We start from the raw sequence: 72,089 nt of genomic DNA, 5'->3' as shown, positions 1-72,089 counted from the left end.
TACTAGCATAACTATACTAACAAGTATCAATCATGCTCATGCACAACACGCACAACTACAACTCGTGCTATACTAATTTAATCACCATCCCAACATCATACATTTGAACGATTGGCCTTTTCCTAAAAATATAAATGACCAAAAACTAAAAATGCCTAAGTCAAACATTAAGGGTTGCATGCAAATGATAGTAGTTATCATATACAATCATCCCTATTGTTAGCGAAACAATACTCAATTACACATTCATAAAATTAGAGACTTTACAATAGCAAGCTCTAGCTCCTTGTTTTTGCAATTTCCCCTTTCCTTCTAGTCTTATCATCTCTTGAAAAAGTATTAATAAACCGTAATGAGATTATACAATCTCAATAACCAAGCAATCTAATTAAAACATATCAAATTATGGAAGTCACAACAAGTGAAGCACAATTTCACATATGGCAATGCTCGGGCTAAGAATAATGCATCACTAAGAAATAATTCGCATGAATGCAACCACCTTATTCCTCTCTTTATATCACCTGATTAAATCTATGGGCTACTACTCATATAGGTCCAGCCCAATTAAATAGGCTAGCTTGGCTCTTCAATTGTGAGGGGGCACCTAACCAAAAGTTTCCACGCTAACTCTTAAACTATAGGTTCCCCCTTCTCAAATTATGAGGTTTCATAATTGTCTAACCCACATCGTTTCCTGCAAGCACCTAATAATATTAAACATTGTGCTCGATTCATGCCATACTCATGGGTTAATGTATTAAGGACATGTATTTAATAATTATGCTAACCGCAAACTTAGTTGAGGCTACACCAAGTGGATTTTCAATAAAACCTTTTATACTATCTATTTAGTGTACTCCAACCCATCCATGATTGACACTACTGTCGAATAGTATCAAAATTAATAAAAACTAGATTTTACTAAAGCACAACCTAGGTTGTCTCCCTAAGAGTCAATAGAGTAACTATTTGAAATTATGAATTATGAAAAGGTAAATGATGGGGGGTTTTTTTAAAATGAAATTAATTAAAAATTCTAAATTAAAATTAGATAAATAAAGAAAATTCAACTAAAAAAATGATCAAGCACAAGCACGCAATCATCACAACCCAATCACCTAAACTTAATCTTCCTCGTCCTCCAAATAAATCAATTTCATTTACCTTTATTATCCTAATTTTATTATATATTTTTCAAATTATCATTCAAGAATTAAACAAGAAAGTATTAAGTTATAGATTATAGAATCTCCTTTAACGCACAACCTAAACAATTATTTTATGTTAGCCATACTGGAAACAAAACATAAATAATCACCCAAGTTAGGCCAAATTACTCTTATAATGCTATATCAATCGATTATAGCAAGTAAAACCTCAGATAAATTTATAACTCAAAAATTATGCACTAAAGTTACTTTAATCAGTAATAGCAATTAAAACATAAAATTTAGAGGTAGTGAGAAGAAGAGTAAATTGAAATAAAGCTAGAATAAAATCTTTTCTAAATATTAAGGACTCTGATTAAAATTTAGGATCATAGTTTATAATTGATCACACTAAAAAATTAGCTATTCATAAAACTAAAAATCAAGCAATATGAGATGAGAAATTGACAAGCCATCGCTGGAAAAATTAAAGAAAAAGAGAACCGCGATCGCTACGCTGTTTTTTCCCTTCTCCTCCTTCTCTTAATTCATAGTGCTGTGCGGCTTGCTTCATATATATACTGTGCTGCGCCTCTCTTTCTTTTCATTTTCTAATAAAACTTAATAATTTATTAAAAAGATTAAACTATCCTAAAAATCCTAAATGAAAACTACACTAAAATACCCAAGATAAATATAAACAAAATTTCTAAAATTTAATTCTTGATTTGATCTCCAAGCATGCCCATATTCTTCTTATTCAAAATATTCTCTATCAATATCTTTCAAATTGAATCTAACAAAATCTGCACAAATAAAATAAAATTAAATAGCACCTGTACAAAAATATTAAAGATATTATTTATATTTTAAAATCAAAAATTTAGTTTGTTAAAATTCTAAAACTGAATATTGGCTAATAAAATTAAATATTATCTAATTAAACTCAATTAGCCTTAAATAAATATTTAAAAGTCTAAATTAAATGGATAAAAAATATATAAAATTGCTATTTATCAATGATTATGCAAGTTCAATATACATATGCATAGACATACTCATATCCATATCTAAATAATTCAATAATTCATAAACTTGCATACATTCCTTGCCACATATTCAATCATACTCAATTCAAACCCATAAATTTCATGTTCATATCTCATATGCCTCATGCTTCCAACAATAAATCATCTCAAAAAAAGAAGCAAGTTTCAATACTTAAAATATCAATCCAACAAGGGAAAATAATCATACTCATGACCCTATCACATATCCCATGCCATTAACACACACACACAAAATCATAAACTTGCAAACACAGTTATATATTCAAATTAAATTTCCTGTTACTTCCACTCTTCAACTATCACCCTAAGAATATAATTTGGATTTTTGAGGGAGCTTCCCTATAAGTCTCTACCACTAATTAACCCACATTAACACACAAATCATGGTCATTAAGAACGACCAAGGGTAAAAGAATTAAATCAAATTTAAAAAATACTTTGAAAATAAGATCCTAGTATTAAAACATATTTTGAAGATAACTAAGCTCAAACAAGGTGAAATTAGAGAAAAACAACACATAGAAGCAAAAATAATAGACCTAAGGTAATACAAAACATTTATAGGGTTAAAAGGGTCAATTTACCCCTTTATGGCCTATCCACCCCAACGGATTGCATATCTATCACAGCTAACAACATAGAGGGCGTGCAACCCTTGTAAAATATGTTTAAACTATAATAATAGACCTTTGTACACAACAAAGGCAAGGGAGAAAAACAAAATCATGATATATAGGAAAGACATAGGCAAAGAGGTCATTTTTACCTATACAAATACATATGTTGCGGCTTATGTGTCATATGTCATAGCATATGGCACAGAGAACCAACTTCTAGTATAGTGCATGCATATGGGACAAAGAACTAACTTTTGGCTTTGTGCCATGCACCGTAGTATACATGATAGTATTTCTTTCGTGATAGCATGTTAAAAGAGAATTTTCAATGTGCACCATTTTCTCATGTGATATCCAATTGAAGTGATTTAAATGTCGACATGTAGCTTATTTTACAATTCAACTAACGACATAAGTTTCATTCTAATCCAATAATTTATTTAAAAATTAGACACCCGAATGTAAATTGACTACTTTTATGTCATTTCCTTGCAATCGAGCGTCTCAATTGCCAAATTTATATCATTAGCCATTTCCAAGGCCTCAATTACATCTAATAAACTAATACACACCTGATTAAAATTATATTAGCCATTATACATATCAAATCATATTTGACCACTCAAATGTCTTAAGTTCTCACCAGACAGGGTCACATTGCATATTCACATAATCAACTCTCTTGGCCAAATTTTATTCATTATATCAAAACAACCATTCCAACATGCACTTGTATTGATATTTAAGCCTTCTAACCACATTTACCATAAATACATGTACTTGAGGCTAAGATACACCACATATTATCTCATATAAGTGTAACAAAAAATGTATATGCATTTACATAAGGCAACTGATAAACATAATTTTTTATACATATTCATCACACAAACTACAATGAGAGCCATACAATAGTAGTTTTGCTACTGTTGGCCCAAATCTTTCCATCGACTCCTATTCGTATCTAAATTTATAAAATAGTAACCACAGGATGAAACAAAGTCTCAATAACTAAAATAATTCACAACTATCTATTAATACGTAAAACCATAAACAACTATGTAAAGCAGAAATATAAACCCCATGGTATGTTACAATATAATCAATAGCACATGCATGATCATACTATCCATCCAAACCTCTGCATTTATCTTTGACTAAATCTGTAGGCTATAGCATTAGACTAACCATGAACAAGTTGATCTTAGCTCACATTCCATATAAGAACTACCCAGTCAAAGGTGTTATATCTCACTTCCAGACTGCAGATTCTTCTTATTATATATATAGTTGGGGTGTCATTTACTCTAACGCCACACCCTTTCGAATATTAAGGAGCACATAATCATGTCATGACTGCCCATATATCCCATGGTAGCAGCCCATCACATGTTTATTGCACTAGATATCCTATGACACCAATTCGACCATATGAATTTCAAAATTACTCCACCTAGGGTGTAGTCCCACCCACTAACATAATCATGACTTTCACACATAATACAGTTCACACCATAATGTTCGCATTTTATCATATAGTTTTAGATACAAGTATAGTTGACAAATATATATTATTTTCTCATAATCATTTTCTTTTCCCACTTAATGATTTCTTAAATCATACCAGCTTATAATATCATATTAATTTCAAAATTTACTTATATGCTATTAAACATATTAACAAATAGTATGAATTATTCGATTGCTTCAACTTTTCTATTACAAAAAAGGTTACTCATGGTCACTCCAAAACTTTCAACTTACTTCAACCTTATAGAGGTTCTAAATGATTAAAATCTACAAAATTAATTACTATATGTCAATTCTCAACTAAATAAAAGTACTTAAAGAGCACAAGTAAACTAACACAAATTTCTAACCCCTTTCTTTAGACAATTTATGTCCAATCACCTTCCATGGCTTCTACTAACTCCTTTAATATCAATCTAAGGTTTTCACAACTTAACATCTTCCAATTGAGGTTAAAATTAAGGAAAACATAACTTTTGATCCTTGTATTTTACTTGCATTTTGCTTTTAATCCCTATACTTTTTTCAGTATTTTAGGTCTCTACACTTTTATTTTCCATTATTTTTGGTCCCTCTATGAGCAAAGTATAGGGAACTCGAAAGCATCCAAAACAATACAAAATAAAAGTGTAGGGATTTAAAACATCAAAAAAAAGTATAGGGACTAAAAGCAAAACGCGAATAAAGTACAAGAACTAAAAACTATGTTTACCCTTAAAATTAAATCACATCCCCAAAACTCAATCAATAATCACCAAATTAGTTGTAAACCCTTAATTTAACTTCCAACAACCCTTTACAGTGGGCTATAAAACAACCCTTCATAATATCATAATTTAATTTCTCCATATCTCAAATCAAGAGAAAATATGGTAGAATAGGAAAGTAGGGAGGCACCAAGCTTGCCTAGAAGATGATATGTTGAAACTAACTCCTAAGTGTCTATGTTCTTGTGCCCTAGCAAAGCTCTTCTCCTTCTCCTTTTGTTATTAGAGTATGTGTTTACAACTTAGGATGTTACAAAACACGTATCAAATCAACTAAGGCACAATAATATTTGATTTGACCTCCCAATTGGCCTTATAACACAATTTTCCCGAAAGGTCAAATCCTCATTTTCCTATCATACTTGACACACTATATAACCTTCAAATGCTTTATAATAGTCGTAAATTAATATCAAACATAACATTCAATATCCTAACCTCCTCTTAAGCTTGAAGCTTGAAGCATAAAAATAAGCTAAAGGTGGGATCACAACACATAATTTCAAAATAATCAAAATACATGATGAGTTCTTAATTGGCAAAAATATATAATTGAGGTTTACAATTTATCCTTTATACAAATTATTAAAAGACATTATAGTTGATAACTCTAATTGCATGCCTCTAAATCTTTCGCTTTGCCATTGCCCAATGCTTCACTTGTAAATATTGAATAATGGAGCATGAGATAATAATCTCAATAACTAAAGATTTTCTAACTCCTAACATATATTCACAAAGCATTTAAGGTCATATAAGCATAAAACATAATTTATATCAAAAACACACACATATACATGCATGGTCATTCACTTCCGTATATCCTTCTCATTCCTTTTGACTAAGTTTCATGGGCTACAAAAATAATTGAACTACATCTGCTTTACCATACTAGCTTAAGCTTGCCACTATTTGAAAGGTAACCCAGTTAAAGACCATCACACTTAAACTTAGCCCACAAACTCTCATACTAATCGAATTCTTATAGAGTGTCATATCATTAGCCAATGTTACATAACCAATCTGAGAGGGATATCATTGGCTGAGCCAGAACTACACTTAACTCTTGTTAAAGTTGGTGCCACATCTAAGTAACACTAGGTGCTACCCAAATGTTGTCAATGCCATGTGGACTTATATGCACACTCCCTAAATTCTTAAGGTGAAATCTTACCCATTAATATTACAATAATAATGCAATTATGATCATGCTCATTTTATGTTCACATCAAATTCACTACTTACACATTCACCATTACAACCACACACCCATAATCAAAGCATAATCCTCATATGACATATATTCATCAGTCAATTCCACCTATTTGCATACAATCATATTCATACTTACACATGTTGAAAATGGTGCCTTAGAGCTAATCATTGTATTATGAATATTGTTATTTGATAAATTTCTCTTTTATTAAATTCACTATGATAACCATATCCTTGAATGTACTATAGTGATTAACCTAAATATTCATGGTCAGTCATTTATGAGTGATCATAAATGAAATAAGACTAGTATGACTTTTATTAATTATAGATATATAAATTAAAGTCGTAGACACTTAAAAGAGTTTGAGGTGCTGAACCGACCCGTTATGAGAAAAATGTATGGTATAAGTTATAAGCTTATCTCATATGTAACTATGCCACTGAGCTCTTTGACCTGAGATCATTATGAATTCCTACATGATGACCACTAAACTTTAATCTAGTCAAAAATCACCTTTAACTGGGTGATCATAAAGGCTCTAATTGAGTTTAGTAATATTCATATAGATGAATATGAGTGGTGAAAATGAAATTTGTCATTCACATTAATTAAGAGATATTACTAGGTCCCTCAATGAGTAAGACTGAAAAAATATATGATCGTATTACAATGGCAAGGGTTGTTTCATTGTAATAGTTAGTCCACTTAGAGATCGAGAAAGTAATAATCAGGTAAAGGAAAATGATAATTTCATATCTCACACTTAACCAACATATCGCGTGACAAAAGAAATGTGATATGGTTATATAATAAGTTATATCGAATTATCAATCTCCATATAAATTGAGTAGTTGTAATATTTTGTTACAGGTCACTTGTAACTTGTGGGCTAGTAGCATAATTAACCTATTGCCAACTTCATACGGATTAACAGGGTCACACACAAAAATTGCCCAACTGAGTTATAATGTTCAAGTTTATTGAATTTGAAATGTGTCTAGATTCAATGAATGTAATGCTTTATTTAGGGTGAACAAATTATATATATATATATATTTGAATACTTATTTCATATATATATATATATATATATATATAAAATATAAAATTAAAAATATAATCATATATATATATTCGTGTGTGTGTATGTGTATGATATGTGTGTGTGTGTGTGTGTTACGTATAAAATTCAAAATATAATATAATATATGTATATATATATATATTGATATATATATATATATATGTATGTATGTATGTATGTATATCCATGTATAGATAATACAATAAGTATATATGATGATATATCATATCATATCATATTATTATGTTAGTTTTAAATTAGTTTTATATGATAAAATTAATTTTAATAACTAACATGATATAAGAAGATATCATATTATTTTTATAATTTGAATTATGAGATAAATTTAAATTAGATATGATATCATAGATTAAACTTATAAGATAAATTTTATTTTATTTTCATTGGCTCAAGATATAATTTTTGAAATAATTATGATTATTTTTAAAAATTTAAAAGAAAGATAAAAATCCTAATCTATATATAATATACAGAAGAGGACATGCTTCAGGTAAGCAAAATTTGAGAGAGTCTCTTCACGGCAAAACTCTAAGTGCCACAAAAATTTCCTAGAAAACAAAAGGAGCGTTTGATTAACGGATGGACGGACTTAGATATGGAGAATGCTAGCACACTGTTCGTATTAAAAAGCTGTTCGTGTGGATACTATTAGAGAGAGCAGATCTACGTTATCAACTCCTGAGATCCAACTTCTTGAAGACAACATATGAGAACTTCAAAATAAAAAGTAATTTTTTTATTCACCTTGACTTAAAATGAGTTCGATTAGTCTGCAATCGTGATTGAGATTTTAATTTTTTATTCTTCCGCTAGATCTCCCAATCCAACAACATACTCTTGAAAACATCTTTTATAAGTACAGGACTATTTCAAGCATATCTTTTTATAAAATTACAATAAATGCTTGCAATAAACATAAGCCACCTTTTGAGTCAATCAAAAGGGTGCCTGAATTATACCTCAATACAAGCTTCCAATTGCATACAATCAAGCCAAAAATGTTAATCTACAATTAGCATTACACATTTCATCATTTCCAAGTCGTAAACATAAATCCATAACTACCCATAATCTCATAAAGTGCTAAAAACTCATTTCATTAGTTAACTTCAATTTCTATTAGCCTCATTAGTTTCATTAAATCCCAATAGCCTGCCTAAACACATTCTTAAGCCTCTTTCATCTCAACTTAGGATTTTCAAGTCTAGGTTAGCTTAGAATAACAAAACCCAATTTCATAATCCTATCTAGGCTAATCAATGGTTTAGAATCATAAACAACATCCCAATAATCTCATTAAATCCATTAAGTTCGGCCATAGCCACTGCTTATCCAAGAACCATCGTCTAAATCTAAAACCTAAGTAGAAAATCATGTAGAATGAGAAGAGAAGAGTTAGAGAGGCTTATCCAATATTTTACAAGCTCTAATTAGCCTCAAAAGACTCCCACAAGCAAGCCTTAGCAGGGTATACGTTGCTCTCTTCACCTCCCTCTCTATTTCTCTCTACCTCTTAAGGTGTGTTTAATTTGAGGATTTTAGAGAGGAGGGGAGGGCCCCTTCCCTCATTTGGTTAATAAATTTTGGAAGGGAACCCCTCCCCTCCCCTTACATTGCTCCCCTCTAAATTGATGTTATTTAAAGGAGAGCTAATTTTTTGACTATTTTGCCCTTGTTTATTTACAAATAACTCTTATTAGACTTCATTGAAGTCATTAAAATGGCTACAACTTGGCCCTAGGCTTGGACTTTGCTCTCTTAATCAAAAGAAGAAGAAGAAGAAAAATGTAGAAGAGAGTAGAAAGAGAGAAGGGAAGACTTGTCTGCAAGATCACAAGCTCCAAAATGCCTCAAATCACCCCTTAAGAAGAATCCTAGCAAAGCCTCCTTGCTTCTTTCTCAGTCTCCACTCAAAATTTCATTTTTGTTATAACTCGAGATGTAGAACTCAAATTTAAATTTTCTACACGTCTACCACAACACATAGTTTCTATTGTGGCAAATGACACAGTCTGAAAACTCTCACTTATGCTCATTAATTTGGGCCTAAAGCAACCCAATAGCTTTCCAAGCCTTATTCTAAATTTCTTGTAGAGTCCAATAAATCTAAATGGTTATCCAAACTCCTTAATTAACCTCTACGTATCTTAATTACCTAATTGAACTCCTCAATTATTTAATTAAATCTTAGATTGAATTTTTTTGATGTTACAGGAGGGGTCTTAATATTCAAACATTGATGCTACTGTCATTATTATTTTTATGCATTGAAAAACATGAAAGAAGTTCACCTGACCAGGTTAATTAACATAAATAGAGTAAGAAATGATGTTTTTTTTTTTTTAAAAAAAAAGAAATCCAAACCTGCAATAACAATATGAAAGACCCACACACACGCTCGAGCTGGGAATAAAAGACACCTGTTTAGTTTGTGAAAACTTGAATTTTGCAAATGCTAATCCAGGTATATACTACGTCCTAGTTTTAAATCTCAAATCCTAAACTATAAATGGGTAAAGAAAATAGTGAGCACTTTTATAAAGCTATGTTTGATATGAAAGACATAGTTTTAAGAGGATGAAAAATGAAAAATGAAATGACGAGACACTTTTACTTCAACTAACATACAAAATAATAGATCGAATTATTTGTTTGGAGTAATTCTCTGTGTTGTCATTTTTTTAGATAAATCGAATTATTTATAATTTATTAATCCAAACTGCACCGCTACCCTCTCCCTTATCCGTTCCTTCAACTGACATATCACAAAAATAGGTGTAACCGGAAAGTTTTATTAAGTATTAAATTTCTTTGGTAACCATGCAAGAAAAAATAACATCACCTTATTGATAACTTTTATCAAAATACTATATAAATAAATATTGGTATTCCCTCAATTAAAAAATATAAAATATTTTTAATCTTTTAAGGGTAATCATTGCTTTTTTTTTTTAAAATGCCCCCTATTAAATAAATTACTTTATATTTATTTTAGAATATTTATGAGAGTAAATATAAAAAGATAAGATTATTTTAAAAATAAGTAACTACAGAGTGAAATTTAATTAAAAATGCGTTATATTTTTTAATAAAAAGAGCATATGCTTGCCAAATGTTTTCTCCTTTTTTTTAGTGGCAAGGTGTTTCACTCATTACTGGATGAAGTGAATTATCAAGCAATGACAAACCAAAATGTGCTTCACCTTAAAGAAATTAAGTTGATATTTTTCTGAAAAAATAGTTTTAAAATTATATAAAATTAAAATTTTATCATAATTAGTTTTAAATCAATACCTTAAAGCTATTTAAGAAATTAATAAAAAAATTATCAAAAAGTTAAGATATGTTTTGTTCAAATATATTTTTTAAAATAATTTTAACCCATGCATAGTACAATTACTATAATTTTTTAGGAGTATAGCACACATACTTTACTAGTTGTAACTTGTAAGTAGAGCTAAGAATATAAGTCAATTCAAACCATATAGGTTGAAAAAAATATGGGTTGGATTTGGTTCAACTTATTTTCATATGAATTAAAAAAAAATCTCAACCTAACCCATTTTTTTGTGTATTGATAGGTTAAATGACCTAATTCATCAATTTATTTATTATTATTTTATTATTTTTAAAAAAATTATACTTAAATGAGAAGTTCTATTGTGATATTTTACGCAATTAAAAACATTCACATGATAAACACATGAGATTCAATTCCATCACGATTTATTTGGTGCTCAAACTCTCCCTATTTTTTTTTATAAAATAATAAGTTAAATATATTAACTTTAATCCATCAAGATTAACCCATTTAAATGGATTATCTAGTCTAGATTAAAAAAAAAATTTATTTTTATATGAGTTAATATATTTTTCTAACCCAAACCAATCCTTATCATAGGATTCCGGCTAGCCCATAAAACTTTCACCGCTCTACTTTTTAAGTTACAATAAGAGCCGGTGGTATAAAGTTAAATTAACAAAAAAAATCATAGAAGCAGGTTTGAATCCACAGCCATTTTAAGAAATGTCACATATTCTAGTCCCCTTTTTTTTTTAATAGACAAATAAACCATGCATATGAATGTTTCACATAAATATCAATGCGACAAATGCAAATGCAACAGCATAAATGATGGAGATTTTGTTTAATTACTAACAAATCTTGGCTATATTTTTAGCATTTAAGTCGAGATTGAACTGGTTAAAAAAAAAAAAGTCAAGATTAAGATTTAGGATTAGCTAAAAACTGTGGGAATAATGATTTCAAAATTCGAAGGAGGAGAAAAAGTGCGGAGAGAGAGAAACCTGCGCCTAGCAAGTAGCTAGGCTAATGTAGCCAGCTAGCTTCGCCACTGTTATATAAGTATAGCTCATAGTCCCATGGCAGAGCACAGCGCAGTAAACGCTTAATACTGAACTGTAGGCGCTCTACCAGCAAACCCTAGTGCTGTAGAAACCCCCATCGTAGCCGTACCGCACTGGATCCCTCCCTCCTGGTAACGGTAAGACTGTCTCCTCTGCTACGCCCGCCCTAGCTTTGCTTTAGGTGCAGCCGTCCTCTTCTTCATCGGGGGTTCGAGAGTTTTTGAACAGTAGTGCATGATCCACGGTAATGGCTTCGGCTTGCGTCAACAACATCGGAGTGTCACCGGAGAACTTCCTTGACTGTCCGCCGGCGAATTTCTCGTCATACGGATGGTTGAGCCCTCGAGTTTCATTTAGCCGTGAGTCCCGCGAAGGTGGTGACTCGTCGAAGCTTCCTGGCGTGATGTCAGAGCATTCCGTGGAGAAGCCTTCGGATCCGCCAGATAAACCAGATCCGGAACCTTTCGCTGGAGATTTTGAGTTTCGGCTTGAAGATCCAGTCGCCATGCTCCCGGCTGATGAACTTTTCTCCGATGGGAAGCTCGTTCCGCTTCAACTCTCTGTGGTTAAACCTTCTTCTACGAACGAGTCGACTTTGCCGGAGGTGAGGTCGCCAGAGGCGGCCAAGGTGGGGCGCTTAACTGATACTTCCAGTACGGATCCTTACTTGTTCTCGCCGAAGGCTCCGAGGTGTTCGAGTCGCTGGAAGGAGCTTCTGGGGCTGAAAAAGTTGTACCAAAATTCAAATGCTGTCAAGAGTGAGATGCAGAAAGCGACTTCGTCGTCTTCTTACACTAACAAGTCCTTGAAGCATTTTCTTCACAGAAGCTCGAGGTCGTCTACTTCCAACTTAGACAACGCTTCGCTTAGCCTTCCATTGTTGAAAGACTCAGACTGCGAATTTGTATCGATATCTTCTCGACTTTCTCTTTCGTCTTCTTCCTCCGGCCACGACCACGACGACTTCTCGAGTCTGTCCTTTGATTCGGACAAGCCCAACCCGAGCCCGATATCCATCCATCGGAACCCGAATCCAGCTCAGCCAAAAAAGAGATTCGTGAAGCCAAGGGCGGGCTCAATTGATAATAACCAAAGACCATTGGCAGATCATCCACTATGTAATCGGGCAGGAAGGAGCCCGATACGCCGAGCCGTCGGGGAATCTGGTGGGGTTGGCACCAGGGGAGTGTCCGTGGATAGCCCCAGAATGAACTCCTCTGGGAAGATTGTATTTCAGAGCTTGGAACGAAGCTCGAGTAGTCCCAGTAGCTTCAATGGTGGACCCAGGTTTAAGCATAGGGGAATGGAACGATCGTACTCGGCCAATGTGAGGGTAACTCCGGTTCTGAATGTTCCGGTCTGTTCGCTGAGAGGATCCTCAAAATCCGGTTCAGTATTTGGGTTTGGCCAACTTTTTTCATCCCCTCAAAAGAAAGAAGGCGCTGGCAGTGGTGGAAACAAGGGCCATCCATACAGCAACAGTAGGCACCGCGTTGATCGAAATTAAATTGATAATTATAAAACACCGTTACGGCGTTAAGAAGAGAGGGTAACATTTGGGCTGTCTTTCTTAGTTTACCCCACAAATTTCGGTTCATGCTCTTGATTTTGAATGAATGAAAATATTGCAGTTATTGTTAATTGGGATTAACTTGCTCGTTTTTTAGTCATTAGATATCATGTAAATATTCGGGGTAGTAGGATTTGGATGTTCTTGAATGATAGCGGCGACGATGACGATCCAGTTCTTGTTTCTAACTGGTTGAGCTTTGAACGCCCATCTGGCTGCTTTTTGTTATCTTCTGACCTGAAAGTTATGGAATCTCTCTGATTTATGCTTCTCTTTGGCTTTTCTTTTTTTTTTTTTCTGTATTTTTAAAATTGTTTTTCTTTTTTCTTTTCAAAGATCTGCGCATCATGTTGAGCTTATCTACTCTTGTCGGCTTCGCTGTTTCTTTATGATTTATTTGTTGTTTATTTGTTGTGCAAGTCTGGAAAATGATGCTAAAATTCAAAGATATCGAAGGCGCAAACAATGCTGAGTTGTTTTTGGTTTTGCACGTCAGACTGACTGATCCCAAACTTGTTGTCTATTTTTAAATTATCAGCTCTATTTTCTGGGGTTGAACTAAACAAAAAATAAGTTTATTGTTGCTAAACGACAAATCAAAATGAAGACGATATGAGTCATCTACGTCGTGTGATGTTAACGGTGGGGGGTCACTCTCACCCGAGTGGTTGGGCAATGGTGGTCCTCATCTGACTCTACAGTGACTCTCTACAGAGGATTCAATTGGGGTGGGACAAGTTTCTCAATCAAAATGTGTACTTTGGATGAGGACATGCCCCTTAAGTATTAAGTCCCATATTGGATTACCATCGTCTGATGATTTTTTTTAACATGATATGACTTCTGGTTTTCCCTTAGTATACATCCGAGACTTCTGTGGCTGGGTGAGCAGCATTTACAAATTTGGTTATCTCTGCCCTATGAATTTTCTGGATAAATTTGCTTTTGCAATTGAAGTGAGTAAGATTTCGGACAATATTATCCTACTATGGGACCCCTTTACTAATTTGTCCCGGGAGGACCATTTTCCTCTTCGTTGTTAGCAAAATTAATATTTGATAGTGAATAATTGCCTATTGCTCCAAGTTCAGTGCCTCTTGGCCCGTTTAACTCATTTTGTTTATTGATTTTTTTTTTTAAATGGGTGATCGAAATAGATTCGTTACGTAGTACTTGGTTATAAAGGGTACAAGGGGGTGGAATTCGGTAAATTTTTGTTGCTTTTTTTTTTCAAACAACTTGTAATTTAAATTTGACTTTCCTTAAGAAAGATAATTGTATATTATTTTTTCATAGAAAAAATCCTAACTGTATAGTATTTTAATAGTTCCTTAAAAAAATTTATAAATGCTTTTCATTTTTTGCGATATTAATTTATCTCTTGTGATGACATGTTATATTTGATACATGTACATTTTAAAGTTCATTTTAAGATATACTCTTTGGGTCCTTTTTATAAATTATTTTTATTAATTTTATTAATACCAATACAAAAAAAGTAAAAGAAATATAAGTGTATAAAATTTTAAATATACCCTTATATAATAAATTTAAAAAATAATATTATATTACTTTTTTTTCTCTTGTAATTTTAAAAATATTTTTTTAATATTATGCAAAAAGCTGTATCATAATTTATAAATAAAATTAAATAAACTTTTTAAAACTTATTTTATAAAAGAGGATTAGGGGGGCATGCTAAAGATTAGCATCTTGTTCTTTCCCTGAAAGAATCCACTCAATCGACAAGATGATGATATTACACGACTACTTGATTCGATGAAGCTCATTTGAAATGTCCAGCCAGATTCGCTGGGAAAAAGGAAAAAGTTACCCAAATTTCATGCCTGCGCTTGTGGATGATTTTTATTGTACATGCATGTCAGGCGATGAAATTAAATTAAATTATTTACAAAATTGGTAAATTATATACGCTTCCATACAATTTTATACAAATATTTTAAATTTATTTTCTCCAGACATATACCATCAAGAGGCTTATAATTCATTAATTCTAAGCATGTTTTACGTGTAAATAAATATATTTAGTTTTCTGGGTGAAACAAATATAGTTATCTTTTTTAATAAACAATTGAAAAGAAATACTTCTTCCATATCAAATTATAAAATACTTTTAAATAAAATTTTATATACTAATAAATCTTATTAAATACACTTAACAATCTTATCTTTTCAAAATAAAAATATAAACTTTTAAAAATATCCATCATTTAATATAATGAAAAGAAAATAGATGAAAATTAATTATACAAAGAGAAAAGGATAATATTAAAATTGGTGTATTTAATAAAACCTTAATCTACTCAAGATATTTTATATTTTAAAATGAATTTTTTTTAAAGTATCTTATAATGGGATGGAGTGAGTATTTAATTACTTGTTTTAATTAAAATAAGTATTTTTATTCTTATTTTTATTTAAACTTTTTTATTATAAACACTTGAAAAATAAATATTTAATTAAATTATTTTAAGAAAAATAGTTTTAAACAGTACTTTCTCTATTCCAAATTATAGAGCAGCTTTGAAGGTGTTTCGTTGTACCAAAATATAAAATAATTTGATAAAAATAAAGTTTTATCAATAATACCTCTTGAATATTACCCTTCATGTGGAAAGAAAACTAGAATAATTGTAGTGTGATACTTAAATGTGTGGATTTAAAGTTATATTTAATGAAGGGTGTTTTTAAAAATTTATATTTTTATTTTAAAATAATAAATTTATAAAATCTTATTATTGAACTATATTAATATGTACTATAATCTTATTTCAATTTATCTTATAACTTGATATTGAGAGCAGCATCAAGTGCTGTAGGTATTGAACCAAGCTTACCGGAGGGAGCAATCTAGTGTGCAAATGTCTATTAATAATTGAAGACAGGCGCATGTGAGAGAGCGGGGGTTTATGTGAGGAGGGAGGAGTAATGACGGGAGATAAAAGATGAGCGGAATTTGTGATCGAAGGGGCACCAGGCTAAAGAGGCAAAATTATTGCGCTTAATTTTTTTGTGGCGACGGAAAGTTCAGATAAGTTGGTTGCTTGAAATTCATGGCAGTTTTGTTACGTTTTTACATTTAAAAGGTGTTTACAGAAGTACTTCCGACAAAATTTGATCCTACAACTATATAATTTAAAAGTTAAATTCTTATTAATTAGATTAATTTTTATTGATCACACTTAATTTTAAATATTAATCTCTTTATTTTAAATTATAAAATAATTTTTTAATTTTAAAATATAAGACATTTTGAGTAAATTAAGATTTTATTAAATATATAAATTTTAATATTTTTTTATTTTTTATAATTAATTTTTATTATTTTTATTTTTAATATATTAAATAATAAATATTTTTAAAAATTTATATTTTTATTTTAAAAAATAAAATTATTAAATATATTTAATTATATTTATTGACATGTAAAATTTTATTTATAATTGTCTTACAAATTAAGACAAAAGAAGTACCATTTATCAGTACACACGTTTTTAAGGACATTTTTTGTTTTTTCGAAGAGGGAACGCAGAGAGAATGGGAAACATGTGAGTGGGTTAGGGGCAAGCATCCGTTGTCGTTATCCGCACAGTCCAGACTCCAGAGGCTCAAAAGCAGAGAGAAGCGGGCATTGTCCTCCGGGATAATCCTCCCCCTCCTTTCTCATATAATGGGGGACCCCCTGAATTCCTCTCCTCGCCTCTTAACTAGCCACAGATTTTTTTTTTATTTGAAAAAGAGCTTATTTATTTATACATGCATTTTACAAAATTTAAAAATTATAAATAGGTCTCTTAAAATTTAAAATTAAAATTTAGATACTCTTATTAAACAGATATATATTACATCAATTAGATAATTTACAGCTACTTCCTCAATAATTTATAGTTATAATTTTAATTTTTTTATAACTGTAATTTTATATATTAAATAATTAAATTAAATTGATTAGTTTATAATTTAATTATTGAATATATGAATTATAGTTATAAAAAAGTTAAAATTATAATTATAAATTACTGATGAAGTAGTCGTAAATAATTAATATTAAACTTTGTTAGTTATGCATGATTGTTTAAATATTAAATATGTGAGGTTATAGTTGTAAAAAATTAAAATTACAGTTATAAATTGTTAATAAAATAGTTATAAATTAATTATTTTATTGATGTAATATATGTTTAATGGGAGTGTTATTAGCTTTGCAGTTTAATTTCAAATTGCACTTAGATTTTAAGAGAGATTTCTATGGTCTTTAAATTTAATAAGACTTATTTGTAAATAAGTTTACTTCATAGAAACTATACATAATTTCCCTGTTTTTTAGCCAAATAAGTTGAATCCTCAATCATTTAAAAATAATAATATTCTCTCTATTCTATAAGATATTTTAATTGAATTATATTCTTCTTAGTTAGTTAACTGTCTTGAAATTGATATTATTCTTTTATATTTATTTTATTTAATTAATATCTCAATTAAAGGTGAAAGTTGAGTTATTTATTTATTAATATTATTTTTTAAAAAACTTATTACTCATACATTAAAAAAAATTAAGAATGCCTTTTCTTTGAACATATAGTCTCGAAAAGAATGTGTTATATTTTTTGACAAACGAAGTACTAATCTCTTCCCATCTGTTAGATAATTTTGAAGTATAGTTTTGTTCATATTTATAGAAAACAATATTAATCTTTGTATAAAGTATTTATTATGATTTTTCAGTTATAAGCTTGTCAAAGATTAGAGAAAATAGATAAGTCAATTTTCCGGAGTAAGTATATTATTAGGAAAAAATAATATATCTATTACTTATCTACGGGTTTAGAAATTGACACATGGAATATAAAATATTACAAGGAAACGGGGGGGCTAAAATTAATTCTTGCACACTTACAATTAAAAGCTAATGCGTTATATATATATAAAAGACTATCACATGGGAGCAAGTACCCTTGCATGCGCCCTTTTTATCCGTCCTTGCTTGTAACTAAATTTACCTGCTTTTTCTTGACATTGAAATAATATTTTCTTACTCGAAAAAGCATTTATGATCCTAACATAACACGGAGGTAGTATCACTTTTTAAATTTATTATAACATATTTAATAAGAATAAATATAAAAAAATAAAATTAATTTAAAAATAAATAATTATTTAATAAAAAATAAATTTTAATTAAAAATATTTTATATTTTTAAATGAGTACTTGAAATAGGCTTTTGGTCCAGATATTGCCAAAGGCCCCAGTTCTGTGATAGTCCAATGAGAAAATGAACCCTTTTCATTTATAAGTTTTTTTAATTAATAAAATTTTAAGTAAAAATTTATTTAATAAATATATTACATAATTTTTTCACAATATTTAGACGTTAATAAAATACTAATTAAAAATATAAGATATTTTTTAAAAAATTAAATACTTAAAAATATAATATATTTTTAATTTTTTGAGATATAATCATTACCTTTTTTATAAAAATATCTTTATTAATAATAATTTTATATTTATTATAAAATATTTAATAAAAATAAATATAAAAAAATATAATTAATTAAAAAATAAATAATTATTTTATTGAAGTAAAATTTAATGAAAAATATTTTATATTTTTAAATAAAAAAAGTAATTTTTTTTACTCATTATTTTTTATAATTATTAAAATAATTAAATTTACAATATATAAATGTTAATAAACACTCATAACCATCCTAATCCTAATCCTAATCCTAACGCTATCATTGTCGCCATGTTATGTCGTTGCCATCAATCTAATCTGATGGCAAGGCAGGATTTTGACGTGCGTTGGGTTGCTTTGACTAGTCATTGAATGGGCAATTCAGATGGCCCAAAAAAAAAAAAAAAAAAGGCAATTCGCCAGAGTAGGTTTTCATAATTCTCCTCCTTTTCGGTTTGTGTCCTCCCGATGGATAGTAAAATTCCCTTGAGGTCCTTTTACCGTACAGTTTTTTAAAATAAAGGAAAAATCACATTGAAGTTCCATATATAAATTCTATTTGTTAAAAAATCTCATAAAATGTACAAATGATTTTAAATTCTCATGAATCTTGATTGTAACTAATTTTTGAGGTACATTTACCAAAATATCATCTTTAAAAAATTATCTCTCCAAAAACATGTCCTCCCAATGGATTTGAAGAAAGAGAGTGAGATTGTCAAGGATTATTTAATCCAATATTAAAGAAGAAAGATTATTTAACCCACTATTTGAAAAAAGAATGTGAGATTGTCAAGGAAGAAAATGAAAGAAATATAATCTAGAATTCAACACTATCATTTATTTTTATTTTTTAATTAAAATTATTTTTTGATAAATGAGAGTATTTTAGTAAATGTACATTAAAAATTAACTATAATTGAAATCCATGGGACTTTGGTATCATATATGCGTTTTATGGGATTTTTTAAATAAGTAAAATGTTTATGTGGGACCTTTGTGTGATTTACACAAAAATAAAAAGTTTTACTTATAGTCTTTTACCCATTGAATCTGGTGGCTAACTGCAACCACCAGAGTACTGTACAAGCCTGAAAATGGAAAGTGATGTGACTTTGAATGGCTTTGGTTTTGTTTTGAGTTGGTCATTTAACTCTCTGCAACCGAGCCATCATGTCTATCTTCTCCAGCTGGAAAAAAAAAATCCCAAACCCTCATGCTAATTAATTACTCCCCTAAATTTTATTTAAAAAATATTTTTAATAACCTCATTAATATTAATATAATAAAAATATAAACAAATTAATAAAATCATAAGTATAATATTTAAAAAATAAATAAATTGTATAATATTATTTTTTATTTTTTTAAAAAATAATTTAAATATTTACTATCAATTTAATAATTTATAAAATGAATTACTTTACTCTTTTAAAAATGATCAATAAAGCAAATTGAAGAAAGTACATCCCACCGTCTAAAGATTCATTAGCACTTTTAAAAGGACGCAATAATTTTACTTTTATAAAATTTAATATTTAATAATTAATAACAGTGCTCCACTTCAGATAAAAAAACTTGTAAGAGTTACCAATAAAAATCTCAACTTGATAGTGTTGTTTTTTTAATTATTTCGGCCTCAATTAATAGTGTTATTTTACCGTGATACAAGCCATAAATTTCAACTTTCAAGTGCTTATAAATTGACTCAGTATTTTTTACCGTGCACGTTAATATAATCTTATTGGAGGAGTATAGAGAAAAGAATTTTGAAAATAATGAAAAAAATATAAAAAGTACATGTAAAAATATTTTTCAATTTAATTATATATCAATGAAATTACATGTTTACAACTACTTTATAATTTTATTTTTAGCAGTTAAGATAATTTTAATATAATATGCATTTTTCAAATTTTCAATATAAAATACATTAATTATATCCATGAATATAATATTAAAAAAAGAAGTAGAATCCTTACTCCTGAAAATAGAAATACAATTACAGTGGCCTCTAAATTAATAAGAGGATTAAAGGAGATATATGGGCTCATTTATAAAAAAATTAGTAATTTAATGTATAAGGTTGAAAATTATGATTTATAATATTTTTGAAGAGTAAGATGATTTTCACATTTATAATATATATTAATAAGTTTTATTATGCTTATCGTGTGAAGAATGATAATTTAGTTTATTTTTTGTCTGAATTTTCTTCATTTCATTTAATCCTATTCCTTTCCAGTGATCAAACGAGACAATGTTTTCTTTACCTTAACAAATCATGAAACTCTAAATTAATTGAGAATATAGTTGCTCTCCTGTTTAAAATAAAACTAGAATCTCTGACACACACACACACAAGTACCAAAAGAATCAACACAAACGAGTATATGCTATACAGCATTTCTGCGGCTATGCTTTGATTAAACTTAATGCAATTGATTTTAATTCAACGTTCGCGCTCATATCATATATAAACAAGTTTAATAATACACTGACGAAGTAAACAAGTTTAACATGTGATGAGGAGTCGAGGACCCTAATGATGAATACAGAAAAGAAGGGGAGAATCTAAGAGCGTGATAAGAGCCCGTGATTTTCTGGTTCCGTGTATGCAAAAGAAAAAACACAAATTTGAAGTGCGAACATACCGGACAGAAATCAGAAAGAGTCTGAAAAAGACTGAATGAAGGAGTTGTTTTTTGGGTTTGGGGTTGGGGTCATCAAACAAAGAGAGGAAAGAGAAGAGAAGAGAACGTGCTGATGAACAGTTCTACCTCTGCACAGATTCCCTTTAATTCGATCATATGCGCCTCTGCTCTGTCTCTCTCCTTCTCTCTGTGTTGTGGGTCACCGCAAGCACCAGTGCGTCAAGCCGAACAAGTGAGAGAGAGACAGAGATGGCTTCAAACAAAAATGCTCCCACACTGACAAAAACTGGACAGGCACGGTTCAGTCCATGAGCGTTAAATCAATATCCATGTCAAGTTGAAGAGCCCGTCCCACTTTGAAATCCTCGAAATATTCTTAGTTGCAATGATAAGATAGAATATAGGATATCAGGATCAACCCGAACCATCTAACCAATTACGGTTTAGATTAGAGCCTAGAACGTTAAATTATAGGTTCGGTTTTCAATACATTATAAACCCGGCTTCTCTTCATTTTCCTCCCTCTTCATTTTCTCGTCACTTTACATCTTAACTATTAAATCATTTTTAAGTGATTGAAATTTAATATTTTATAAAATTATTATTATAATTATCTTTAATAAAATTTCACATTTCAATAATAATTTTATGTAGCATTCAATTTCAATTACTCAAAATTAAATTCAATAATTGAAATAGGAAGCGGAGAGAAAATGAAGAGAGAAAGAAATGAAAAAAAGCCAAGTCCGTATATTATTACATTATTTGCATTTAAATTAATAGAACTGTAATTCAAATGTAGACTTGATAACATGGATCAGCTTGCGACCTATAGATTAGCCCACAGTGGATTGCATGATTGACGAGACGAGTTGATATAACTTACATTTTGTGTGAATTATATTTTTATAAACCCATAAATTCGCAACGAGTTGGTGGATTAGTGGGCCAACTCATCAATAAAAAATATTTTTATAAATATTTTTTAGTTTTGAAAATTACAAATTCACTCACTTTTCTTGTTTTTTTGCAAAAAAAAAAACATATTTTCTCCTTGAAAACTACACATTGAAAATACATTAACACCGTCCAAAATAAATGCTCCCTTCGGTCCTTCTAATAGGGTACTTTCAATTGTTTTATATATATTAAGAAAAATTAAATTTTTTAATTTTATAAAAAAGTGAGAGGTATCTTCATTTTTTATTCATGACTTTAAATAATAATATAATTATATTAAATACTTTCACATTAATCAAGAATGGATAAAATTAAAAAAGTAATTTGATTATTATAATGTGTTCTATATTTTAGATTAAAAATTACTTCTAGAAAGTGCTTTATAAATAGGATCAGAGGGAGTATATATCAATCACAAATAAATATAGTAAAAAGTTAAATTACAATCTAAAGCTTAAAGATTTCTTTTAATAAATTATAATGTTAGAAGCTTTATCAAAAACTGCAATAATATTAATTTGCGTAGATTTCTCCGATGCTTCACCTGCTACAAAAAAAAAAGCTTAATTAAATATAAAAATATAATTAACATGTAGAAGTATAGAAAATAAATGAGAAAATGTAGTTATTACGATACAAAGATTTTGATGTCTTTCCTTTCATTTTTATTAATATATCTAAATTGCTTTATCTTATATATTATATGAAATAAAAAGTGGGCTTGGTATATTAATTTCGTTTATATTATATGTTGATATTTATTTCAGCAATGAAAATTTATTCTTCATTTTTATGTTGTCTAAATGAAGGCTCTCTACTGTCCAATAAAGGTTTATTAGTTTACTTGCTAGGAATGTGTAATAATACCTTGAGTCCGGTTTCGGTTTTGAACGATCCAGCTTAACAAATTTTATTTTATAATTATTAAAATAAAAATTATAAAAAATTAATAAATCTACTTTATTATCAATTTAAATAACATAGATTTAATATTTTGGCCCAATTCAATATTAAATTTTTTTAGAATTTTTATAAATTAATTATCCGAAATTGCTGTGGACCTTTCAGTTTTAAAATTTTGACAAGTTCAAAAATTGAGAACAATTTTGCAATTTCTATCCTTTATTTTTAAATAATAAATAGGTTAGTCTGGTGTGAGATCAAACTATATGGGACAAGCCAGAATCACCCTGGATAGAAATGAAACCATTTTTTAAACCTAGTCTGTATTTTTTTGCGGGTCTGGCTCAACTCATATTACCAACTATATTTAAACGAGTTGAGTTTATTAAAAAATCTATACAGCCAAACTCAAATAATTTTTGAGTTTTGGACTTATTCAAGCTTATCTAAATAATTGAATTGTTAATTTTATTTTAAAATTAATTATTTTTACTATTATAAAATATACTTTTTAAAATACTTAAAAAATGTAGAAGACTAAACTTTTATTAAAAATTTTGTGAGTATTAAAATTTAAAAATAAATATTAAAATATACACTCTCTTAAAAAATATAAGGCATTTTTTGAGGGTTTGAATGTTAAAAAATATACGATATTTTTAGTATTTTAATATGTAATTATTGCATTTTTTTAAAGGTACCCATATTGACTAATCACTTTATATTTATTTTAGAGTAAAACACTTTATTACATAGAGATAAATATAAAAAAAATAGTGTTAGTTCGAAGAAAAGTAATTATTTTATTTGAAAGTAAAATTTAATTAAAAATACTTTATATTTTTTTAATAAAGTGGGTATTTAAATATTATTTTAAGTTATTTTATCAATTAAAAATAACATAAACATAAGAACATTAATATTTTAATTTTTCAATAAAATATCTATCATAATGTAATTAAATATCTATTATAACAGTTATTTCAGTTTATCAATGGATAATTTACTAATTTTAGCGAGAGTAATATAATAATAATGCACCATAAGGAAGGGTCTTCGGGTACTGCTGGAAGCTACGTCTACACCGTGGTAGCATGTGAACAACTTCGAGTCACACGACGCAGCATCCATATGAGCAGCGAGGGGGGAGCCAGGCTTGGCATGGAATTACCTTTCTGGTGTTCCTCCGTTAACCTGTTCATTCCTTGTGATGCGGTAAATTTAACACTTGTTTGAGTATTACCGTTTCACTGTGAAAAGGGAGAGGGAAGGAAGAGAAAAATGCGAAGTTTTACTTGGGGTAAACGGAACTTCGGTAAATTTAACTGGCTGCGGTAAAGTTTTACTCCCTCCGATCCCATTTATAAGTTCAATTTTAGAAGGTGTATTTGGTCCCATTTATAAATCACGGTGCATCTTTTTAGGTAATATTTGAGAGGTATTTTCAAAATTACCCTTCATGAGAGAGAAAAAGTAACAGGACATTACTTTTTAAATTTGTTATATAGGGGCATGTTTGGAATTTTACTTACTTTTATTCCTTGTACTTTTATTGTATTGGTATTGATGAGGTTAATAGAAATAACTTATAAATAAGACCGGAGGGAGTATCGTTTTACTCATTTCAGTAAATTTAACTTTTTTTTTTTAACCAGTGCAGTAAATTTAACTTCAAAGTTCAGAATCTTTGTGTGGTACCAAGGATCCGGATCCTCTCAGATTCCTCTCCCTCAGCGTCCCTCGGCGGCAGCAGATCTCCACCCTTCAATCCAAATTAAAATAGTGGCTCATATCTTATCACATCATCCCATATTAAAATAATTTAATTTTAAAAAATAATTTTTTACACCTCATCCACTACTTTATGTATATATATATTTAAAAAAATATAACTTTAGGTCCTTATACTACACTTGTATTTTATTATTGGTTCTTATATTTTTTTAATATTTTATGTCCCTATACTTTTATTTTTCATTATTTTAAGTCTCTCCATGAATAAAATGTGGGAGCCTTGGAGGGACCTAAAACTATAAAAAAATAAAAGTGTAAAAACTTAAAACATAAAAAAAGTGCAAAGACAAATAACAAAATGTGAGCAAAGTATAGAAATTTAAAATTATATTTTTCCTATATATTGTTTACGATAATGATTTAAATTGATTTTTTTTATTTTCAACCCCTAAAAAATCACTTTGCAAATTTTTTTAAAATAATTTTTTATTAAATAGATTTGATTAGAGTTTGAATAAATGAAATAATAAGTTCCTAAAAATAAATTTTTATTAAATAAATCTAGCCAGTGTTTGAATAAGCTAGATTATAAGTTCCTACAAAACTTGGAGAGACTTACAGTCTAGCTTATTTAAACTTGAATAAAGTAAAAAATTTAGTCACAAATTATTTTTTCAGGAGCGTCTGGTGGCCTAAACTATCAGATGGTGTAAAATAAATTATGAACTTTTAAAAATGGAGCATTCAATAGCCCGCCATTAACTTCAGTTAACGAACGTTATGTAAGGTGCACAATGACATGTGGCACGACACGGGCATGACACGTCAGCACGGTAAAGGTGCAAATTTAGCCGTGAACTATTTTTCGAGGAGTATTGGGTAGCCTCTACTATAAAAAAATGAACCATCGAACACTTTCTCCTCAATTTTGACAAAAGATTGTTTATTTTCATACATATAAAGGCTACAAAACATTAATCTCTCCGATCTTCTTGCATTTGTTTTCAATATAAGCTTTAGAAGAAGAGGTTCAATGAGTTCTTATCTCGAAACATTTATAAGGATGATGCCAATAAAGTAGAAGCTTGATTTTACTATATATGTGAAAAGCTTGATTCTAACTTAATTTAGTCATGAATTATTTTTTTCTATTTTGTTAGCATTGTCTACATGAATATCTTTAGATAAAAACTCTTTGAACCTCTTCTTCTCGAGTTGAAATTGAAAACGAAGATAAGAAGATTGAGAGATTAATGCTTTATGAGCCTTATAAGTATGAAAATAAATGATGTTTGATCAAAATTGAGGGGAAGGTGTTTGATAATTCATTTGTTTTATAATAGAGGCTGCCCAACGTTCCTCAAAAAATAGTTCATGGCTAAACTTGCATATTTACCATACTGACGTATCGTGCATATGTCATGTCGCGTTCATTGTGGGCTCCATATAACGTCTGTTAGTTAAAATTAATGGCGAGCTACTGGATGCTCCATTTTCTAAAGTTCGTAATTTATTTTGCACCATCTGATAGTTTAGGCTACCAAATGCTCCTGAAAAAATAGTTTGGGGCCAAATTTATACCTTTACCATTTAAACTTTGGCGAAATCTATTTAATACAAGTTTTGAAAATTAAAAAAATTAATTTGAATCATTTTCCTAAATATATACGTGTGTGTGTGTCAAGTAGTGGAATAAGATGTAAAAATTTATTTTTTAAAATTAAATTATTTTAATATGAGATGATGTGGTAAGATACGAGGCATTAGATATGAATTGAACGGTGGAGATTGCTGCCGCTGAGAAAGAAGAGTCTGCTGAGGATTTGGTTCTGTGGCACAACGGTTTGATCCTTCCAATAACAAAAGCAAAAGCCCCAATCCACCAACTCTGCCCCCAAATCGATCAAGGACCAGGCTGCTCTCATGACGAAGATGAAATTTCTTTGATATGGAGATGTAAATTTCTCAATTTTTTTAATAAGTATACATACTAATTAATTATAGGAAATTATTTTTATAAAATTTAGAGGCTATGGGGGTTATTATGAGTTACGACTCAAAGCAGGAAGTATTAAGTGATTTAATTTTATAAAATATATATTTTATATAATTTAATACTTCATCTAAAAATCTCCCATAGAATAAACAGAACCGTTGCTGATTTTATTTCATGTCTTGTGGCCACATTTCAATATCTTGGGAAGTTGGAACCCTAACTTTACTTCGCTTGAATGCAATGCTCACTAGCATTCTTCCACAATTTGCTAATTTAGAATATTTTTTCCCTTAAAACATACTTCCTCCATCTTTATATATAAGGTATTTTTAACCGAATTTTGCATTGTAATAAAGGTTTGTTATTTAGTCAAACTCACATAAAAACATAATAATTTTTTAATTTTATCCCTAATAATATTATAATTAATACCATGATGGTGGTAGGGAAATTATATAATAAAAGATCTATTTTATTTTTCAAGATAAGGATAAAAATATTTAATTACTCAAAAATATCATTACCACCTCTCATATTTAGACACAAAATAAGCTTTTAAAAAATATTTTATATATAGGGACGGAGAGAGTATCACAAGAAAAAATTATTATAAATAATATATAAGATTTATATGGCAAGTAAAGAAAAGATTTAACATTTTTAAGATGAAATTTTTTATATTTTTAATACAAGAATTAAGAAATTATAATTTTAAATTTGTTTAAAAAATGCAAACAAAAAAACTGCCACTCAAATTTGAATAAAATGGAATTCTCGTACCTCCTTTCCCTCTTCTCTCGAACCAAACCAAATGAGGTATTTTTAAAATCTCTCCCTATCCTCCATCCTATCAATCCAAATAAAGAATCACTAAAATCTCTTCTATCATTGAACGAGGCATACACATGAAGGCTAATTCTCTAAGCAGGATTGGATGATGCATTAGCAGGTCTCAAACAATTTGCTTTCAATTTGGTCCATCAAGAACCTCATAGGATTTTTGCATGTCACCATCGGGACGGTAGGACCCCAAAGTTTAAGGGGTGCCTATATTTCAGGATTTGCTGTGTGGGGTCGTACATTTGTTTCAGATAAAATGAAAATGAAATGTACTAACTCGCTCCCAACTATCAAAGCTTGCTGCTTTTGGAGAGGCACCAGCTAGCTGCTAACTTTGCCGTGTGAACGGAAAAACCCAACAATGCACCAACTGAAGTCGTGCCAAACTGGCTGTGATTTCAGCTTTTCCAGATATTTTGCTCTGTTTCTTCTCCAACTGCGACGCACTATCAACAGGATGGCGGTCATAAGATTCAGTAATTGCCGTGCCAACTGAACTTTTTTGACGCAAGAAAACAAATTAGAAAAGCAATACTCTTGCTTGCCTTGAGTAGATTATAGTTATCATTGATCATGTCACAATTCAGTTTATGATTTACAATTTGCATTTTAATGCATTGATTAGGACATAAAAATGCAACTTAAAATACAATATGCATATGGATGCAGAAATCCAAGTGATTTCAAGCATCCAAACAAGAATGTGAAGGCTTGTTAGACAACATATTTTAGGAACAATTTTATATCCTTCAAAAAAAAAATCATCGATAATGTGCTTCTAAAAAGTTTTCTGAAAAAAAAAATCAAATATTATTCTATAGAATAGAAAAATGAAAACATCTTTTAAATATTTCAGGATTATTATTTTGAAAAATAAAAAAAATGTAAAAAACACTTATTTTCATTATTATTTTTGTTCTCCAAACATAATCTATAAAATACCAGTTTTTAAAACAATGAAACAAAAACAGTTTCAAATAAGCCCTAAGTTTCTTTGCCTCGTTCTCCATCCAGCGGAAGCATAAGCAATCATTCCAGGGTGTCAAGGGTACACGACACAGGAGAGATGGGGACGAAGAAATTTGAAAGTGAGTTTTGCTGACAGTGACGTTAATTCATCCAGAACCTTAAATGGTTGGCTTCTCTGTAGAATTACAAATAGAAAAGTATTAGTATTTAGATTATGGATTAAAAATGTGTCAAGTATACAAATTATCAATTAGATCTATGCTAGAGAAGGATTTTGAAGACACGAGTCCTTAGGTTACAAAGCATTGGAATATGCTATTCAATGCTACTGCAAAAAAGGTTATCTCCTATGTAACAGTAAATCCAAACAATATCACCACTTTATTTGTTTATTACAAAAATATCTTGTATCCTTGGGCGTGTATGACATTCCTGTTATCTTCACAGGCATAGGTCTCTAAAACCAACCTCCAACGCCTATATAATGATGCTACAGACACCATTTCCTAGCCTAGCCTTTGGTTTCGTTGAGTTACAACTAATCCAAATCATATGGTCGCGTTCTTGGACATATCTACTTGTCTATTGGTCGAATTCCATTCACTTCAAGGTGCTTTTCTTTAAGGAACAGTAAATCAGTTCTTCGCAGCCTAGTTTTAATCATATTATAGCCACTAAAACAATAATGACCGTCAAAATCTCCAGTGGTCCTAGCTGCAGAGTTTACAGGCGTTCCATATCAAGCCAGAACAGCCAAGAAGCTCCTGGGCTATCTGACAAGATAAAGTGATCAATCCTGGTTGGTTACTCACTGCATGTGGCTCCCGTACTCCAAGAATTTCCTTTAATTTCAATAATGCAAAAGTATAAGGAAACAAGAGATGTGGTCAGGGAACTCCCTCCAACTTATAATGTAGGTCATAGCTTAATGGAATCCTGAAGAATTGGTAATTCCAAATACTGCAGAAAATACAAGTTTTCCAAGGGCCATATTTTACAGTTCTGCCAGGCTGGAATGGGAATCAGTAACAAGTAATGAGATCTGAAAGCGTCTAGGGAGAGCATCATTAACAAAATTGATCAGGCCCTTTAAATCATCAGAAATTGATCAGGCACTTTGCTCAAAGCAATGAAACTGCAGTGACTTTAATGAGAGCAGATGTTTGGAAATTAGGATCATTACATACAATGAACATGGTACTACTGCCACCACTTGTTCACTATCATATAGAGACAAAATTAAGCCTATGAAGACGTATATACATATACCTTGTGTGGTGCCAATAAATAGCATGCGGTCTATATTATCAATTCTCCCTTGAATAGATTTTAGAAGAGAATTCAGAGATGAAACTCTTTTCCTAACACTGGAAATCTTTGCAGCATGCTGCATTATGAATGGCAAAGGCGCATCTTCTAGTAATTTATCAAGTTCTGCCAAAAGAAAACATACATGTCAGCAGACTGGAGGCTTGTGAATGTTAATATATTGCCAATTATTGAACAGAAACAAGTCTAAGCATATGTTAAATGACAGATGTTGACAACTAGAAAGAAAGCAGGATTTTTGACCAGCAAGTTTTGACATTTGATCCGAGAATAGTTACAATAGTACATGAAAAGAAGTGCGGCAGAGGAAGAAAAGGCATAGAGATGTAATAACAAGTAAATGATGAAATTAAACACGGAGGACAGATAACAGGCGAGGTGTGCACCCAGTAAGGGGTAGTTAGACAGAGTTTGTTACCAGGAAATCAAAGGATGGAAGGGTGGAGAGGAGGTAAGAATTTTTGGAGATGGTTATGGGAGACACCTAGCAAGCTCGAGTTATAGCTTATCCTTTTCCTTTGGTCTTTTTACTCTTCTCTACTGTAGTTACTGATTGCTCACTACACTTTGGGATTGCAGAAAGTACACCAGTTGGAGTCTTGAAGCAGCCAAAAGTTGACATACAATTATTTCCTATTTTCTGTACTCAGCAGTGCTTTTCAGTTACTACAGTTTCATAGAATCTGTTACCTATCAACATGCGAATAAGACTCCATGGAGAGTAGATTGACAAGGAAGAAGGCTTTCAATATCATCTAAACGACTATATAGCTTAGTGCCTTAACAGAGTTCACTGTCTTTCTTTTTTAGTCAAAAAGATCACCGTCTTGAAGCAAGTGGGTGTGCAGATGTTCTATTCTACCGGTTCAGATCACTTTGCAAACCTGAAGACTACTAAGCGCATCTCTTACAGAATTTTCCCCAACAGACAATTCTATTTTTCATCAACATTTTCTGATACCACCGAAAAGGACTAAAATCTACTAATTTACTATGTAAACTAAAGGGGTTAAACTCAAGATGTTTTCCCAAATCAATATTCCCACTTATTGAAACACCATCCAAGCATGGAGGCTTGTAAACGCATTTCCAACTACACCATATAATTTGTCAGCAGAACTTCCTAATCCCGCTAAGAAAGAAAGAAATTTATTCTTTTTGTTTATTTGATTAACTTATTTCAATAAAAAGTTATAGTCCTCATAGAGGAAAACAAATTTTAAATCTTCGACAATTTGTCTGCAAGCAAAATAAGCGCACACACACAAAAGCAAACCTTTTGCATTAGATTGGTTCTTAGAATTATTTGCATATAGATATAGTTTCCTTTTAAGGTCAAAGACAAATTTTCTTCAACGAAGATATGGGGAAAGGCAAATCCAAAGCAACTAAGGATTTCTTCAAAATGCATTCCTATGACAGTCAGAAACCTTGGTTGCACTACAAAAATCGACACTGACCTCCAAAGTAAAAATTCTCAAGACTCTGCTCTCTAAATTTCTTCTATCTAAGCCAACGTCCCTGCTCCCCAATTAAATAATCAAACAGTGTCAAATTTCAGGCCTCATAATTTATTCTTAATGTACAGTAAGGGGACTGTGGTTTCACTTTTTACACGACTAAAGGTTATTAAAAGACTTCAACTTGCAACTACCACCATATACATTGACTTCAATTTTCCTCATAATAGATATCTCACAAGTTTCTCGCCAAAATTTAACACAACGTTCGACAGTTTGATGAATAGCAGTGAACAATGATACAAGCTCATGAGGCATAGTTGTAAACCAATAAAACAAAGAAGACGCGTAAGAGCAACAGAAAGTAACCTTGTGTAAGACGATCGAGCGCAAAATGAAGTTGGTCTTGACTTTTAAAGGTTTCTCGAGCTCTGTAATCGAAATCCCTAATAATGGTGGAGAGCATGGTGGATAGTCCTTTGGCCACAACGTCAGAGCTATTCCCTATAGGATCGGAGTTTGCTTCAGAATCATTGTTGCCTTTAGAGGTTGAAGAAGAAGACGGCTCCGTTGCAATACTCTGATTTTCTCCAGCGGCATCGCATGGATGATCCGACGCTTCCATAATTGACCAACACAAACCAAAAAAAAAAAATTACGAATGGATTAATTGGATTGTTTAGAATCCTCTATTTCTATGCCTCCACAAAAATTCACAACAAAGAAATTTTCGGGTGCTGGCGGTTGCGACACCTAGGTATGGTGGAAACAGGGCGAGGACGGTGAAGCGACTTAGGCTATAGGATCGCCGGATGGTAAGATTTCCCGTGCTGAAGTTTTCAGTTCACCATTCCGTAGGGAAGCTCAAATCGGAACGGGAAGCGTTAGGTGGCAGCGAAAGCGGCGGCGGCAGGATGGACCGGCATGGGTTCAGGAGCTGATTCAGCCTAAGAAGCATCTGAGGTCTAGTGAACACTAAAGCCAGTGGCTCAGCGCGTGACCATATCACCTTGCCAGCGTAAATGGATTATTTTTTGGACAGAATAATTTTTATTTAGATTCTTTCAGATCAAAATTATTTTGAGTTGACATACAATACATTGTCATTTTTTTTTGTCAACAGGCGTTATAATATTTAAATAGAAAAAATATAATTTTATGCTTTTTACTTTGATCAAATTTTATTATAAATTTTTATATTTTTTTAATATTTTATATTTTTTCATGAATGAGATTACAGAGACTTAAAATATAAAAAAATTTAAAAATTTAAAACATCAAAAATAAATGTAAGGACATATGGCAAAGGTGGAACAAAATATAAGAATTTAAAATTATATTTTTCACTTTAAATATATTGTTTGGGAAACTTATATATAATTCTTTCATTTTTTTATGCAACATAATTGTAAAGAGCTTTCATACTGCATCCAGCTTGTTCATATTCTTTTGCTATTTGAGACGTAGCTTGTGTTTTAAAGTCTACAATTATTTAAATTTTTTTGCTATTAAGCGTGAATAAGGTGTGCTTAAAATGTTTAAGAGTTTCGTTGAGGAAAAATAAAATTGTGATATGCTCCCATAAATTAATAGAGTTGGAGACAGCAAACGCAGAGGTGAACAGCGAGCTACTAATTGCTCGAGTCGTGTCCGGATGAACACTGTCCTTAAGAACTATTCTGGCACACCTGGATGGTGGACCGGCAGTCCCCCAGAATTAAACGAGCACTTCCTGCGGCGGAGCAAGAAAACAGAACAGCGGAGACTACGAACGAAAACAGATGAACAGAAGATCAGAGGAGAGGACGAGAACGTTTGCTATTTGTTCTGTCCGCACCAATGTCTATTTATAGGCTGAGGAATGAGACACAAACATTGGGTTATAATTACCGGTTAATGCTTCGGTTATACACACATTAAACAACAAACGTTCATGGATTAATGCTTCAGTTACACGCCTTAAACAGCAGAAACGTGCACGTCCATTAATCCGAAAACGTTCAGCGTTCAATCTGGAGACGTTTGGCAGGCAAAATATTAACGCACAGGATTCAGTTTCCAGAAAACTGCCCAACGCCTCAAGTTCAACTTGAAAACAGCTAAATCAGAGGTTTTTCGGGTAAGCAAAAATAATTATTTATTTAACCATTTTTTGTAAAAATAACCCGGTAAAAGGAACCCAGTGCCTCTTGAACTCGCGCGCAGGGGGGGCGAATCGGCTGATTTCAACTGCGATTGCCCTGAGTTGGCCTGTCTTATGTGCGCGAGGCCACTTCTCCTCCAAGCCCATTTTACTAGCCCACTTCATTCCTTAGTATATATTCACTAGGAGATGTCTTCCTTTAGTCAATGTGGGACTTTGACACACACTCACTTTTAACACACATACAACAATCCCCCACATGTGTCAAAAGGATCTACATTCGTCTGTGTTATTCACACGGAGATAATCACTTTGAATTTGGTGTCTGTCGACTTGAACCAAACCTAGACTAATAAAACTTAGCACACAGAAAAATTAGTGTAACTTTGTTATTGAACCAACAGATCTTGAGCATGTGCTAGAGGTCTTATTAATCGGATTATACCCCTACAGTCTCTGCTGTTAACGACGGTTTTGCACGTTATCGACCATGCGCTCGCCTGGTTTTAACAAATGCTCTAGAGATTTTGCCACGATCTCATAGGAGCGGCCCCACTCCATATTTGTATAGGTGTTTTCATCAAGTGTATCTGCAATGAATACACCATCCGTAAGGACTATGAAAACATTAAGAGCTTTCACTCAGCCTCCGTTCAATGCATTCTAGCACTTTCTCAAGCCATAGGAAGGGACAAAATTCAGTGCTAGCAGAACTAACAAGTGACTTGTTCTTACCCATTGAACCTTTTTCATGGGATCTCCAATCACAAAGGTTGGGTTGCCATCACCGTTAATTTCAAACAGGCTTAAGTCCCATTCCCCTCGACGTTTCAATAATAAATTTCTTCCCTAGGGGTTTAGTTAACGGATCCGCCATATTTAACTCTGATCTCACATAATCGATTGAGATGACCCCGTCTTTAAGCAGCTGCCTTATAATATTATGTCTCAATCGAATATATCTACTTTTGCCATTGAAAGTCTTATTTTTAGCCGTTGCTATTGCAGACTGACTATCACAATGTAAAGACACTGATGGTGTGGGCTTTTCACCTATTGGAATACTTGCCAAGAAGTTTTTCAACCACTCAGCTTCAGTCCCAGCCAGCTCCATTGCAATGAACTCAGAATCCCTTGAGGATTTTGTGTTGATTGTCTGTTTTGCTGACTTCCAGGTTATTGCACCACCACCAAGTGTGAATATATAACCACTAGTGGATTTTGTCTCTTCTGAATCGGAAATCCAGTTAGCATCACTGTATCCTTCCAATATGCGGGAAATCTACTATACAATATACCATAATTCATGGTACCTCTCAAATATCTCAAGACTCTCACCAGAGCCTCCCAGTGTTTACTGCCTGGACAGTGAGTATATCTACTCAATTTGCCTACAACATAAGCTATATCAGGCCTAGTAAAGTTCATCAAATGCAACAGACTCCCAATAATCTGTGCATACTCAGATTGAGCAACTGGGTTACCCTTGTGTTTTTTTAATTGCACACTCGAATCATAAGGAGTACTTAAAGGAGCATCTTCAAGATGTCCAAACTTTCTAAGGATTTTCTCAACATAATGTTCTTGGAAAGCAAGATTCCATTTCCATTCCTTATGATTTTTACACCCAAGATTACCTTGGATTCACCCATATCTTTCATATCAAAATTTGAAGAAAGAAAATTTTTTGTTTCATTAACAACACACATACTAGAGCCAAAAATCAGCATATCATCCACATACAAGCATATAATCATACATTCACTATTCACAAACTTTGTATAAACACATCTTTCTACTTCAACAATATAAAATCCACCAGTTGTCAAAACTTGATCAAGTTTCTCATGCCATTGCTTAGGCGCTTGTTTTAAGCCATACAAAGACTTTACAAGTTTACAAACTTTATTTTCTTGCTCAGGAATCACACATCCCTCAGGCTGTACCATGTAAATTTCTTCTTCTAAATCACCATTTAAAAAAGCTGTTTTAACATCCATTTGGTGAACAAAAAGTTTGTAAATTAAAGCCAAAGCAATAAGAACTCTTATAGAAGAGATTCTAGTCACAGGAGAAAAAGTGTCAAAATAATCTATATTTTCTTTTTGAGTAAAACCCTTGGCCACAAGCTTTGCTTTATACTTATCAATTAAACCGTCTGGAAAATATTTTTTCTTAAAAATCCATTTGCACCCAATAGCCTTAGCTCCTTGGGGCAAATCTGATAAAACCCAAGTTTTATTTTTCCTTAAAGAATTAATTTCAATTTCAATTGCTTCTTTCCAATATTTGGCATCAGGAGAAGAAATAGCTTCATAAAAATTTAACGGTTCATCTTGTACTAGATAAGTGTAAAAGTCATCTCCAAAACTTGTTTCTTTCCTTTGCCTTTTACTTCTCCTTAAAACCAAATCCTCGTTAAAATTTTGTTCAAACTCTGAATTCTCAACAGGTTTAGAAACATACTTAATTTTCAAAGGAAAAATATGTTCAAAGAATTCAGCATCCTTAGTTTCTATAATTGTATTTTGGTCTAAAACATCACTTTTTAAAACTAAAAAGCGATACGCTGCACTTTGTTCAGCATACCCAATAAACATACAATCAGAAGTTTTAGAGCCAATTTTTCTCTTTTTAGGATCAGGCAATAAAACTTTTGCAAGACACCCCCACACTTTCAAATATTTTAAGTTTGGGGTAAACCCTTTCCATAACTCATAAGGTGTTTTCTTCGTTTTTTATGAGGTATCTTATTTTGTAAAAAACATGCAGACAAAATAGCTTCACCCCACAAGTTATCAGGGGCAGAAGAACTCACAAGCAAAGCATTCATCATTTCTTTTAATGTTCTATTTTTTCTTTCTGCAACACCATTAGACTCGGGAGAATAAGGAGGTGTTACCTTATGTATAATTCCTTCTTTTTCACAAAAATCATTTAACAAAACATATTCTCCTCCTCTATCCGATCTAACCCTTTTAATTCTTTTGTTTAACTAATTCTCAACCTCTGCTTTATATAACAGAAATTTTTCAAAAGCCTCATCTTTGTTTCTTAACAAGTATACTTTAGTATATCTTGAAAAATTATCAATAAAAGTGATATAATATTTTTTACCACCTCTAGTCATGGTTTGTTTTAAGTCACCTAAATCTGTATGAATTAAAGATAGTAATTCAGATTCTCTTTGACTAGAAAAATGAGGTTTTTTTACTTTGTTTAGTTTCTGCACATACTCCACATTTTCCAAAATCTCTGTTTTTAATTTCAGAAAGTAGTCCAAGTTGTCGCATCCTATTTATATAATCTTTACTAGCGTGACCTAGTCTAGCATGCCACAAATCAAAGGAATCAACTATATAAACAGACATATGCTCAGAAGATTCAGTCTTATTCATTTCATCAACATTTAGAACAAACAGTCCCTGATTACAATACCCTTTGCCTACAAACACATTATTTTTTGTCATTACAATCTTGTCAGATTCAAATGACACTTTAACCCCAGCTTTCCCTAAAAGAGCAACTGACACTAAGTTAGCTCTAACTTCAGGCACATGCAGAACATCATTCAGAGCCAGAGTCTTTCCTGATGTGAGCTTTAAGACCACTTTCCCTTTTCCTTGAACTTTAGCAGTTCAGGAATCAGCAAGGTAAATATGGTCTTCCCCTTCCTTTACAGGATTATAGGTGGTAAACATCTCTTGGCTTGCACATATGTGCCTGGTAGCCCCGGAGTCTACCACCCATTTCTTTACATCAGAAATCAAGAGAGCTTGTGACACCACTGCAGCAATGATGTCATCATCACTGTCACCATCTCGTTGTACCAAATTTACATTTGGCTTCCGAGGCTTATCACGGTTTGCTCTCTTCCTACACTGTGCTGCATAGTGTCCTGGTTTACCACATACAAAACAGTCTCCTTTCTTTTTGAAAGAGGGGTTAGAAGCATTGGGTTTGTAATCAGTTTTCCTATTCTTCTTGTCTTTAGTTTTAGAATCATACCTCTTGTTGTGAGGCTTTGTCTCCACCAGGTTGGCTTTGGATGTCATTTCTCTGGTTCGAGCTGCACGTATTGCCTTGCGGTTGGTATCTTCGATGATGATGTGAGTGATCAAGTCAGTCAAGGACAGCTGCTTCTGCTTGTGTTTCAACTGCTGTTTGTAGTCAGACCATGATTCTGGCAGCTTCTCAATTAGCATCCCAGCAACAAACTCGTCTGGAAGGTTGATGTTTTCAGTATGAAGCTCCTCCAGCAGCTTATGATATTCGTTGATTTGCTCCTTGACATCCTTGTTCTCGGTCATCTCCCATTTATAGTAGTTGCCCACAATGAATTTTTATTTGCCGGCATCCTCAGCAGTGTACTTTGTCACCAGGGACTCCCATATCTTACAAGCTTCCTTGTAGACACAGTAGACATCGAACAAATCGTTAGATAAAGTGCTAATGATAGTGTGTCAGCATACCTTGTTTGCATGAGTCCATGCAACTCTCTGGGCTTGATCAGTATCAGCAGGAGGCTCGGATTGAGCAAGAGCAGTGGCCACACCATGCATGTCAAGAACAGTGAAGACACGTTCCTGCCAGTGTTTGAAGTTCTGGCCATCAAAGACTTCTATCTTTGATATGTCAGGGAACGGCCTTGGCAGGGGGACGGCAATAGCAGCAGGGATGAATTGACCTCCAGTCGAACCATTGAGCACACCTTTGGGAGTGACATTCTCAGCACCGTCGGTCGCCATTGGCTTGAATAATTCTTAAGAATGTTAGAGACAGCAAACGCAGAGGTGAACAGCGAGCTACTAATTGCTCGAGTCGTGTCCGGATGAACACTGTCCTTAAAAACTATTCCGGCACACCTGGACGGTGGATCGGCAGTCCCCCAGGATTAAACGAGCACTTCCTGCGGCGAAGCAAGGAAACAGAACAGCAGAGACTACGATCGAAAATAGATGAACAGAAGATCAGAGGAGAGGACGAGAACGTTTGCTATCTGTTCTGTCCGCACCAATGTCTATTTATAGGTTGAGGAATGAGACACAAATATTGGGTTATAATTACCGGTTAATGCTTCGGTTATACACACATTAAACAACAAACGTTCATGGATTAATGCTTCAGTTACACGCCTTAAACAGCAAAAACGTGCACGTCCATTAATCCAAAAACGTTCAGCGTTCAATCTGGAGACGTTTGGCAGGCAAAATATTAACGCACAGGATTCAGTTTCCAGAAAACTGCCCAACGCCTCAAGTTCAACTTGAAAACAGCTAAATCAGAGGTTTTTCGGGTAAGCAAAAATAATTATTTATTTAACTATTTTTTGTAAAAATAACCTGGTAAAAGAACCCAGTGCCTCTTGAACTCGCGCGCAGGGGGGGCGAATCGGCTGATTTCAACTGCGATTGCCCTGAGTTGGCCTGTCTCATGTGCGCGAGGCCACTTCTCCTCCAAGCCCATTTTACTAGCCCACTTCATTCCTTAGTATATATTCACTAGGAGATGTCTTCCTTTAGTCAATGTGGGACTTTGACACACACACACTTTTGCCACACATACAACAAATAGCACATGGCACACCGAATTAACTGAGTAAAAATACTAGGAAGATGACATGAAATTTTGCACATTTCATTGATTTGGTCTCTATTCCTTTTTGTTGAACAATCAGGAGCAGGAAATTCTAATGAAAGGGTATGGTAGAATTCTACAACAGCATCCACAAATTCGTTCTTCTCCTGTTAAAACTCGGGGGAATGACAAAATGACCCTTAGATGAAGCTATGTGTTTTGAGGTAAATGCCTGAAATCCTACATTTAAAATTAACAACAAACGTGTTGATTGTAAAACTTTGAAAGGTGAGTGGTTGACTTTAAACTTTTAAAATTATGGATGTTATATATTATAGAGTCAAAGTTCAGGAAGTTTATACATACTTCAATAGGAAAAAAATGAATCACAGTTAGATATAATTTTATCACGCCAAGGTATTATATTCATTCTTTTTAGTTATTTAAGAAAATACACCAGATAAGAATTTAAACAATCATCACCAATATATTGTCAGAAATTTATAGAAAATTGTCTTATCTCCAATTCATGAGACACGGGCAGTATTATTCAATGTTATTAAACTCGTGATTGAAATGTAAACTTGAAAGATAATTTTGAATCGCTTCCTTATAAGAGTTTGTCTTTATTAATCAGTAGCATTTAAAAGTATATGATTAAATTATTAAAATATAAAATATAATTATAATTTAATTTAAATATATTTTACGTATAAATCATTGAAATTAAATACATCTAGATTTATAAATTTTTATACTCAACGTAAAAATTTTAAAATATGACAACTTATTTTTTGTATTTTTTGTTTTCTTTCTTCTCTTATAAGCCTTTTGTTTTCCTTTTTTATCAATATTAATTTTTTTTGGTCCCATTTTTCATTGAATAGGGTCCCATGCTTGTATAAACCAAGTTCTATACAGTATATACCTATATTACTCAATAAAATTATAAGCGGATTGACACGATTGTATAAGTTAAAAATAAAAAAATGATAAACTCAAAGAGTCAACTATCAAGTTTAACTGAATTTTATCTAGTTTAAATTTATAAGCGAGTTAACACGATTTTGTTAATTAAAAATGTAAAAATAAAAAATTTGAAAAGTCAATTTGAAAGTTTGGTAACAATGGTATTACTCATAAAATATCATGTGATAAATTATGATATAAAAATATTTCTATATTTCTTCAAAAAGTAAGGATTAAATTTTATTAAAATAAAATAAGATAAGATAAACAAAACAAAAATAAAATCGAATTAATTCAAAATAAAATTGAAACTTTTCTTGTTTTGTTTTTAAATGCCCATTGCGGCCCAAAGTCCGATTGACCCACTTAACGATTAGGGCTCCAAGTTTCAGTTCTAACTCGACTCTATATATGTATCAAATGAGGGAATTATGGCCGATGCATTCTAGTCTGTTCCATACTATTTACTGAATCACTGATTGGCTGTTGTTAGGAGAAGCTCGAGCATTCGTCATCCAAGATGAGAGCCAAGGTTAAATCCTTTTTTCCATTTGACTATTCTTACCTGGGTCTGTTGTTTCATTCACGAATTCCTAGTCTCTCGATGTTTATTTTGATACAGAATCGTTGGATTTTCGTTATATATATAATTGATATTGGTTTTGTTATTAAAATTCTGCGCTGTCTTGTCAATCTTTTTTTTTTGTTGGAAAAAACCATATGACAACAGGGATTTGGTTACGGTGTCTAGGACATGACAATTAATACTAAAAAAATGATCAATTACCATGGAAATATATAATTTTCTGTGTAATATTAGTTGATTTGGGGAATCTCCTGGTTCCAAGACTCCTATAGTTTTTAACTGTTTAGAGGTACTCGATGAACTGATGATTGTGATTGCCTCCATTGGTTTGCTGGCATCAAACAATGATGCTGTCTCTGGTCCTTAAAAATCAGTGATGCCTTTTGTCTTTCTTGCGGCAATCCATAAACATGGTCATAGTTTTTTTCAGGATGTAATATTCTATTTCTGGTATCAATCAAATATCTAGTTTTCCGTTTAATTCGGTCACAAACATCTCAGTGTTATCCTGCACTATTTAAGTGCCACTACCATAGACATAGTTTCGCTTTCTTGATTCTGAATCTCCTTTTATTTTCAAACTCTAGCCATTTTATGATTTCATTCGTTGTATTCTGCTGATGTTTATTTCAGTACGCGTGCATGGATTATTGGTAACACTTTATTCAGGCTTTTACTGTTAGCCACAGGGTCTTTGACAATAGAATCAATCAAACACATTAATGAAGAGAGATATTATTTCGTCTTACCAACATAATAATCTGTTTCCCTGTAGTGATTTTTTGTTATTTGAATTGTCTTCATTCTTTTTAAATGTCTACTTCTGTGGTTCTGCCTCACATTGATGATGTTGATACCGCATTTTGCTGTTATGAGGCTGTCATGAGTCCAATATTGGGGAACCTCACAAGTGGTGTAGGGTTTATAAATGTGAGGGGTTCTCTCACTTAATAGGTTAGTTTTATGGAATGGGCTCTCCCTTTGAATTTATGCTTGTAACATTGATGCTTTCATTGAGAGGCCAATGTTACAGAAAGAGTTACCCATAGAGGGTTCTCACCGGCAAGAAATCAAGTGAAGTGTTATGGAGTGGAGTTGCTAAGGACTTTGACTCTCAACGGGGTAGTATTGTCACAAGTCTCATAGTGGGGAGCCTCACAAGTGTTGTGGGGTTGATAAGTGTGAGAGTTTCTTCCACTCAATAAGTGGGTCTTTTGGGATGGGCTTTCCCTTTAAATTTGTGCTCATAACAAAGGCTTGCAAGTTGACTCACTCTTCACCTTATGGTAGAGTAGGAATGGCTTGTGAACACTGCATCATAAGCTGTATATTTGTTACCTAATGTTTCTTTTCATGCTTGGCAGTTGATATTGTTTTGCCTTTTACTTGTGTCGTGAACATCACTATTGTTTTTCTTGTAAATCTAATGGCATACGATGTAATTTGTGTCAGTGGAAGAAGAAGCGCATGAGGAGATTGAAGAGGAAGCGCCGAAAGATGAGACAAAGATCTAAGTAGGTGCTTGAGCTACAACAAGACGAGGCTCTCCCTCTTTGATGCTCTGCCAGCTTCATCATTACCTTTCAGGCAATGGCCTGGTGATTTTGAGGCGTGGGTCTTGGGGTTAGAGACCTCTTTATAGTTTGGTTTTATTATTGTTGGACTGGGTTAGTGTTATGTTGCGTGTGGTTTACTGAAACATGTACTGGTTTTGCTATACATCTTAAGTGAATGGCATATCGTTTAACCGTAGTAGAAGCTTACGAGAGCTGATCTTCGATGCTTGAGATGCCCCTGAATAATCTTCGTATTGACTCACCTCGAGTCCCAAGATTTATCCGTGTCGTATAGGTTGCCACGAGAATTATCAGTTTGTGGTTTAATCACTAAGTAATAAGCTAAAAAAATTATTTTCCTTTTTAACACAAAGGCAATCCTTTGAATGATAACATTTGTATCCTTATTAACAGTGATTAACTTGTGATGTTAGATTTGGTAAATGGTGTTTGCTGGCTGCGAAACAATAGTATTCTATTATTCAATAGGTTATATTTATGAAAGGTTTTTATATTCTATTTATGCGTAGAAAAAGAAATAAAAAAGACAACAAATTAGCTATTTAATCTAACTAATGTTGAATAAATGTTGGGAGTGTAAGCATGCTTTCAGGAATTTGAGATGGTATACGAAGGATTTTACACCCTGTTTCCAAATAAAAATGGAATTCGATTCCCTGCCTATTCATATCTGTCACTACATTAAGTAGAGGAGTGAAAGATACACTGATTCCTTTTCAAGTTTCAAATGTTACACGCGTGTAAAAATTATGCTATATAATCTAAATATTTTACACAAGAACATTATCTACAAGTCGAATTAGTTCAAAGTATGTAATATTAGAATTATATATAACACAACATGTGATAGTATTTAGTATTTACACATCGGTGAGACGTAATTATTTGGCAGTTGAAGTCGAAATGGAAAGCTACTAGCCTACTAGTCTATGCTTCACATGGCCATAAGACCAGTGCATGATAAATGATTGTTCTTACTGAATTAAGAAGTGCACAAAAAGATGTCTAAGTGAGCAACTAGGTTACAATGCCTGCACCGAAAGCAAAGCCCTTTGTTTTTCAATTCTAAGTTGTCTTATTTGCAATTCATGAGACATGGATAATACTTGTCATAAAATATATGTGAAAAATTGTTATAAAAATATTTCTATATTTCTTAAAAAATTAAGAATTAAAATAAATCAAAATAAAATAATATAAATAGAAAATAAAATTTTAAATGAATCACATTAATTGAAGATAAAATTTAAAAGTTAAGATTCAATTAAATTTTTGAAATTTAAAAAATAAAGATACTTCTTGTTATTGTTTTCAAATGGCCATCTACGGCCCAAAGTCGATCCGACCCACTTATCGATTAGGGCTCCGCCTATGAGTTCGAACCTGAATGTGCGCGTGCGCGTGTCTACACACACACACACACACACACACACATATCAAATGAAGGCAATCTGGCTGATGCAGTATAGTTTGTTCCATACCATCGTAGTATCATTCGCTAGATTGCTGTTGTTAGGAGAAGCTTGAGTATTCGTCATCGAAGATGAGAGCTAAGGTGATCCCTTATTTCCATTTGATTGTTCTTACACGAGTCTGTTTCATTCACGAATTCCTGGTCTTTCGATGTTTTTTCTTGATACAGAATCATTGGTTTTCGTTGTATTGATCATTGATATCGGCCATGTTTTTAAAATTTTCTGTCCTGTCTTGCCAATCGTTTTTTTTTTTTTTGGGGAAAAACCATATGACTTCTGGGATTTGGTCAAGGTGTCTAGGACAGGACAATTAATACGGAAAAATGATAAATTACCACGATATTATACAATTTTCTGTGTAATATAGACAATTTGGGGGAGTGTCCGATTGCAAGAGCTCCTATAGTGTTTAACTTCTGAGAGGTACTCTACGAACTGATGATTGTGATTGCCTCCTTTCATTTGTGGGCATCAAACAATGGCGATGTCTCCGGTTCTTAAAAATCAGTGATACTGTTTTTCTTCCTTGTGGCGATCCATAAATATATTCTTAGTTATTTGAGGGTGTGATATTCTACTTTCGGTATCAGTCAAGTTTCTAGTTTTCCGTTTTATTCGGTCACAAACAAATCTCATTGTTATCCTGCACTATTTCAGTGCCACTGACATAGACATAGTTATGCTTTCTTGATTCAATCTCTTTTTATTTCCAAAATCTAGCCATTTTATGATTTTATTATTTGCACTCAACTGATGTCTATTACCAACATAATCATCTGTTTCTCTCTGGTGATTTTTAGTTATTTGAATTGTCTTCATCCTTTTTAAATATCTATCTCTGCGGCTCTGCGTCACATCAATGACGTTGCTACAGCCTACCGCACTTTGCTGTTATGAGGCTTGCGAGTTGACTCACTCTTCACTTTATGACGACACTGGTGTTGGCTGTTTTTTTTTTTTTTTTTGGCTTGAACTGTATTGTTCCAGTGTATGGTAGAGTTGGAATGGCTTGTGAACACTGCTTCATAACTGAATATTTGTTACCTAATGTTTCTTTCCATGCTTGGCAGTTGATATTGTTTTGCCTTTTACTTGTGTAGTGGGCATCCATATGGTTTTTCTTATAAATCTAATGGCATATAATATACTTTGTGTCAGTGGAAGAAGAAGCGCATGAGGAGATTGAAGAGGAAGCGCCGAAAGATGAGACAAAGATCTAAGTAGGTGCAGGAGCTGAAACAAAATAAGGCTTGCCCGTCTGATACTGTACTATCTTCATGACTTGTCAGGCAATTAATTGCCTTGTAATGTTGTGGTGTGGTTCCTGGGGGTAGGCCTCTCGCTCTATGGTTAGTTTTATTAGTATTGGACCAAGGCATTTTAGTACGTGAGTTGTAATTTTGTGAGTTTTATTAGTTTTATTGGAATATGTTCAAGTTTTTCTATACTTTTCATCTAAATGGCATATTGTTTAACTTTTACTGATTTAAATGGAGTTTTGATGCTGGTATCTTGAGATGCCTCTGAATAATCTTCCTATTAGTATTAATTCACCAGATATGCGGTGAAATACCAATCCTGTTAACTTATGAGTAGTAGTTGATAGCAGGCAACAAGTTTCTGTTCGAATTGGTTTTACCAAACAACTGCTTTAACAGCTTCACAATCAGGCATTTGCTCTAGGGGTAGTTTTGGTTATTCACAGAGAACATGTTTGCATATTTCATTCTTTTGGGCCAACTTTCATTATCTAAATTTGACGGAAGTTGAGTGTGTCTAACAAGATTTTAGAGTGAATGACGGGGGAATCATGCCAACCCCCCAGGACAGGACAGACTATGTTATAACAATCGGACTGATATTTGGAAGGGGCACACTATTTCAAGTTGATTTGTCCATATTTTTTTTAAGTTGGTTTGTCCTATTTTCATTAGTGTTAGCATTCTCTTGTCATTAAACTTTGTCATGTTACTGATTTCAATGTTAAGCCCTGAGCTTATTATTTCCAATATCTCCTTTCCTCCTCTCCAAAAGGATTTTGGAAGGAATTTTTATAATTGAAACATTTTTAAACAATATATTATCTTTTATAATAGTATCAAAATTTGAAGTTGTCCCTAAAAATCTCTTCCTCCCCCTGAGCCAAGTGAGGGAACCTTTCCTTTTCTCCTTTTTCCTCCATTGAAATTCCTCCTCTCCACTCGTTTTTGTTGAACTAAACAGGGCATTAACGTCTTATAGCAGGTGTCTCGGAAATTTGAACAATAAAGCCAAGTAAATAGAATATATAGCGTTATACATATTTTTTGGACCTATTATAAATATTAATATTATACAAAATTAAGTATATAAAACATTTATATTTATATGCCGACAATTTTTTTTTATTCCATCGTCTGACTTGAAAATTTTGGAAGTATTATCACTTCTCAATCAATAAAACTACATAAGCCGCTGTAATTTTATGCTTAAAGGCAATTATGGTTCATTTGGTAAATTCAGAACATATGAGATATAGTTTAGAAACATTATTAAATAACAAACCAATTAATAGATGTACAGATGTGTAAAGAAACAAGTTTCATTTAACAAGACGTAAGAATGCTTATAGGTCTTGCTTAATTGCTTTAATTGATCAATTTATTCACAAATTTGATGTACCCTAATTTATCTTGCAAAATGGTAAACCAAATCCCTGGCTACCATGCACATTAGCATTGCATTATTTTTCTAAGTTGCACGTGCATTTCAACTTTCAAGATCACTACAAGAAAGAGTGGAGGACAACAATCTATGAAACCTTGAGATTTACTATGGCTGTAAGACCCATATGCTCAAAAGAAATAGTTAACGTCAGAAAAAAAATCAATCAATCATCATAATTAGCACCATCCCTTTTAAGTAAACCTACATAGGAATGAACAATAGGAATTCTTTTCCTTGTTAAGAAGCCACAATTCAATCCCACCTGCAAAAAACTGAAAGTTTTGAAGTTGAAGCTTGGGAGAGGATGCAGACAGCAGTGAATTCCCTGGCCATGTTTCAGTTACTATCAACAGCCTAGGGGTCATCAAGCACAAAGGCCTCCAAAACCCGAGTTCATTCATATTTGACAATTGACAGCATTCATGACCCAGTTCACTTTCTGTGGCCATATCTATTCTTTAAAGGAAAATGTTTCTAATCTGCTAAATCCTGGAGGTCATACTGCATAATAAGTCTCTCTACAGTACACTGGCTCAGGACCTCCTTTTGATGCAACTCTTTCAAAAGATTGGCTGCCATATCCTTTTCTTCTTCCAAAACAAGCCCTTCAATGAGAATGGTATAAGTTGTTTCATTAGGCATACATCCTTTATCAATCATTGTCTGAAATATATCCATTGACAAGTCTGTTCTATGAGATTTACAAAGGCCAAGTAAGAGCGCATTATAATTATCAGTGTCAGGCTTGTACCCATTTTCTTCCAAAATCCTGTATATCTCAATAGCTCCATCAAACATGCCTTCCCTACACATTCCTCTTACCAAAGATGAATAAGTATGAGAATCTGGAGTAAATCCATACTTTGTCATTTCATATAATATTTGAAAGGCTGGATACGTGTTCCCTTTCTTACACATGCTCCAAATCACATTTTTATAGAAATCATGCATAGGGGAGTTTTGTTTATTACCCAAACTTTGAATTATGGAGAATGCTTCCTGCACTTTCCCTCCCTCACAAAGCATAGCAATAGCATTGTACGTTCCTTCATTAGGACTACAGTACCGGAAAATCATTTGGTCCAGACACTGAACTACAAGATCAACCTTCCCTTCCTTGCAGAGACAAGCAATAATTGGATTATAGCTAGTTGCAGTTGCCTTAAATCCACTCTTTGTCATTTCAGCCAACACCTTGAAAGCATGTTCTATTCTTCCATGGAGGGCAAGAGAAGTAATCAATATGTTGTAGGTAACCACAGAGGGGGACTGATCCTCTTCATACATCTCTGCTAATAGCTCATTTGCCTCCTCCCACCGCCCTTCATAACACAAATTCCTCAGCAAAATGTTATAACTCACAACACTAGGGTGAAACCCCTTTGCAGGCAATTCCCTGAACAGTTTAAAGGCTTCTTCAGTTCTACCTTCCTTGCACAACCCAGTTAATATAACATTGTAACTAATCAAATTACTCTCCCCACCTTTGACAATTATCTCATCTAAGAGTTTCATGGCTTCGTCTACTCCCCTTTCCTTATAAGTAGCTTCAAGCAAGAAAGAATATGTGAATGCGTTTGGGACCAATCCTTTTTTCGTTAATCTATCTATAAGCTGCAAGCTCTTGTTTAAATTTCCCTGCATGCAAAGCCCTTTAACTAGAGTATTATAGGTAATGGTATTAACTAGAAACCCGTGTTCCTCCATTTTCTCAACCAATTGCATTGCATGCCCAACATTCCCTTTCTTGCACAAATGATTGACCAAATATGTACAGGAAGCTGCATAAGGTATAATACCTGAACCTATCATCATCTCCATCACTCTAACAGCTTTCCTCAGCTTATTAGCCTTGCAAAGATCATACAATAGCTGGGTTGCTTGAGCTACATCAGGCTTGTGGCCTTTACCCACCATATACTCTACATACAGAAATGCATCATTAAGCCTGAGCTCCTTACTTTTTGGATCACTCTTCCCTGCCCTCCAGTTGGGCAGAGTAAAAACAGCATCATTTGAAGAAGTAGCCGTGTGGATGGAAGCCAAAACTCTGGGAAAATCCCTGTGGAGGGAAATCCTACGAATATTTAGGATCTGGGAATATAAGCCAAAACCACAGTTACCTTTTGTTTTTGATGATAGGTTTGCAGGTGGAGACGCCGTATTCAGCAGAGTGGCCATAATAATTCAAGTATGCTGTACTGATACTGATTCTTTCTCCCTCGTTAACCTTCGAAGCTAGAACAAATCGCACTACAGGTTGGTTCTACTCGGAGAATATAGAGATTTATGAAATAAAATTAGAAGAGTAAAGCAGATAAGACATATACTGCTAATGGGTTCATCTTTATTTTACTGAATATCGATATCACACGAGGACGAAAGAAAATAGAGGGAGACACCGATAAGCATGTCCGATGGCAGGAACACAATTGCAGGAGACTCGGTCGTTGTAATGTGTATTCATTGTTCAGCAAGCGCTCGCTGGTTCAGTCACGACCCACACTCTCGTCCACAATTCTCTGCGGTTATCCAAATTGATTCCACGCGCCACTGATAAGCTTTGACAACAAACGCTTGCCATGTCACGAGTCACGACAAAACCATGTGGAACCATTTCCCCCCACAAACAACCATAGGGAATAAACTTGGCGAGTTTGGGTTTTGAAATATGGACAGGAGTGGCCTTTGATTAGTGTACGAAATTTGAGAAATGTGTTAATGTCTTATAACGATCGAAATGGTTAACATATTTATATTATACATGAATACGGATGATTAATTTTTTAGTAAAATAAAAGATTAATTGTCATGAGGGAAGGGGAAGAAGAAGAAGGAGGAAAGAAAATGATTATTCCATTCATAAAACATCCGAAATGGGTAGGGCACAACACATATACCCTAAACCTGTACAAATGTCAGGAAGGGTCCCACATTGTCAATATCTTCCTAGAATTCAACAACATAAAAAAAGGCAACAATAACAAAACACAAAAGACAATAAAGCCCTTAAATAAAGCTATAACATATAACAATACTCTCCCCTAAAAAACATCCTTGTCCACAAGGATGGGAGTAGTGGATGGAGCAGCAACATTAAAGTGAGGAAATTATTGCTTGATGACTGAAAGATCTTCCCAAGTGGCATCTTCTGGCTGGGAAAACTTCCAACGAACGAGAACTTGAGTGACAGGCAAATGATGGCGATTGACTATCTTCTTGCCTAAGATTCTTCTGGTTCTAACAAAAATTGGCCTTGATCATCAACTGGTGGTAAGGTGGAGTGAAGGGGAACATCCGGACTAACAAATTTTTTTAACAATGAAACATGAAACACCGGATGAACGCGAGTGTGGGGAGGTAAGTCTAACTCATATGCAACAACTCCAATGCGTCTTACTACTGGGAAAGGCCCAAAGTAACGGGCAGCCAATTTATATAGTGAAGAATTGTTCAATAAGTTCTTCCGAAAGGGATGTAATTTGAAAAAAACCACATCACCCATATTGAATTGACGCTTGAAACGACGCTTATTGGCTTGCTGCACCATCCGATGCTGTGCTTTCAACAAATGTTGCTTCTTCAGCTGTAATGTAAGCTCTCAAGTTGTGCAAGTCTTATCAACCATCTCATTAGGGGAGTCACCCGCTATATAAGGTAAGTAGGTGGGAGGAGGCATTTTGTAGACCGCTTCAAAAGGAGTCATCCTAATAGAGGAATGATAGGTGGTGTTATGCCACAACTCAGCTAAAGAAAGCCACTTCGCCCATTGTTTTGGAAAATCACCTGTCATGCAACGGAGATAGCACTCCAAACAACGATTAAGTACTTCTGTTTGGCCGTCAGTTTGGGGATGATAAGCGGAAGAAAAATGCAACTTCACAACATACAATCGAGATAATTCCCTCCAAAACTTACCACAGAAAATTGGATCCCGGTCTAAAACAATGAATTTGGGAAAACCATGTAACTTAACAACATTATCCATGAATGTGTTAGCAACATCCACGGCAATAAAGGGGTGGTTCAAGACCATAAAGTGGGCAGTCTTAGATAGGTGATTAATAACTACCAAAATAGTGGTCTTAGAATAAGACTTAGGAAGACTGCTAATAAAGACTATGGAGAGTTCAGACCAAACATGTTTGGGTATAGGCAACAGTTGGAGAAGTTCAGGTAAAGCTACCAACTCTGGCTTAAAGCATTGACAAATGGTGCATTGACGCACATAATTGCGAACATCTCTCTCCATTTCCTTCCAATAAAAGAAAGAACCTAATCTTTTATAAGTTGGGGTCATACCCGAGTGTTCGCCAATAGCATCATCGTGAAAGAAGTGAAGTAAATCCTCTCTAAGCTTATGATCAGCCCTTACCACGAGTTTACCCTTCCGCTTCAACAAGTGGTGCTGCCAATTATAGTGAGAGTTGGACAAAGGATCACGTTCGAGATCCTTAATTAGGCGCTATAACTGATTATCAAGAAGCCAAGAGTCACGCACTCGATCATATAAAGGAGATATAGGCAGAGAAATAGCCAAACAGCCCCCACTCAAGCATCTAGAAAGAGCATCAGCGGCTGTATTATCATATCCTTTACAGTAGACTATATCATAGTCGAGACCCCATAGTTTATGAAGCCATGTGCACTATTCCTGACTTAAATCACATTGCTCCAATAGATGTTTCAAGGGCAAGTGGTCTGTTTTGATGATGAATTTCCTTCCCTAAAAGTATGAGTGCCATTGCTTGACAGCAAAGATAATAGCTAGTAGTTCACGCTCATAAGCGGATAATTGTCTCTTGCAATTAGAAAGGGCTTTGCTAGAAAAAGCTAATGAATGGCCTTGTTGAGATAAAATTGCTCCCAAACCATGCCTTGAAGCATCAGTCTCAATGACAAAAGTTTCATTAAAGTTTGGGAGAGTGAGGAACGGAGGAGACATCATAGCCTTCTTAAGGGACTCAAAAGCTGTTTGAGCTTGAGGGGACTAAACAAAGCGTTCATGCTTCTGCAACAATGCTGTGAGAGGGCTACAAATAAAACCATAGCTCTTGACAAAGTGTTGGTAATACCCAGTGAGACCAAGGAAACCCCTTAATTCCTTGACCGAAGAGGGAGTAGGCCATGAAGCTATTACTTCTAACTTCTTGGGGTTTGCTTGAACACCATTTGCAGTGATGACATGTCCAAGATAATCAATTTGGCTTGCAGCAAAAGTATACTTTGAAGCTTTGGCAAACAATTGCTGGTGTTGTAAAAGTGATAATGTGGCCTTCAAATGGTTCAAATGAGTTGCCCAATTGCTGCTGTAGACTAAAATATCATCAAAGAAGACTAAAATGAATTTTCGCAAAAATGGGCAGAAAACTGAGTTCATGAGACCTTGAAGGGTAGTAGGAGTATTTGTGAGGCCAAATGGCATTACCATAAATTCATACAAGCCATCATGAGTGTGAAAAGCAGTTTTTACAATGCCGCCTTTATTCATTCTGATTTTATGATATCCTGCCCGTAAATCCAATTTAGAGAAGAATTGAGCTCCTATCAGTTCATCTAGGAGTTCCTCTATAATTGGAATTGGAAATTTATTCTTGATTGTAGCCTCATTCAGCCTTTTATAATCAACACAAAAATGCCATGTGCCATCTTTTTTCTGTACTAAAACTACCGGGGCAATAAAAGAACTATGGCTTTCCTGAATGATTCCACTATCAAGCATCTATTGAACTTGTTTCTCAATCTCAGATTTTTGCACAGGTCCATACCGATAAGGCTTACAGGAGATTAGATGATTTACGGTGAGTAGAATGGTGTGATCAAAAGCACAGGGTGGGGGCAGGACAGTGGGTTTAGCAAAAACATCTGGGAAGGAGTCTAAAACAGATTGCAGTTGAAGTTGTTGATGTGGGGAAAGAGATAAATTCAGGGATGATTTAACCTAGAGTTGGTGCAAAGCATGAATCAAATAGAGGGTGTCTGTAGGCAGTAGATTACCATATGAAATAAGGGAGCGACCAACAGGATTTGGTGCTTTGCACTCTATGCCATGAAATTAAATGAGCACCCCATCCTTGTAAAATTCGAACACTTGTTCAGTTATATATCCATAGTGAACTGCCCCAAGGATTTTAGCCATTGGGCTCCCAGTATCATGTCATACGCCCCAATGTTCATGGTTAAGAAGTCAGAAGAGAAAACAGAATCACCTATTTCCTGCTCTAAATTGGAACAGCATTGCGTGATTAAAAGCTGGCGATTGTCAGCAATTGTAATGCAAAAATTGTGTCTTTTATGAATAGATAGTCAAAGTCTTTTAGTAATCTTAGAATCGAAAACATTGTGAGTGCTTCCTGTGTCAATGAAAATAAGGACCTGTTGATGCTTAACTCACCCTCGTAGATGTAAGGTGGAAACGCTGTCTCTGCTTTCCATAGCGTTAATGGTGCTCGTGGCTTCTTCCGGCTTAATGTCATCTCTAGCATCTTCAAAAGCTTCAAGATCATCTTCGACCAGCAAGGCATAAAGCTGGGAGTCCTTGCACTTATGGCCATTGCTATATTGATCGCCGCACTAGTAGCAAAGGCCCAGACGTCTGTGTTCATCCATGTCATGTTTGAAAAGGGCCCTGTGAGGCTTAGAAGAGGCCAATGACGAGGCAGCTGTTGGCGGTCCAGTTTTGGGCTTATTAAGTAATAGGCCCATGGATGTCGTGCCTTTAGAATTGGGGTTCGACTTCATACCTGAGTGGAATGATAAAGGAACCTGAGAAGAACCAGAAGAGTTTGCCACCTGAAACGCAGAGGATGTTGCGAAACGACATGATGAGGACGCAGGGACAAGAGCGTGGTCGTGGATGGCTTTAATGGTGGCTACCTGACGGCGTGCGAGCTTCATTGCGCTAGCAAGGGACCTAGGTTGGAAGCTTAAAATGCTTTACTGGACATCACTCCTTAGTCCCCTAATGAAGCAATTCATCGCAGCATCATCAGGTAAGTCCACCTTTGTCAAAAGCTCATCAAACTTCTCCTCATATTCCTCAATAGAATCCCCCATTTGAAGTTTCTTAATGGCGATCATGGGGTGGTCATCTTTAATATCACCGAACTTAGTCTCCATCTCCTTAAAATACTCATCCCAAGAAAAATCAAACAGCTACCTCTGTTTCACGAAAGCCAAATGCCAATGCAAAGCTTGTTTCTCCAAGTGAACGCTTATGAGTCACAGGCGGTGCTCGTTAGGCGTTTCATCAACAGTAAAGAATTGACGACAAAGGTAAGCCCATCTTCAAAAATCAGTACTATCAAATGTAGGAAATGAGACGCGACTGTGTTTTGTTGGGACTGAATAGTGTGAAGGGGGAGTGGGAAGAAGGCCTTGAAATGAATCGAACTGAGGGGGTGGGGTGAAAACAGGTGGTGGGGGTGCGGAAGCTAAAGGTGTCACTAATCTAGATAACTGGGGTGGTAAAAGAGGTGGAAAAGGGGCAAATATGGCCTAGGACGATGGGGAAACTGTAGGTTTGGGGGGTGGAGGAGGAGGTGCATGGGAAGGTTCACCTATTTCAAAGGTAAGGAGACGAGGGGATTGAGTGGTCAGAATGGAGAACTTGGCTGAGATGTCTGAAAGTTGATTTGAAAACTGGGTTAAAGTTTGTTTAATCTCTACTATATGGTCGGTGTTTTGATGGACTAGGGTAGATTGCATCTCAAGACAATGTTCCAAATCAATGAGTCATTTAGTTGAGGATCGTGTCTCTGGCGGAGCCATGGCCGGAGAACCTAGCTCTGATACCTTAATGTTATGAGGGAAGGGGAAGAAGAAGAAGGAGAGAAAATGACTATTCCATTCATAAAACATCCAAAATGGGTAGGGCACAACACATATACCCTAAACCTGGACAAGTGTCAGGTCCCACACTGTCAATATCTTCTTAGAATTTAGCAACATAAAAAAAGGCAACAATAACAAAACACAAAAAGACAATAAAGCCCTTAAATAAAGCTATAACATATAACATTAATTTTTAAAATTAGATGAATAATTTATTATTAATATATTTTTTAAAAATCATCATTACTCTTTATATTTATAATATATAATATAAGAATAGTATAATACCATGAAAATATCTTAAATGTGTTGTTTTTCCGGGAAAACTTAAATTAAATTATTAAGAATATAAACAACAACCTGAAAATTCATTAATTTTAAATTTTACAAACTATTAATTACTACAAGCTTTGAATTGTTTGATGGTGTTATTTCAAAGATCTCAATAATAAAAAAATGAGTTAAGTCTTTTAAAATCAATACTGTTTTCCATTGCTACAACATTAGGTATGTGACTGAAAATGTGCAAATTGTAAGTCCTTTGTTAGAAAAGTTAAATAAGTAAATAGTTGTGACAAATTATCACTTTAAATTTTTAATCAAAGATTAAAGAAAAATAAAGCAAACAAGGCAGAATTCCAGAGTTCAAATAATGTACTCGTAATAATTTACCTGGAAAAAAGAGAGAAGAAAATAAAACTACTTGCTTTACTTATTACAATAGTTTATTGTTAAATCACCTTTTTTTAATTTTTGATCAATTGGGAGGTCACCGTTTTCCACAACTCTTGATTATTCTGTAAGGATCACTCCAACGTTGTCCTTGCAAATTTGGAATAAACAAAACCCAAATCGTACACCTGTCATCAACCAGAACATCCTACACAACTCTTTTACACATGTCATCAAACAGCACAAATAACCAGCCACGTATTCCACTCCTCTTCCCCCTATAAAACCACACAACTTAATCATTCACAACAATCCCCACACACACACACAGGGGGACTGGAGAATCATGGCGAAGAGTAAAGATGACATAAAGTATGCAACTTCACAAGCAAGGCATTCAGAGGATGAAGCAGTGAGGGTGGCCTACAAGCACGGCACCCCACTGGAAGCAGGAAAGATTGCAGACTCTGAAGCCATTGATGTGTTTTCTAGTGCTCGAAATGTTTCAAAGGCACAAAAACAAGGCTCTGAGTTTTCTAATTCTGATCAGCAGTCTCAGCTGCAGCAACGTAAAGATGCTGCAGATAATACTAAAGGAGGAGAAACTGAAGCAAGTTCTACAGTGGATTTCTCCACTGGAGCTCCTCGCTTTCCCAAAAAGGGGGCTTCATCAGCTGGTTACGAATATTGAAACCACTAATGTGTACTCTAGGGAGTTTCTTTCTCCAATATTTCTCTTGTTCTGTCCCCCTTGAAATGGTTGATCCGTTTTAGAGTTCTTTGGCTATGTTTTATATTTTATTGAAAGGATAATATTTGAACTCAGTTTATTGTTCTGAAGACTGAAGTACTCTCTATTTGATTTGATAATTGATAGCAGCGCGATAATATCTTGATAAAAAGAATTAGTTGCTTTTCTCACAACTATTCACTCTGAACATACCAATCGCAGGGGAAAATACAGTCATTTATAGAAATCAGAGAAAACAGAGGTTCTTCCACTTTGTTTTCAACTTTTCTTGACACTTGACAGCAGCCGCGAACTTGGTGGTTTTAGTTTGGCGGAATTTTATTTCAACTTCCAATCCTTCTCACAAGGTCGCTTGAAATACATCCATGGGACTAGCATTCAACAAAAGAAGCAAACTATAATACCAAACAGAAAATTTTTTAAAAAGACAGTTCGAGCTGGCCACAGGATCTGCTGAATTCAGTCATTTTACAAACCAGCAAAAAGAATAAGTACTACAAGTTCGTAATCAAGAGATAGACAGGGCCAAGCTAACATCAAAGGGGATACAGACTCAGAATATTTAACTCATCATTTTATCAACATCAAGCACATTCTTAGACATGGTTGTACAGCTTACCAGGGAAAGAGTACAATGTTGAACTTTGACCTAAAAAGAGTGAAATCGAAGAATTTCGAACATAGTTCAGCAACGCTCTATCAAAAGAAATACAGCTTGCTTTAGAATATTATGATGTATCATCAATAAAACTCAACCGCCCATCCTATCCACTAAGTTGACATGCATCTCCAAACAGCTTTTGCGTTGCACATTCAGTGAATAACAGGCTTTAATGGATGAGCTCTAAGCTTTGACAGGTCCAGCCTCGCATCCAGATCTTCATCCAGTTCACCTACAACACTACTGCAAAGCCCAAAGGGAGAACAGAGAAATTTGACGTCCATAAAAAACACATCAGGAGGGCCGCAATAAGAAGTCTGATAGAAAATAAAATATGGAGAACTTTCGGAGGAAAGGACGTACATGTTGTCACCCCTAATAATGTACAAACCTAGAACAAGTTGCTGGACACCTTCCTGTCATTCGAAACAAGAGTGAGAAACATTTGGGGGACTGAAAAATGGAGCATGTCTACAAAGATTGGACTTAAAGGAAAGAAACTGTAGCTGTTACGAAATTAATATGTGAAGGAACAATTCAAAGACATGGGTGTGAAGGAGGGCGAGAGAACGGTGTAATGTACACAGCAAGCAAAGGTGATGAAAGGCGAAAGAAACTTATGCAGCAATAGCCAACCAGCATTATTTATAGCAAATCCAGCAACAACTATATTTAGTTAATTAAGGCATCTTCATAAAGCCTTCAACAAATCAACAATAATTTCTGGCACAAAGACAATCTCTCAAAATAAAGAACAAATGAGGTCAGAATTCTTGAATGATGCCTGAAAATAATAGATTTTCAAATATCTAATCCACAAGGGAAGCACTAGATTTATTGTTCTCTACTTAACTCACTTTTCCAATCCCTATTGAGGAAAATATTAATAATATAGGTATGTTACAGAAGTCATGACTAATTTATAATCACGTGAGATAACCCAGCGAATCTCATTTATACCTTGGTAGAAAAAACTCGCTCATGAGATTCATCAAGAATGATATTTGTTGCCTGGTCAAAACCCTTGAGGACTCCCTGAATAGAAAATCAATGTGATTAGAACAAATGAGAAAATTTTAAACATCGTCAAAGAAACCCATGTGCAATATACTATTACTCACCACTATATTTCTTCCATCATTCGTGATGACTGAAATCGTCTCTGCCAAAAACAAAAAGCCTCAGTCTGCGGTACTATGTTATAGTTTCATAATTATGACATATTAGTTATAGTTTTATTAGTTAATTGTATATGTTTGATTTAAATAATAGTTAGTTAGGATATAGCCGTTGGGGACTGCATGAGTATTGAAGCCTAGAAATACTAAGGCATTTGACTTGTAATCCGATCTTTGATCAGTAAAAGCGTATTGTTGAGAATTCCTTTGTGTCTCTCTAATTATCTCTAATTCTCCCTCTCTTCATGTTCCTCTCTCCTCTGTCTCTCTTTCCCTTCTACCTACCCTTCTCCTTCTATTCTATCCCTGTTACAAAATCTACAACATACTACTAACAGCATGACTTTAAACACAATTTTCATACGACTAATACTTGAACGAGAGTCAATTCCACTAACTTAAATCATTACCGGGAATAAGCATGGCAAATGACATACCTAAACTAACAAAATAATAAACAATGAGCTAAGAGATGGAACATGGTACAGATGGCTTACGATCTACAAGAGACTCAAGACCAGGTCCAGTCGACATGATGCAGAATTATTAGCTTTCTTTGTTACTAAACTGGTTTTCACACCTGTGAAAGTTTGATATCACCACAAAAATTAGAATGATGCCAAGGGGATCTGTAAATTGAACTAGATATGAAAGGGAGGAACAGAATTGAAATTAAGTAGAATAATACTCTTATACCAATTGAATCCGCAATCAAAGAAAGGAAACACAAAAATATATTAAATCCCAAAAGCATGAGTACTGAGAGACAAGGTAAAAGGCGAAGATGACGATCAGCTTTCAACCAACATTGCAAACATGATCCAAATCATAAAAAATGTTTCACAAACCTTTATGAATGCAACAAATAAACGAACATAACTGGATCCTCAACAAATATAACACATTTGTGATTTGAGAATTTAGGGGGATCAATCTAAGTATCCTTCACAATCTCATATTTGCGATAGTTTTTACTTTAACATATGGATTTACATCGATGGATGTTTGAGTTAACAATGTTCAGAATCAACAATATCACTCATTTCCAAACTTCAGGAGGTTATACCAAATTGAAAAGCTCAAATACACTAATGAGAGTGATCAAAAACTTGAACAATATGTGAATTATCTTTTTTATGCAAAACTTAGGAACATAACAAATACCATACTCTAGTAACTTATATTAGTCACAACAGGATACACCTATAATGCAAATGTATAACAGCCACGTAAGTCTCAGTATGAGAAGTTTACTCGCCCCAAAGAGCTTATGAAGTGAAGGTTACAACCATTCTTCGTACTCGAAAACAAAAATCCATGCTTCATAAACGCATTATTAGATTGAGAGACACTAATGACAAATGGAGACCAAAACTCATTCATAAGGCTGAAGCCATGCCACTAGACATCGCTAAACAAAGAATTTGATGAAAGAAAGTTATTGAAAATCACCTACACATAGAGAGTTGTCAGTGAACTCACTGGCAAGGGAAAGCATAAAGAAGCCTTAAGAGTGCCCTGACATGAATGAGACGGCTGGATTGTGAGAAATCGGGGATTTTCAAGAAAAATTGAGGTTGTTCTAGTTTTTAAAAAACTAATTAGTGAAATATAGACTTGTTTGGGCCTAGCCGATAAATAAAGCTTACGGAAACAAAATGGCTCCTTCTTTTTCCCATTTTTTTTTTTTTGTAATACAGCTCGTTCTAGCTCTATGAACCATCAATAAAGAAGATAGATCAAAGCCCAACATTTTCTTCTTTGCTAAACAAATTTACAAACGAAAAACAATTTTTTAAATCAGAAAATAACCATTTTTTTAAAGGCATCGCCAAATTACAAAAACACAAACTAGTCTATATGTCACTAATTAATTTTTTAAAAACTAAAATGACCCCAATTTTTTCTGAAAATCCCCAATTTTCCACAATCCTGCTGTCTCATTAACGTCAGGGCACTTTGAAGGCTTCTCTGTGCTCTCCCCTGTTGGTGACTTCATCGACAGCTCTCTCTTGCCATCGAATGCACAGGCGATTTCTACAAATGATTTTTGATAACTTTCTTTCATTTATTATCAATTTCTCTCAATCTAATAATGTGTTTATGAAGTATGGATTTTTGTTTTTTGGTATGAAGAATGGTTGCAGCCTTCGCTTCATAAGGTCTTCAGGGCAGGTAAACTTCTTATAGTGAGAATTACATGCCTATTATACATTTGCATTATAGATTTATCCTGTTGTGACTAGTAAAAGTTACTAGAGTATGGTATTTGTTATGTACTTAGATTTTGCATAAAAAGGAAATTCACATATTGTTCAAGTTTTGGATCAAGCTCATTAGTGTATTTGAGCTTTTCACTTTGACATAACCTCCTGAAGTTAGAAAATGAATGATATCATTTATTCTGAATATTGTTAACTCAAAACTTCCATCAACGTAAATCCATAAGCTAAAGTAAAAACTATTGCAAACATGAGATTGTGAAGGATACTTAGATGGATCCCCCTAAATTCTCAACCCTTGCCTTCCCAATGAACATTTTGAAGGTTTGAAGTTAAAATGTGATGTTAAACTCATTTATGTACAGTCAACCAAGTTAGCCTCTCTGTCCTTGTTGGGATACCCTGGCGCCCAATAAAAACTGAAAACTAAACAATTCTATGTATATATAATCCAAAAACAGGAAATGAGGGATTATGACTGGAAAAAAAGGGTTAGGTGAAAGAGATCATAGAAAGGACACCATATTAATCCATAGGATTCCTTTTTAAAGAAAATCGATCTAGCTTATGTACCTAAAGGAAAGCAAGTTGCAGACTTCAACAGCAGAAGAACCCCACAGACAAGCAAATTCAAATCTCGTTCTCTAAATTTAAAGCTCAAGAAATACTGTATCCAGAACCAAACCAAAATTTTCAGACAAGCAAATTCAGCAATTTCTTCAACTCGGTAATGCTTGAACAGAAAAACAAAGGGAATAATGAAAAATGTTACCTCTATCTGCTTGAAACCAAACATCAAAAACTTGCACAGACTAGCCAAACTCCAGTCGAGATGCCCGCAGCTTCTCAACTTGTCCCCTGCTTCGGTCTGAAATAAGACGAACAAGCAGCAAACCCAGGTGTTTTTGACTTCTCCCACCTTCGAAGTATCCTCCAAATCCGAAAAGGAGCTCGATCCGTGACAGATTCAAGGTATTAGGCGACACTCGACGCCAATCGGTTTCTCTGGAATGGCGGGCGATGAACTCGGGGAAGGAAGAAATAGTGGGAGTCAAATCCGATCTGTGACCAGATGACGGGGGAGAGACGAAGGGAAGACACAGACGCGAGACGAAGAGGAGCTGAGATGGGAGGGAAGACGAGGCTCGGTTGCACGAGAAGAATGACAATATGATGCATATTTATTGTCGATACTTTTAGTTTTTAGAAAATAGAAAATATGATACGTTCACTGGTTCAGGAGGATATTTCGATTCAAAAGGGTATAAATATATGATATGTATTTATAAAAAATACATTAAAATATAATTTCAATTGAATAAATTTCTATACTAGTATATTTAATTGCCTTACAAGCATAATCCTTTAATAATAATACCCCACAAACATAATCATTAACAATATTTTTGCTCTATTTTATATTCAATTGCCTGTTGTCTAATTATTTTTTGCATAACTCCTACCTGCCCTCTTAAGAGGTAAAGTTCGTCACTTTTAAAATTATAATATTATCAAAATTATCCCATGTATCTAATATACTCTCAATGATCCCATCTATGAATCATTTTTATTAAGTTTTACCAAAATTAAAAAAATTTTTAAATTTTATTAATTATGTCTTAAAATTTAGTAAGTTTGCACCTTTATCCTTAATAAATATTCTTAAATTTTATTATTAATTTTTTTACTTAAAATATTTAATAAGAGTAAAAATGTAAAGATGAGTATTAAAAATTGGCAAGTGTCTCAAGTTTTTTTTTCTTTATCTATTTATATAAATAGAAGTGGAAGAGTGATCTTTTATCTTAAAAGCAAATTTCAAAAATATTAAAAATAAAATGATTAATATTATATTCATTAATAAATTTAATTTCATAAAAAAACCATAAAGTATTTGGCTCAATTAAAAAATTATTTTGATACCTTATAAATAACCATAGAAGGAACATTTCTTTTTCTGGGGCAGAAACATGAGACATACTTCCCCCTTTTAAAAATAGAAAACATTTTTTAAGAGTTTAAATGTTAAAAAATATAAAATATTTTAAATATTTTGATATATAATTAATATGTTTTTATTAAAAGTGTCTCTCATAAAAAAATTATTTTTTATTTATTTTAAAATAATTTATTAAATAAGGATAAAATACTCTGCAATATTGGGATGTACAATTCGGTCAAAAATTTTGAAACGGAAGGAGTATATAGCAAGCAATTTAAATTGTAGCACCGGTTGGGTAGGTTCCAGAAAATCAGAGAAAAGTGCAGCTTCTTAAATTTCAGACATTTTTTTTCATTTTATCGGTCCCTTGCCGGCTCCAAAAAAGGAGTTTGGAGAAAATTCGGATCTTACAGATGAAATCAAGGGGTGACAAAGATAAAAATCGAGGCGTCAGCTTGCAAATTAACAACCTCCATCAGCGTTTTCTTTATGCATTGAACCTGGGCACCAGGTCTCTTCCATTTCTATTTCACATACAACAATGATACTAGTATATGTACTTTGTAGTTCACCTATTATTTATTCTCTTCTTGATCGGTTTGTTTTTAAATTTCTTAGTTATTAGTGTTCCTAACTTGAAAAAAGTGGTTATATTTTCGAAGTTTGTCGAGTTTTTCTTAAAGGAAATTTAAGTTCAAATTTTTGTGAGCTTTTGTTTCAATGGGTTGTCCCTGAAGTTCTTGCTGAATGAGCAGATATTTTGACGAGAAAACAAACAAATGGAAGTGGCAGAGCGCAAACATCGAAGTACAGAAACAAGTTATACGCTCAATTGATGTGTTTCTTGATTTTATATCTGGCGATGCGCGTTCAGCACATCATACTATTGTAAAGGTAGACTGCATTCTCCATATAAATCCTCTTTTCCAATTTCCTGCCAACGGAAACCATGGTTTTAGATTTCAATTATTTTATTTTTCTGTCATTCCTATGTGCGTTTGAGCTTTTTTTTGGCGTGTAGTAGAGTTGCTTTAGTATTTCCCGATTGGTCATATCGGGCTTGGTCTGATGCGAATTCCATAAATTAGTGTTGATCAATGTGTTATTAAGTCTCATGATAGATCTGATCTCATGCTCAGTTTCTACATTACTTTACTTCAGGATTCTGTTGCTGATATTTTGGGAGCATTCTTGTGGATTCTTCAATGCAAAAATAGACACTTGTTATTTATGGCAGCAAATGTAGCAGTAAAGTTAGTTAGCATTTTACCCAATTCAATATCGGAATCCTATTTATTAGATCTTGTCTATGCTCTATCATCCTTGCTATCTTCACCCTTCGTAGAAGTTGCAATACCCTGTTCTACTTCTTTGAATTTAGTAATTTCAAATTTAAATGCTAGTTGTGCGAAGGCAGTTTGGGAGGTCCTGAAACAAACAGAATGTGTCATTCATATAGTGGACAATATACACAAATTTCTTGGAGATGAAATTCCAATGAAAATTGAATATTTCGAACAAATGTCTTCACTTTTGGGCTCAATATTGTTGTGGTGGCCTCCGACTCGGTTTCCTGTTTGGAATGATGTTAAACTGACAAATTCTTTGTCAGACATGTATGCAAGGACAGATATTTCTACCAAACTTGTAATTTTGAAGCTGTACACATCTTTAGGTATTAAATTTGTTTTCTCCCGGCCCCACATTTCTCAAGTTGTACTTTTCCCTTTATCTTTGATTCTCAAGCGTTTAAGTTAATGATTCATGGTTTTTGTTACCAGCTTTATGCAGTTCTGTGGCCAAAAAACTCATAGACAATGGAGAAGTCTTTCTAAAAATGGTTGTACTGTCCATGGGAAAATCTTACCCTGATGCTGTGAGAATAGAAGGTTTTAGGCTTGCTCAATGTCTATTGGTAGGATTTTTTCCTATATTACTTAAACATAGATGCATTTAATATTTTTCCTGACAGCTTTGTGTTTTTTCTTAGAGATCCCAAGAGAATTGTTTGAAAGTGATCGATACATGTGGTGAAGCTCTTATTGATGCCATAGTTTGTGGGATGGAAGAAACAGGGGCACACTCAAGAAAATTTGTGAACAAGAATAGTTCTATATTAGTGGAAGCATGCAGATTGGCTTTAGTAACTCGTTGGGCAGGTGATCATCATATTAGTTTCTGGAAGCAAAGAATTGATAGAGTCCTCCTTAATCTTTTGATGGAAAATATTCAAGATTTATCAAAGGAACGTGTCTTATCGCTGGACAAACAAATATCCATTGCAAAGGAGTGTTTAAAAACCAATCATCAGCTTAGTGTGAGGGGTTATGTGTGGGACATTCTTGGTTGGCTCACAATACATTCTGGAGAATATTTCAATCCTTGTACCCATGGAAGTGAGCTCTACATCAACTTAATTATCATAAGTGCATGGTAAAGTAATTTCTACCCTTTATTTTTGCTTGATGGATTTATTATGCTTTTGGGCACCACTGCTATAATATACGTGTTTTTTTCTGTGACTGTTTACTTTCTTGTTTAAATTAGGCAAATGCTTTTTTTAACACATTCTTTGGTTGATACCTTTTATGTTTATTAATTGTTATTCCATTATTTTTGTAGCTTAACTTTTGACAATGTGGTTAAGAAATGGTGCCAAATATATCGAAAGGATGTTGATGATAGTTTTCAGAGTGAACCAGCATCAAGGGCTGTTCTAATGATGATTTATTCTCCATGTAAATACATTTCATCTCAAGCTAGACTCATATTTTCTAAGACATGCTCTTCGGATCATTTCACAAAGTTAGTACATACGTTAGAATATACATCATCACTTGAAAGCTACGGGTCATTTGATAAACTTCAACTTGTTATCAACTTGATTGGATTGATCTCTTTTTTAAGCTTACCAAGTCATCATACGCTTGAAAGCAAACACTGGAAGACAGTTTCTTTCATAGTAAAACGATGCTTAGGCAATCATATTGATGTATCAAGGCTCAGCTTGGCTCCTCATTTGCATACTACATTATATGAAAAATCCTGTTGCTGGATGGATGCTGAAGATTGGGAAGGTTCTAATATTCTCTTGTTTTATGGTTTGTGGGGCTTAGCTGAAATGGTTCATCAATCTGCTTCTTCACAAAATAATTCTCATATATCTATTGTTGATATAGAATATTTTAAAGCTCAGTTGGTTAGCAAATTCTTGGAGATTTGCAGTAATGCCTCTTTTAGTCATGGTTCAAGATGGTATGCAACTTATATTCTTAGTCATTTTGGGTTTTATGGTTTCCCAAATGAACTAGCCAAAAGGGTTGGGAGATGTCTTAACGAAAAAGAGTATGCAGATATTCAACTCTTTGTGGCAAATGGCAATACTTTGAGCGTTCATGGTCTTGTCCTTGCTGTTCGATGTTCATCATTGCTCCCTCCTGAAGTCTTAATTGTTAAAGAAAAAAGAATTGATGACCAACCCATTAGGGAAGTTCGTTTATCTTCTCATGTTGATTATGAAGCATTGGTGAAGTTGTTGGAGTATGTATACGTGGGATATTTTCAAGCCGATGAAGAAACTGTGAAGAAGTTGAAAGTTCTTGCTAAGCGCTGCAATTTGCAGCCTCTCTTGCACATGCTTCACAGACAAAGTCCAAAGTGGGGCACATCATTCCCTAACTTTGATCTCACTTTATCTCTTGTTTCAACTGGAAGCTGTTTTTGGTATGGCTTACTTCTTAATTAACTTTTTACAGTAATCTTTGGATTACTTCTTATTAGTATAAGTTAACTTCTGTTTAAATTTCCCTTTAAATTTTGGCCCTCATTTTTTTGTGCGCAAAAATCAGTCAAATTTATTAAAGGTTTTCCCCTCAGTTGGAATTTTGTGGTAATCTAGAATCAGTATGCTGGTGTCATATTGATAGTTATGTCCTTGCCATGTTTTTCACATGAAAAATCTGTTTTTGAAGGACTATCAAACGTGAAAACAGTTGCTGAGAGTTGTAACAAGGTGCATATAATTTTGTAAAACTTGCAGTAAATTAACTATTATTAGTTAGTATTGGCACAGATTAAAAGTCTGTTTGATAATTAAATTTATACTCACTTGTTATTTGGGGCAAATAGAGGTTTAATTAGTTAGCGCTAAGCCACTAGCAGGTTATGACTTGCTTATTAATTCAACTTATATCAATTAAATTAAGTTGATTAATTCTGATTTAGTCAATTTCTATTTTCAGGGATGTTATATTGGAATCTAAGCCAGATAAACTTGAAAGGTGGACATGCTGCATATGCTCTCATTCAGTTCCACATTTGCATGTTCATAAAGTTGTATTACAGTCTGGCTGTGATTATTTGCAAGGTTTGTTTCGTTCAGGAATGAAAGAGAGGTAATTAACTTGTACATCCGCCTGATCTTGAAATTTACATTTCTAATGGTTTTTATGAAATGATAAAGATGAAAATGAAATCCAGAAGCTTTTGCTTAATGCTTTGCCTATTCTTGATATTCAGCTCTTGAATATAGAAATACATGTTCAAAGGAATCTAGATCAATTCTCATGTTAGTATTTCTTGCAGTCATTCACAAATCATAAAAGTTCCTATTAGTTGGGAAGCAACGGCTAAACTCGCTCACTGGTTCTATTCCAATGAGCTACCAAATCCTCCCTTCGGATGTCTGTGGGATAATATGGATGATGAGCAAAAGCTATTGAGTTTACAACCATACGTGGAGCTATATTGGCTTTCTGAATTTTGGATTTTGGAAGATGTTCAGGAAGCCTGCTGGAAAGTGATTGTGTCCTGTCTTGATTCTGCCAAGCAATTATCCATTAAAATACTTAAAATGGCTTGGAATCTCTCCTTGTGGAAATTAGTAGGCCTCACGGTAAATCACTTGGCTCCTTTGTATGGTCAATTAAGAGATTCTTGTGAACTTGATGATCTGGACGCTGCCGCTGTTCACTTAATTTGTTCTGCTTCAACTCAACTTAGTCAAAATGGATGAATTTACTTTAAAAGTTTTTTAAGTTGTTCATGTGGGTTTGTATGTAGATTCAAGGTCTTGGAGGAGAAATAAGCAAGTCCAATATCATTGGTCGAAATGTGTATAAAGTCACTCAACATAGCATAAACATTTCATTGCTCACAAAGTAAACACGGTATCTCTTTGGAAAAAGGCCAGCCTGACTTTATAGGGTCGGCCCTTAAAAGGCTCGGGCCTAAAAGGGCTAGTCCTTTTAAGTCCTGAGTTTCCTTTAAGACCCTGATATACGAAGCCCGGCCCTTGACATAGTGGGTTCAGAGCCAGCCCTGCAGGCTTTAGGCCCTTTTAACTATTTTTATTTTTTTAAAATTTTTTAATCAAACAAAAAATTATTTCATTCTAATATAATATTCAATCAAAAAAGGTATAAAAATACTAACTAAATAACATTTAAATGAATTAAAAACACAAATAAAAATGCATATGCAGGCTTAAACGGCCCTGATTTATTATTTTAGAATCATATTTGCAAGCTCGGTCCTATTGTTATACGGGCTTAAACGGGCTAGTTCGACAGATCGGTCCATTTTCCCAGCTCTATCTCTCATTATGCTATTTTCTATTGAAAATCACTCAACATAGTATATATGTATGGATAATCACTCAACATAACCAAGACCTCTTTGTACCGTGCCCTATTGAGAATCACTCAACATAATATAAACTTTTGGTGTGTCCTAAAACAAACATGGCATAGGTCACACTTATTTTATTACTCGTATACTTTAATCTTTTTCTTTCTTTCTTTTCCTTTTTTTTTTTAGGTCTAGAATTCATTTTTTTCATTTATTAAAATTTCTTACTTTTATCATGCTACTATTTAATTGTTACTAGATTTGAATTTAATTGTTCAATTAAATTAATCTCATTTTGATTAAGGAGAAAAATAAAATTTAATTTAATTTATCTAATACAAATTTAATGAAATCAAAAATTAATATCAGTAATCAAGTCCTAATATGTTAGTGCCAAATCCATTAAGCATCTATTTGCCTTTAAAGTACTAATTTAAAAGCAAGTTCTAAGCCACTTGGAACAAAAAATAATAATAATACCTTATACCGTCAGTTTTACATTTTTTTTTTCTTTTGGTATCTAGGATTAAACGAAGCATTTGAATTCAAATGAAATTTGGTAATGCCAAACACAGGTGGTCCACCATATCCTTCGTCTTCATGCGGAAATTAGCTCCCATCTGTCAAACAAACATATTTCACTTAATTAGCATCCCAAAGAAACATCAAAATTATCAATAATTTGCCTTATCCATAACAGGCCAAAATTTTTTAAAAAGAAAAAAACTTATAATCAGTTTAATGTTTTTGTTTTTTTAAAAAATCCGATCCATGCTTCAACCTCATAAAAGTTGACCGAGCCGTTGACACAGTACATGTATTTGATATATAACTCATCATCAAATATGGTAATGCTGATAAATTCAAGTCCTTGAAGTCAAGCCCCTGACAGGTTATAAGCTCAGAGTGGTACGTATAAAACCCTTTACGTATAAAATAAAAATAAACGTAAAGTATCAGTATTTTTATATGCAAATTCACTAAAAACCAGACTTCAGATAATCTTTATAAATCCACTACTGACCACTTGAAATATATATATATATATATATATATATCATAACTGATATTATCATTTGAATAAAAACAATTATAAAAGGAGTGTGAAGATAATATTATATATATATATATATATACACACACCTGAGCATAGATCCGGGAATAAGAGCCGGACCTAGAGGGCTGGGCTTAGAGGCCCTGTTAAATAAGGGTTCGGGTTTTGAAAATAATTTTTTTTAAAGTAATCGGGCTTGAAGGCTTGGCCCTGATAAGCCCTGTAAAAAAGGGCTCAGGCTTGGGTAGCCCTTCAAGCCCTATTATATTATTTTTATTTTTATTTTCTTTGGTGGAACACGTATTTGAAGTTAATGACCTGTTCACTTGATCCTACACGTATTATATTATTATTAATTTTAATTTATTCTAAAATTAATTTAATACAATTTAATAAATATCAGTGTATGGTATAAAATTCCTGATATTTTTAATTTTTTATAATTATTATGTTTGTGTATTTATAAAAAATGAAGTGTTTTTTAATTAAGATTTAAATTTTATTACTAGACTTCTAAATGTATGTTGTTTAATTTTTAAAAAATTATGAGGATTTTTTTAATTTTAGAATATTTTAATTAATTTATAATGTTTAATTTTATTTTTATTTTTTTATTTTTTTGAAAAAGGGCTTGCGGGCCCAACCCTGAGCCCTTCACATAAGGGCTGGGCTTGAGAAATGGAGTGCAAAATAGGAAATCGAGCTTTAGGGCTAAGGCCCTTAAAGGCCAGGCCTGCCCGTATTCCCAGCTCTACCTGAGTAATAATAGTGATATCGGCATGATTCCCAAAAGGAACAAAATTAGCAGAGAGCACAATCAAATGAAGCTTTGAAATTACAGACAACAACGTTGGAAGGATTGTTTTGTGATCCCTACAATGAACTCCAATAAGCACATTCCTTTTGAAACAGACTGAAAGGAATAAAAAAAAACTGATGCATGAGAGTTACAGAAATGAAGCAAAACGTTGTTCCATTTACATCTCATTAAGTAGTAAAACATCTAGCATTTACATTTGTAATTTCTTAGCTGCTTGCCTATTTCGTTCAGAGTTCGAACACTACAAATAGGACTAGCTTTGCTATAAGAGGCAATTCAGACTTGAAATAATATCAGAATTTTCTCTTTTCATTTGGTTTCTGTGCCATTTTGATATCAGAGCAGGTCCAGAGAGTGAGAGAGTGAGTTACAGTTGAGAAAGTACACTGGAGAAGAGAGAGATTCAGTGGAGGAGTCCTTGACGTCTTCGCGTTTTGCAATCCAGGCATTTTCTCAAAAAACTGACATCACTATCGTACTCAGGAGGTCGAAAATGTGGAATAAGAGGTTCCCTATCACCAAAATACCACACGCACGCCTTCACGCGCCACTATTGGAAGTCCACACACCGTCACACGCCAATCAAAGGTAGAAGACAATGACATCATCTGTCACGTCATCGATCTAACCGATCAACGATAGGTCAGCCCAATCGTTCGCTGCCATGTGTCACTTTCGCCACATCACTATACCTAGTTAGCCATGTTTTCAGAAATTACATTTTGACCCCAAAAATTTTTGAAATTCCATTTTAACCCCTATATTTTTTATAATTGCAGTTTGACCCCATTCTGCTAGAATCTCCATTTTACCCTAGACTGTCCAAAATTCCCATTTTGCCCTTATATCTGTTGCTCATCATAAGTGCACGGATCGTAGCAAGTAATATAATAAAAGTAAAGTATCATTCCCTCGAGGATTTGTTCAAAAACAATGATCAAGCAAAAGACTAAGTAAATTCGATCAAGTTGAGCTACATAAAGTTAGGTGAAAATAATTTTGCAAATGAAACTAACACTAGAAAATAAAGAAAAGTGAGTGATTCACCAACTTCCAACACAATTTAAGACCTAGGATTATTTATCCCCCTTGCATTTCATAACACCAAAATTACCTCCTCTCATAAATGCTTTTAATAAAAATAAGTGCTAACCTAGGGTTCTAAAAATACTTAAACAAGCTCTCTCAAGTCATGAACAAGTTTTTAGTTAAATTAATTGCCCAATCTCTTGTTACAATTAATAAAACTCAATTTTGAATACCAACCCTAATGTGACTATGCAAGGCTAGCAAGTATATCTCTATCTTACTAGCAAAACCATCCATTCAACATGCAAATATCAAGTTCTTACATAATTTTACCTAAGTTCTACACTCAACCTAGCCCTCTCAAGCATCAATTAAGTGAACCCAATATTTAAATGGTGGCTAATCATGTAGAAGCATTAAGGAAAGAGTAAAATAAACACATATATATCATTAATCACAAAAAGAGAGGAGAAATATAGTGTTAATTCATACAAGGGTTCCAAAATAATCCTAGAACAAAGGGTTTAGCCACTCATAATCATCCACAAGCTACAAATATACAAAATAAGTGGACCCATTTCAGCTTACAAGAGATGAAATGGAAGAGGAATAGAAAAACTGAAGAAAATGAACTTCAAATGTCTTCAAAGCTTTAATCTCTTGATCCCAACTCTTCCAATGCCCAAACCCTAGTACAACCAAACTCCAAAAGTATCTAAAAGTCTGATGAATGCGTTCTGGGTTGAGCTCTCAGTTTATATGTATCCTAGCCAACTAATTTTTAATAAATGAAACGCAGCATTTTTCTGACAGCGGCGAAAGTCGCGAATGAAAGTTACGACTTTGGGACGACTTTGGCAGTTTTGCATTGTTTTTACAGCTAACTAAAATCATTCATTTTGCTCTTGATTTCTTCATCCAAAAGCCTTCCAAAAATATCCACAAAGCTCCAGAAATGCTTCTAATCAAAACTTCAATCAAAATAACATGAAATTAGGCTAAAAATATCAAATTAAAGCCAAGAACATAAGCCCAAAACAAAATGCACATTTTCCTAATTTGGGCAATAAAAATATATACAATTGAACCAAAATAGATTAGAATCTAAGAAAAATGTGATGAAATAACATGAACTTCTAGACCCTAATCTTTTAAACTTTTCCATCCACACCCTAATCTTTTTAATATCCCTAGCATTGACACCTATCCAAAATGCCTCCTAGGTGCAGGCATGTGCACGAGATTGAGATGGAAGAGATGAGACGTAGGATACGAGAGTTGGAAGCCACTGTGGAATTGTAGCGAACTCTGTTAAACAACAACAAAGAAAACTTAGAGGGAGATTCGAGAAGTAGCAGTTCGTCATCCATTAACAACCATCGCCGTCCACGACAACAACAATTCCACCCTAATGATATCAAGGTAGACATTCTTGAATTCGAGGGAAGACTTTAGCCAGACGAGTTTGTAGATTGGCTGTAAACTGTTGAACAAGTATTTGAATACAAGGAGATTCTAGATGCACATAAAGTCAAAATTGTCAC

General features: G+C 33.4%; 6 protein-coding genes and 2 long non-coding RNA genes across 10 annotated transcripts; 5 read left to right on the top strand and 3 right to left on the bottom strand.

Annotated features, from left to right (window-relative positions):
- The first annotated feature begins 11,749 nt into the window (after nucleotides 1-11,749).
- LOC129315118 (uncharacterized) lies at nucleotides 11,750-13,668 on the top strand. Its single transcript, XM_054958668.1, has one exon. The coding sequence runs from the start codon at nucleotides 12,075-12,077 to the stop codon at nucleotides 13,332-13,334; it is 1,260 nt and encodes a 419-aa protein (XP_054814643.1). The 5' UTR covers nucleotides 11,750-12,074; the 3' UTR covers nucleotides 13,335-13,668.
- A 15,181-nt stretch (nucleotides 13,669-28,849) lies between these two features.
- LOC129315141 (uncharacterized) lies at nucleotides 28,850-32,727 on the bottom strand. 2 transcript variants are annotated; one of them, XM_054958701.1, is made up of 3 exons: nucleotides 32,092-32,723; nucleotides 30,203-30,367; nucleotides 28,850-29,108 (listed from the first exon to the last, which is right to left on the bottom strand). In XM_054958701.1, the coding sequence occupies exons 1-3, from the start codon at nucleotides 32,345-32,347 to the stop codon at nucleotides 29,092-29,094; spliced, it is 438 nt and encodes a 145-aa protein (XP_054814676.1). In that variant the 5' UTR covers nucleotides 32,348-32,723; the 3' UTR covers nucleotides 28,850-29,091. The 2 variants fall into 2 exon arrangements, with proteins under 2 accessions (XP_054814676.1, XP_054814675.1); XM_054958700.1 differs by lacking the exon at nucleotides 28,850-29,108 and adding an exon at nucleotides 29,118-29,775 and having other exon boundaries at nucleotides 32,092-32,727.
- An 8,044-nt stretch (nucleotides 32,728-40,771) lies between these two features.
- Nucleotides 40,772-42,749, top strand: LOC129315849 (uncharacterized). Its single transcript, XR_008594609.1, has 2 exons — nucleotides 40,772-40,943; nucleotides 42,450-42,749. It is a non-coding gene; the product is annotated as an uncharacterized LOC129315849 (long non-coding RNA).
- A 1,180-nt stretch (nucleotides 42,750-43,929) lies between these two features.
- LOC129316357 (uncharacterized) lies at nucleotides 43,930-45,580 on the top strand. Its single transcript, XR_008594780.1, has 2 exons — nucleotides 43,930-44,129; nucleotides 45,208-45,580. It is a non-coding gene; the product is annotated as an uncharacterized LOC129316357 (long non-coding RNA).
- Nucleotides 45,581-46,715: 1,135 nt separating this feature from the next.
- Nucleotides 46,716-49,266, bottom strand: LOC129315850 (pentatricopeptide repeat-containing protein At1g79080, chloroplastic-like). Its single transcript, XM_054959960.1, has one exon. The coding sequence runs from the start codon at nucleotides 48,934-48,936 to the stop codon at nucleotides 47,230-47,232; it is 1,707 nt and encodes a 568-aa protein (XP_054815935.1). The 5' UTR covers nucleotides 48,937-49,266; the 3' UTR covers nucleotides 46,716-47,229.
- Nucleotides 49,267-55,560: 6,294 nt separating this feature from the next.
- LOC129316037 (SEED MATURATION PROTEIN 1) lies at nucleotides 55,561-56,100 on the top strand. The gene has a single exon (XM_054960276.1). The coding sequence runs from the start codon at nucleotides 55,607-55,609 to the stop codon at nucleotides 55,949-55,951; it is 345 nt and encodes a 114-aa protein (XP_054816251.1). The 5' UTR covers nucleotides 55,561-55,606; the 3' UTR covers nucleotides 55,952-56,100.
- Nucleotides 56,101-56,409: 309 nt separating this feature from the next.
- LOC129316038 (sm-like protein LSM8) lies at nucleotides 56,410-61,235 on the bottom strand. The gene is made up of 6 exons (XM_054960277.1): nucleotides 60,845-61,235; nucleotides 58,348-58,430; nucleotides 57,794-57,834; nucleotides 57,633-57,707; nucleotides 57,036-57,088; nucleotides 56,410-56,915 (listed from the first exon to the last, which is right to left on the bottom strand). Exons 2-6 carry the CDS (start codon nucleotides 58,382-58,384, stop codon nucleotides 56,825-56,827), a joined length of 297 nt encoding a protein of 98 aa, XP_054816252.1. The 5' UTR covers nucleotides 58,385-58,430; nucleotides 60,845-61,235; the 3' UTR covers nucleotides 56,410-56,824.
- Nucleotides 61,236-62,323: 1,088 nt separating this feature from the next.
- On the top strand, nucleotides 62,324-67,125 carry LOC129315119 (BTB/POZ domain-containing protein At1g04390). 2 transcript variants are annotated; one of them, XM_054958670.1, is made up of 9 exons: nucleotides 62,324-62,525; nucleotides 62,770-62,908; nucleotides 63,176-63,267; nucleotides 63,418-63,689; nucleotides 63,796-63,929; nucleotides 64,005-64,447; nucleotides 64,637-65,737; nucleotides 66,256-66,408; nucleotides 66,599-67,125. In XM_054958670.1, exons 1-9 carry the CDS (start codon nucleotides 62,428-62,430, stop codon nucleotides 67,026-67,028), a joined length of 2,862 nt encoding a protein of 953 aa, XP_054814645.1. In that variant the 5' UTR covers nucleotides 62,324-62,427; the 3' UTR covers nucleotides 67,029-67,125. The 2 variants fall into 2 exon arrangements, with proteins under 2 accessions (XP_054814645.1, XP_054814644.1); XM_054958669.1 differs by having other exon boundaries at nucleotides 63,176-63,689.
- Nucleotides 67,126-72,089: the final 4,964 nt, after the last annotated feature.

The sequence above is a fragment of the Prosopis cineraria genome, unplaced genomic scaffold (assembly GCF_029017545.1).
Source record: "Prosopis cineraria cultivar Desert tree isolate PC_DT_omini unplaced genomic scaffold, ASM2901754v1 PC7, whole genome shotgun sequence".
Taxonomy (NCBI): Eukaryota; Viridiplantae; Streptophyta; class Magnoliopsida; order Fabales; family Fabaceae; genus Prosopis; species Prosopis cineraria.
This window is presented reverse-complemented; position numbering and strand designations above follow the sequence as displayed.

Bases quoted from the DNA above. Each gene is read 5' to 3' on its own strand.
- LOC129315118 (XM_054958668.1), top strand. From the start codon at position 12,075: ATGGCTTCGGCTTGCGTCAACAACATCGGAGTGTCACCGGAGAACTTC.
- LOC129315141 (XM_054958700.1), bottom strand. From the start codon at position 32,347: ATGGAAGCGTCGGATCATCCATGCGATGCCGCTGGAGAAAATCAGAGT. The intron at 30,368-32,091 runs GTTACTTTCTGT...TTCTTTTGGCAG, and splicing joins GCTCGATCGTCTTACACAAG to AACTTGATAAATTACTAGAA. The intron at 29,776-30,202 runs GTATATGTATAT...TTGAAATTAAAG, and splicing joins ATTTATTGGCACCACACAAG to GAAATTCTTGGAGTACGGGA.
- LOC129315850 (XM_054959960.1), bottom strand. From the start codon at position 48,936: ATGGCCACTCTGCTGAATACGGCGTCTCCACCTGCAAACCTATCATCA.
- LOC129316037 (XM_054960276.1), top strand. From the start codon at position 55,607: ATGGCGAAGAGTAAAGATGACATAAAGTATGCAACTTCACAAGCAAGG.
- LOC129316038 (XM_054960277.1), bottom strand. From the start codon at position 58,384: ATGTCGACTGGACCTGGTCTTGAGTCTCTTGTAGATC. The intron at 57,835-58,347 runs GTAAGCCATCTG...TGTTTTTGGCAG, and splicing joins TCTTGAGTCTCTTGTAGATC to AGACGATTTCAGTCATCACG. The intron at 57,708-57,793 runs GTGAGTAATAGT...TTTTCTATTCAG, and splicing joins ATGATGGAAGAAATATAGTG to GGAGTCCTCAAGGGTTTTGA.
- LOC129315119 (XM_054958669.1), top strand. From the start codon at position 62,428: ATGAAATCAAGGGGTGACAAAGATAAAAATCGAGGCGTCAGCTTGCAA. The intron at 62,909-63,175 runs GTAGACTGCATT...ACTTTACTTCAG, and splicing joins CACATCATACTATTGTAAAG to GATTCTGTTGCTGATATTTT. The intron at 66,409-66,598 runs GTAATTAACTTG...TATTTCTTGCAG, and splicing joins CGTTCAGGAATGAAAGAGAG to TCATTCACAAATCATAAAAG.